We start from the raw sequence: 72,078 nt of genomic DNA on the forward strand, positions 1-72,078 counted from the left end.
GATATCAAATGACTTTTGTGATTGTAAAAGGACTAAAATACATTTTTTGTCTTTGAATGTTATCGTTGAGGTGATTCTTAAATTTGATTTGGTACTTTAGTAAGGAATATTGTCAGAACCCTGAGTTGTTGCCTTTGGTATGTCAGCAGCACGGACCATTTACACTCTACTTTCCCGTAGACTAGGATATAGCATAGGATGGAAAGTCCAACAGGGTTTTTGGAGTGAACATTTTCTCGAGCTGAATATTTTCTTTCAATACGCAAAATAATTATTTCTATATCAAGTAACACCTTTTAAATGTCATTAAATCTTTTGAAAATCGATTGAGAAAGGAATTGAAGAGTTTGAACCATTGCTTCATCTTGTCGTGAAGCTGAAAAACCACAATAATAAAAGATAAACTTAAAAAAAGAATTCCTAGGCATTGTCTTTCAGTAATGTGTCATTGTTCCGCAATTTTACAAGTCTTCTATCAAGGCCCTTTTCATTGCAATTGCCAAATCAGAGCAGATCAACTCACAAATAAACAAGCTGATACCTAACCCGAAGATATATCGCACGATTCAAACTGCCCAACTAACAACATGCTGATACCAAAGGGAAAGCAATTGAATTGGTCAAAAATGGGAAATCAAACTTGATCGGGTCCATGGGTCATTCGTTTCCATGCCACTTTGAACGTCAAGTCATTGCGTCTTGAATGAAAGGAGTCTGCAGGCTTGCCAGGTTCAAGAGAACTAAAATAGCCAACCTGAGATTTCAATTTAGCCCAGTGTAGCCATTCCAATACAATAAAAAAATTGTAACAATACAATAACATATTGTCCATCTGTATCTCAGGCAAAAGTGACTCAGGTAAAGGCTCAGATGATGTCCGTAGGGAGGAAAAGTGTCAAGATTGGAGAAGCTGCTGTTAGGTCCAACACTTCTATAAAAATTTAGTCTCAAATTATGACTCAGGTAAAGACTCAGGTAAAGAATTAGTTGAAGTCCCTAGAAAAAATGTTACGAATGTAGAAGTTGCTGTTATGTCCAACATTTATACTGAGTACTTTAATTTAAAACAGTCCATGATCAAATTTAGCCCAAATTTAGCCATTTAGCCACTGCAAATTGTCATAGCCACAAGGGTCTCAATTTAGCCCAAATCGAAAAAATTTGGCTATGAATTTAGCCATCTGGCAACCATGGGAGTCTGTGGCAACGCAGCCATTCCAGCTCTTGAACAAACTGGACAGGCTGATCTAGACTGCTGTTACTCTTCTCTCGTTCACGCTCTCTTCAGCGATTCACAGACTAGAGACTCTGGTCTAGAGCTCTTTGATCGAGTGGAGCTGTTTTCCACCAAAAATTGTTATGAGTGCACAGTAACTAGTTTCAGAGTAAGGGCCAAGTTTTCCATCAAAGACTGTAAGGATTGACCTGCAATGAGATTGGAAGTGGAATTCAAGTCCAGTCTGCTCTCGTGATCCTTGGAACAACCTTGGAGCTCCCCAAAATATGGGTCTATATGACACCCTTGTTTGACGGAGGCCATCAACTTGTAAAGGCCAACTTTGGATGGAATCGCTTGAGACCAACTAGTGATCCCGATCGTTACTGTGTAGCCAATTTTATGGACTGTTGTGGGACGTTGTTTCTGGTTTTTGGCCCAATGGATGATTGATTCGCTAACAGACTTTGAGCAGGTAAGGTCTTTCACACTACAAAGAATATATTGACACGTGAGTCATCCGAAGAAATTGGAAACGATTTGCACTCTCTCCTCTTGGAAATATGGGTTTTGAACTGAAGTTCGTCAATGTAATCAATTTGGACTTGATCTTCAAGATAAGACTGATATCAATTTTAGGCAAACAACGGGTGATATCAAGATATGACTAGATGGATTTGGAGCGTGCTATCTCAAGGTCTGAGGATTTGGGAGCAACAAACATATTTGAATATGCTTTAAATAGTTTTGCATCAACTTATGAGGAATGAAACACCATGGTTCGGGCCATCCGATATCTGCAATTTGGTGGTACGGAAACATAAAGTCGAGCCACGGCCGTTTTAGATCAGAAGGCTTTCATAAATCCAAGTTTATCCAAGATTGATTGATGGCCAGTGATTATTTTAGCAATCCAAAGGTCTTGTCGCTTTAAATGGAATCGACTTCCTTTTAACATACTTCGAATGACCTTTATTCAAGACTGGAGGTAAAACCATATTGATCGTCAAGAGAAGAACAACCAAAACAACCCTGATTGTTATTTTATCATTTATTTTATTGAGCCCCTCGATCCGAAATGTTTTGAGGTCGACCATATTTCTTAAACCACAAGGATTTCGTCTGATTGTTAAGAAGGATGCCCATTTAATAATCCTGGCAAAACTCCCAAATATGTCTGAATAAACCAACGAAATGCACATTCTTTTTAAAATTAACCTGTTGAATTAGACACTAACCAAAACCATGAGTTGCGGCGACCCTTCCTCGTTATCAGTTCATGAATGAGGAAAAGTGAATGCAGATTGCATTTCATAGTCAACCAAGTGTTGGTAAGAGATAGTCCCATTCATTATTTAAATTCTTGTCTGACTGATGTTGGTTTTGCATCGCCTTTTATTCAATTGCAACATTTTTACCCCCACGATGAAAGATAAGCATACTGTGAAACACTTTATATGTTGAAGTAGTCACCAATAAAGCAAGCCCCCTCCCAAAAAACGTAATCAATCGTGAGCAGACATTTAGGTGACCTTTAAATCCGATCTTAAACGAAAAAAAACTAGTTAAAACTGATTTCTACAAGGAAACAGAATTTGAGTGAGGGAAAATTGGTTTCTCAAGAAGGCGGACGAAATACAAAATTTGGTATTTTATTTTTGAATTAGAGAGGCTGTATGTTAGCAAATGTTTTTCCATTTTAAAAAAGTATGAATTTTGAGTTGATGACCGTGGTCGGATTTGATTTAAAATGATAGAGAAGACCTTATTACCTTGGTATCTTTCGGGACCTGTCGATGTTTTGAAAACGATTACGATTTATAAAAAGTTTTAGATACATTGTTCGTTTTTTAAGCGCATTGTTAAAAAAGTCCCTACTTAAAAATACATGTTGGAATGGGAAACGTTTCTGCAGTGGAGATAAATTTCTTCGCAATGTTACCAAGCTTCCAGAATCGTCGGGCAAAAAGTATGAAAGGTGATTGGTTCGAGTTTCTTTTAGACCTCTCTTAAAATGACTTCTTGAGTTGTTTCAATTCTAAAACAAAAAATCTAAAGTTTATCTCTCCAACATAAATCATAATCGAATAACAAAAAAGGTTTTTATTGAATTATGCACACCGCTATAACGAACTTATGGCTGATATCAAGTTATTCAAACAAAACAAGGACACAAAACATGATTGAAGTATCTGGTCCTCCCGCCACCTCTGAAGTATCTGATTCCGACAACCCTTATCAAAAGTAAGGGATGATCAAGAGCTCTATTTAGAAATAACGTCCAAACCAGACAAAGACTCCTCCACATATTCCTTAGAGCTATCCATCCAATGGGCTTTTAGTAACGGAACATGGCAGGGGTGATCATAACAACAAGTTAAGATCAATGGTCGGTCAAAGAACTGAATCCCGGTGTTTATTACTTTATCCAGCTCCCCCCAAAAACAATGGCATCTTAGCATTCTATTCGGTACAAACTACTAGTGCCCTGTATCTAAATAGAGGGCCCAAGTACAAACGAACTCTGTCATATAAAGCGCTTCAAGCACACATCCATTTTTTTCCAAAGGAGCAAGGGCAATGTCCTCTTGTTTCTAAGCTTTGGTGCCAATGCACGGAAGATAGATGTGGTTAAAGAAGAAGTAGGATTTCGAGTACGATCTTTCTTGGGCCTGTTCATCTTTCCGTAGGACGTTGTTGGATATGATGGAAAGATGGACGGTGTGGGAATGTCTCGATGGAGTAGGTTGGTTTTAGAGGCGATGGTTACGTAACGACCATAACCAATCACTCTGATGTCTGGGTAGAACATTTAATGTTTCAATGCAAGTGCGATCAAATTTGTATGACTCGGAAACCGGCTTGACCAAGCAGGGTCTTGATTGATGCCCATTTCCTCAAAGTGAGAACATAAACAATTGCCCTTGCATTTTGACCTCATCACGTGGAGGAGACGGAGACGTTTGCACGTGAATATTTTGATATAGATTTTGTGCACTCGCATTCAGGGTTGGGAAGTCCTTTGCAGCGTAATTTTTCGTTGCCTTTTTCTGCCACTCTCTCGCAACCTCGTTTTTCCAAAATGTCTTTGTTCTGCCTGTCTCGTTTTTGATGCGTCGTTGCAAACAATACCCGAACTCAATTCGCCGATTTGATGCTTCTTCATCAAGAGCATATGAGCAATAGAGCATCTTGCAATTAACGCTGAAAGCACCATAATTATGGACTTATTGGCTCGTTAAATTAACTCTTAGCGTTGTAACTGTTCGTTACATTCATGGAGCAGAGATACGTTGTTTGATGTAGTTCACTTCAGTTCGTCTATATGGCAACGTTCGCATACCGTTTTTCAAGGCCATCAAGCATTGAACCATGCGCCTTAGTATTCTGCCACCAGCCAACCACCTCTGCTACACCGTATGTAGTACTGTGTACATGCAAGCACTTCACCTTATTCATGTGAGGGCTTCTAGCCATCGATCCAGACTCTGGAGCAGATGAACCTTTTCAAATGCCAATCATTCGGGATTTTTTTTTTCATGTCAATGCATGTGATTCTGGAGTCTTTTGATGGTTTACCTTTGTCGTTAAGGAGAAAAAAAGGCATCTTACCTCCGACAACAATCTGTTTTCGCAGTTACTAAGGTGCTTGTGTCAACTCTTGTGTGATCTGTATTCGGTATTTCCTTCTTTGTATGGACTCTCAAGCAGCATTACTAGATTACAGTTTACTCCGCAAACACACTCTTTGTCCAACTATTGAGTCAATTAATCAAAGATCACGTCGGAACCTTCAGCACACATTCAACAGGGAATATCAATGATATCCATCCAGGTTTGAAATGAAAAACCCGAAGCGTCGACATTATTTTGGGCGCGAACTTCAACCTTATATCATCTGCCTCATTCACAAATTGAAATGGTTCCACTTTTTTGCCCGTCCCGCTCCCAGAACAATGGTTTCTCGTTTATGGAGCGAGGTTTGGCTTTTGACTAATTACAACAATGGTTCCATGCTAATACGACAAATTCGGAGCGATCCCTGTCACTCATCGGGTGCATAACACAACATGCAGGGGACGTGATAACGAGAAATGTAACCGGTATGAGTTTTTGGAAAATATGGGAACTTTTTAGACTGGGAATTTGTTAAACGATCATATCGATTGTTCCCACAGAGCGGGACATCTAGCTGACGAGATAAATGTACATAATTGTGGATGGGGGACTGAACGATAATTGGTTCGTTATTCACATCCGTTCGTGTGTTCCCTGATGTTCCAATAACTTCAAGAGGGTGCCCGAGTGGGGACGCAACAATTGTTGATGGAAGATATATGGTTGATGCTTGTGATATTTGAATGTGTTTAAGTGTGAGAGGAGACACTGTTTCGCTCCATCTATCGAAGAGAGGCTGGCATTTCATGGTATCAAGCTACTCTCCTCTCAAACCCTCTGTCGAAGCTGTCATCTGTTGAGTGCATTCGAATAAAGCACTTGTATGTGTTAAAGTATGAATCTTGTCGATGTCATGTCGTGTTCCACTAACAGTGTCGTGTCAGTATCAACTGGAAGCTTTTGTCTGGAAGGTTGTATTTTCAACGGTTTCCCTACCGAACCAAATTATTGCAGGAACTAAGCCGACGGTGCTTTCATCATATGTTGGGCTCTTTTATGGAGAGCTTGACTGCATGGAGAGTTTAGCCTGTGGGAACAGCTGATGTCGTGAGAAGGCATTTGAGGGCTGTCGACTTGCTCCAAGGCAAAGGCCTAGGTTGGGCAGTTGTTAGCTGTCAGGCAGGATGGGATCAAGCTTGATGCCTTGAGGAACCTCATGGCCAGATTTGTCCTATGCGCTGACGTCCAAAGAACAAAAAGTACACATGAAGTTAGTATTTGAATTCAACGTTTGAAGTGCATTCTTGGAGACCTGTCCAGGGTTCTTTGGGCTTAGTGATTGATGTTTTGTCAAAGGAATGACTAATATTCACATCAATGATTTGTTTCGCTCTTTGTTGCGAGAATTGAATGGCAGATATTGGATGAGGACGTTGCTTAGGAGACTTGGCCAACCCCGTGTGTTATATCGTCTAACAATGCTAGGAAATGGATGCTATTTGGAATCGTCCATCAACCGATCAGGAATAATTAGAGGTTTTGGAGGGAATATCTCCTCCATAGATTGGCACTTGTAATGAGCCGTTGGTCACACTTGGAAGTAGTTCAAGTACAATGGCCTCGTCGAAAACCCGCTTTTAATGGAGCAAAACACTCAAAAACTTTGAACTTGCAAGCAAAGCAAACGCGTCTCCTCATACATCGCAGTTGTACTGGCGCTGTACTTGAATTGCCTGATGTAGCTTTGCTTGTCACGGATGTACAACTCTAGATAAAAGACTTCGTTACGACCTGATATCTTTCCATTTTAATGGCTGATCTTTTTTTCGAACCTGTAGTTTTCAGTATTAGATGCATGCAAACAATTCAGAACAACGAAGTTACTCGTACTTCATGGCGTTCAAAGAATTCTACATCGAAATGTCGTCGCTCTAAGGGTTCCAAATAGACATCTGTGTGGGTTATCGCCTATTCCGAGGACGACAGCTTGCTTGATCCTCCTGGCGTTTTTGAGGGCGCTCTTCAGGGTACCATGGTAGCGAGTATCGAATCCCAGCATCAAGGAGCTACTAACTCCTTGCTCACCGCCCCTCTCGCAACTACAGGATTGGCTGCAACAATCCTGTTCCCATCAACAAATTATTCAGTTTAGAGCGTGGATCCCAAGGAGCAAGAGATTCGTCATAAATTCTGTTTTTCTCTCACCATTCCTGAAAGAGAAGGAGAATTTCTGACCCATAATCTTGGCTCTTGTTGTCAGTACGCTCTAAACCCAACGAGTTCATGTGGGTTGTGGTGTCCTCTGTGTTATATAAGAGCTCTCAGTGTTGTGTTCATACATTCTTGGTTGTTGTCCGGATTATAAGTTTTGGGTGATGTTAGGTGCGAGATTTGATTAGTTCGATGTGTTCATTAACAGAGTGCTAGTGACTGAATTCAATCTAATCCGCTGCAAATTCACACATGCAACAATGGTCAGCAATCGCAAGGCCAGCAAGAGAACCCATGTTCAAAGCCTGGACCAGGCCCCCGAGTCAGTTTTCAGTCCAAAGACTCACTCCGTGGAAGGTTCTTCACGAGATGAAGAGGTCCAAACTCTGCCAAATAACACAGTGTCACGAGGTATGCAAACCGTGGCCCCATGTGATCTCATTAACGAAACATCGATCTTTCAACCAAGTGTTCCCAAATGTCGCAAACGGATGGACAATCGCAGGGAAATGATCGACCTCCCACAGGCCCTCAGTCGATATCGGGCCACCACCAAAAAGCGCCGAAATCCCACGTTCCTGTCCTCCAAATTCTACGTCAAAGGCGAGCCTTCCAAAAAGAAGAAGCGCTTTGACCCCGAGGCTCCCAGTACGTCTCGTGCAAGTTTTGAGGACGAGCATGAGGACTGTGACGAGAGTATCAAGCCGGTTCCCAGTTCCGCAGATCTAATCACCATCTCTGATAGCGACGACTCGGATTGGGAAACCATGGACGATGACTCGGACTTCAATGAGGAAAACCCTCCTGGAGATCGCGTTGCTTACATCCACGTGGGAGAGGGTGGCGAGGCCGATCTTGAGGCGCAACTCAAGGGTGCAGAGAACCTCGATATCCAAATTTTGGAGGAAGAGAATCTCCCTGACATTGACGAATCAGATATGATTCACGGCCTCGACCACACTGGAACAGCCCGTGATTACGTCGACGAGCGACATCGGTGTACAGTTCGATGTCCAATCGGGTGTCAAGGCCATCTTAGACCAAATGAAATTGTCATCTACGAAAGCTTCAAATGGAAAGGTCGGCTTCGAGGTCGAAGAAGGTATGTTTATCGTTTTCATTGGAAATCTGATTTTGGCTGCTCGGCTTGTTGGTGGAAATGCTATTGCTAGTATTTGGTTTCAACGAACGGGAAGCCATAATTTTGAGGATTACAATGCCTGCAATTGCACCGAATTCCTCCGCTCCTTTAGAGTGCAATTCCTGCCAACAATGTACACGACGACGTCTGTCTCCTCCTCATTCAAAAGTGGAAACTGTTGAAAAGGAAACACTCGATTTATAGCTATAACCAAATGCACTCTGAGTGGGTCAAACGAACAACAGAAAGCTTTATTTTCGAGTTAGTTTGGCCATCACAAACAAAGAACAAGCCCCTTACAACTTCGCTATTGATCTTCTTCAATCGATTGCTCTGTTTTTGTGCATCGGCTAAGAATCTTCAATAACCTCTAGAAATAAATAAGAAGCAGTATGCATTCCATTGAACTGAATATTTTTAATAAGCTCATGGACTAACCCTCGTTAATTGGGTTAAAGGGGCAAGATGGTTGGGATTAGGTTCAGCATGTTCCTTCAATACCCGGTACCCAGCTTGAATCAATTCGACAACACCCAAAAGTAGTGTCGCTCATGTTGTTTCATGAAAAGGGTCTAGCCCCAAAAGAGCCGTAACAAAATAGCGAGTTTTTGTGATTTTGTTAACTCCGCGCCCGTCGATTGTTTTCCAACTCACAGGGAGTTTTGAGCGTTGGGACGATGATTTTTAGGATTCCTTTGTCAGCTGAGAGTTGTTTTTGTGGCCATGGCGTCTTCAGGTTGTCCCCTTATCTTTGGACTTTGTTGTTCGATTCATGAGTTATTGAACCAACCAACGACATCCTAGCTGGCAATCAAGTCATTCTCGCCGGACGCTTTCAAGTGCTACAGATGTTGACAAACCTGACGAAGAGGCCATTGGTCGCTCCTCCTTCTTTGGATTCAATATCGATTCAAAATTATTGTCAATTTTTTTCCTCGCTCACAATAACAAGTTCTTCTTTGGTGGATAGCTTGAAGTTTCGGACCGGGTGCTCAAATTCTCTGTTAATCTCCCACAATGTTTTTGGATCACATTTCAACTGGGGGTATATGTTGACAAATGGAGGACTAACGGCTCGTTTCTGCCCAGATATACAAGGAGGTCATCTAGCTGTTCTATGTCTTCCTTCTTCGTTAAAGAACAGGAAATCCTCTGCCAACGCTCCCAAAACGCTACTCAAAAAGTTGGACTTTGAGCTTCCTTTTACATATGCAATTCACGCTATTGACATAACTTCACCACAGAGATCGTTCCCAAGCAAGGGTATAGTGGTAAATTTTGGAAACCGCCTAACAAAGAGGCTTTTTGCGCCAGAACTTCAGGATATCGATTCATCCAGGAAATATGGCGTTTGGCGCCATTTTCTCCCCTTTTTCAAGCAGCTTTTCAGGAAAGGGTGGGAACCAGGGATGCTCTGAACAAGAGCGCTCTTGGAAGTCCTCTTTCAACCCCCAGTCTCTCCTGGCTTGCTTTGGTGTCACGAAATGGTGATCGATCACTAAAACCACAGTCATCCGCTCTTATTGTGTGTACCTTACGAACGAGCGAGGATAGTTTATGTCCTTTGGAGTGTTCAATTTACATCTAATTAATTCGATGGACGAAATGTGTGCCGCTCTTACCGTTGTGTTATTGAAGCAGTTTATGCATGAAGAGTTATGTTTTGGTGGCAGGAAGTGAGGTTCTCTGATTAATCGAGATGTTGTTCTTGTTCTCCTTCCTTCCTTGGCAAACATCAATTGCAATTATACATTTTACTCATGAAGAGGCATCTCCAAGGTCGTTATGGGAGGACCTAAACATGGTGAAATAGTTTTTCGGGAGAAAAGCTAGTTTGACTCATGTTTTAGTCATCAAAGCCTAGCAATGAGGCAATGATCGGAGGTTTATGGAAGCAGCTTAGGATCGGATGTAATCGGACTTAGGTACAAGAGTTGAGGAAGGCGTTCGGTTGTAATTGGTGGTTTTTCGACGAGGGGGTGAGGAAGTCTGTGGAAATTGTCCTAGACAGGGTTTGTCCTTCAACCCCCGTTCCGCTAAGTAACTGCGCAGACAAAGAGAATAAGAGGGGAATGCATCTTTTTTCTTCCAAATCCATGCTGTGAAGCCCCAGATATTCCAAACCCTTCTACACGCTCCCTACTTGTTGATTTATTGCTTGGTGGAGCAAGCACATAGGATGTATTCCGTATAGTAAACGAACGTACAACATATTTAGTTCAAGATCATAATCCAGATCGTTTTGATTATATATTTTTTGAATACAACTGTTACTCTTCAAAGAGAGGAGGGACCTTTGGGGGGATGCATGGAATCAGGGGGTATAAAAATGCCAATTCCCTTTTCAAAGAGCCCACGACGGACTGTGTTCTATCTTCCTGATTTGACCGATTCGCTGAAGAACAGTACATCAATAGCAGGTCCGTTATGGGAGCTCAGTTAGATGGTAATTTGACTGTTAAGGGATGCCACGTGGTGCTGAACACCTGTGAAAAAAAGATCCCATTGTGAACCACCATATCTCAAGTCCCGATTATGATTCAAAACAATCCCAAGACACACACATTCGAGCTAAAAAACATGCAGACGTGTCTCGATTCCCCTCAATTGACCGTTGTCGATTGGTTTTAGGATCACTGATTCAAGAGCGGTTGCCTGGAAGTTGGTAGTTGTAATTCAAGGACATCCCAGGACATCGAACTTTCAACATACAGTCGATTCTGAGGGAGGGCACGCCAATGCGTGCCCGAAGCGGATGATCATAGCGGGTTAGTCCGATGCAAAACTGTACAGATATGTCTTCCGTGTTCGAGATCAGAAATAGCGGTGCTTGTTAATGACGAGCCTCAACTTGGTTGGTTGGTTGGGCTTCAAGAGAAGGAGCTGCTGGATTGCCCCTGGGTTTGACAATGACACTGATGTTGCAAACAATGTTTGATCCTGACTCCCTCGTCGAAACATAGCGGACATCATTGGTGCGCCCTCTGCAGGGACAGCGCCAACCTCGTGGTTGTTCATGAACAACTATCAATTAAGGAAGGTGCACCCGCACTCTTTTAAGGACACGTTCATGAAGTTTTAAGGCCGTTTTTTGAACCCATGACCAGAGAAGCATTTGTCGATCTGGGAAGTGTTTTAAGACGGAATCAGGAGGAAGTACTACTGACTTCCAGTTATACTCACAGTTGGTGAGTGTGTGTATGATGGATGGAGCGGGATGTTTGGTCATGATCCGTTGGATAGAACCCCTCTTTTGCCCGAATGAACATGATGTCTTGGTCTCGACTGGATATAAATCCGGAATTACTGTGAAAAGGAGCCGTTCAAGAACTGTTAAAATCAGGTTTGATCGGTAATTATTCGTTTGTGGATAAGTGTGACTCGGATAAGCGCGACTATGTAGCTATTTGATTTTAATGATTAAAGTGACGCTTGCATCGAGTTCAAACACGCTTATCGTGTCATTGTATGTAGTGTATATTACATGATGAGTTGCAACATTGCTTTATCCGCTACGAAAATGTACGTTTTGGCCCGGTCTTTTGAGGTATTCAAATAGCTCGAGATGAACTTTGGAACAGGTGTCGAAGCAATCATCTAACTAAACCCAACATTACCTGCATTCAAAATTAGATCGAGTATTCATTTTGATAAAGAGGAATACAAGCATGTTCAAAAGCACCTATTTTCATGCGAAGTGTTAGTACAAATGTTTGATCCAGTTCAAATATCAAAACCGTGATCGTCGTGTTTTTTTTGTTACCTGCATCCACTCATTCCATACCAAATAACGATTACGACATACGAAGTACCAAATAAGACCAAAAAGGCAACACGCTAGAACAGCTGCAGCCCGCTATGTACAAGGTGGAACTGCTTGCTAAGCTGCTTGCACACCACCCTCCCTAACTTCCATTGGCGTGAGCTATCATGACTGATTCGATTCTAAGATGCCAATGTTGTCGCCTGTGTTCAAGGTCACACCATATGTGAAGATCATTCACCTCTTTACCTTCTATTTTCAAATTCGTTTGTTTAAAAAGGTTAGTGCGGTAAAGTTGCAAGTTCTGGGTAAACTGTACTGTATATATGCTGTGTATGCATGGAGGAAATCGTTTTCAGTTTGTGAGATAAAACGCTATCATGGCATTTCCTGTGCTTGATCATCGTATTTTGGCTTTGAATAATGCTCTGCGATAGGTTTCTTACTTTTTGGTCAGGAACCGCGGAACCTGTTTTGACTTGTCCTCTGTAATTATTATTACCTGAGATTTGTGCAAAAAATGTTGGCTCAAGCATTTCCTGGCACTCAGAGCTAGGAGGTGGTTTGCATCGCGATAGGGTCAATACACTGCTTGAATTCCTTGGAAGAGGTCCCTGAACTCAAGAATCCCCCTGAAGAAGAAGCTGCCATGGACGACGGGTGCGAGGGTGCCACCCTGCGAGACGCCAAACTGCCGCAGCTTCTTCTGCCGTTCCCGCTTTCCGCTTCCAATTTCCAGCTTCCTTGCTGACGCGCCAGCTCAGGTGGAGTCAACCAACAGCTGGAATGGACGGACCAATAGGGTGCATTGCTTCCATTATAGACAAGTGATCCCGAATTTCAGACAACTTGAGGTGTCTGAGCAGTATTGGACCTGCTTGTGGATGCCAAATGCTTGATCTGTAACCGTTAGTCATCTGAATTATGGAAATACAACCTCTCAACTCCTGCTAATTTGGGATAGATGGATTTGGCCTCCACTACTTCTGGATGGTTAGGCTGTTGAACTTGGCAAATTCCTCTTACTTGAAGTCTGCAAGCATGGATAAGCACGGGCGGGATGAATGGTGGATGTTAGCTGCCAACCGAGTCTGGTGTGAAGCTTGAGACTTGTGCCTTTGTAGAGGACGAGATTTTGAAGTTGCGATGGATGTTGGGAAGGAGCCATTTGTCTGTTTGTCACCCGTAGCTAATGCGTTTTATAATGTTGGATCTTAAAAGGTTTTTTTTGTTGGTCGCAAGATCCAAGATTGGCGGGAACTTTTAAACACGCCAAGCGATGTTGATTGCGCTTGTTTAAAAAAATGTTTAGGGAATTAGAAGTTGTTGTAATTCTAACGGTTCATCTCATCCTCGCATCATATTAAGCAGGATATTGCCACATTAGGAATATGCATGCATGGCTGGATGAGGAATGACAAAAGCAAACAAACCCTCACAAGTGAATAGAGCACATCTCCATATTTGTCCAATTGCATACCTTTAGAAGTATTTTGGTTTATTTTTCAGGTATGTACTATGGGTAAACATACAAGTAGTCTCGTGAGAAAGGGGACGACACAGGTGACCATTTATTTGAATGACTTCCTTATCGCGTCAACCCTCATAGCAGAAACCCTCCCTATATAGTACTCTTGCAGCACCCTTATCAAATCTAAAATTGGCCCAAACAGCTATACATGTTGTGAAGGTACTCCTAAAACTTCCTCAATCTGGCCCTGTTCAACGCTTTGAATATAATAAATCTCCTGTTTCACCCCCTCCCCCTGTTATGACCAGTCACAGACTTGAAGTACGTCCAATTTCGCCCTGCAAATCATTGACAGTGGAAAATCCGTTTTGGATTCGCTTTAAACTTGTGCAATAGACCTTTTGTTCGGATCGAATCCTTAAACTATGAACATAAATACCGAAAATGCGTCAAGTTCTGTGGTATTTAAGTCTGTGCTCAGAAACCGACCACATCTGGTAAGTGGTGTTCTTGAAGCACAAGGATGACCTCTAACTTCGTCAGACATTTTTCAATCACTCTGCATGGTGTTAAGCTGTGTTTTTGATCGGTCCAAATTCAGTTTTATCGTACAGGTGCCCCTTCACTTTCGCTTTTGAAGCGTTCAAAATTCTCATTTCAAAATCAACCCCCTGTCAAAATTATCCACTGAAACGAGTACTTCCAACACCCGGAAAGCAGATAAACAGTTAGAACTTATCAGTAGTATCCCTGCATTTGTTTGTGACAAGGCAGGTATGGAATTCTTCAGAATCAGAATATGTGGGAGTGGTTGATGAATACCACACATTTGAATAAAAGCCCAATGGGGGTTGACAACGGTAGTTGTGATGACTTGACTTAAAACGACAAACAACCTGAGGAGGTTGCGTCAAGCGTCGAGAATGGAGTTCCGCGTGGAATTCGATTCCCCTTCAAGGAGTTTATTTTGATTATTTTTCACACCCACCATTCAGCCAATCACCCATCAATCAAAACCAAGCTCACAATCAACCAAAATTAGGCCTTCTCGAAGACGAAACACGAACTTCCTCGTCCCAGTTTCGCCCATTGTCCAAAATAATTGGTTACTCTCTTTTACATTGAGAGAATGTGGACGTGCTCCACCTACAGCATTAGTAAAATATTGATTTTGAAGCAAATTGATCAAGTTTGATGCTGCTTTGGAACGATTGCTTCCCCTTTTTAACCTTGACAACTCGGAATGACAGGTGCTAGTTTGTGTCAGAGCACCTTTTCTCCTTACTAGATACACATCCTTTTCGCGTTTCTCTGCATTGCTTGCACTCCGATTTTTCGATAGAGTTTTAGAGCTCTCACTGAGAGGGCTCGAGATCGCATCGATTTTTTTAGACTTAGAATACTGCGTAACCCAACGCCGGTATTCTGTAGAACTACCTTTGTCTCTTTGTTCAGGATATGTAGGTTAAGTTATTTCAATTAAACCCTCGGTTTAGACAGGTTATATATTCCACTAGGAACAAAGAAACCAGTTGCCTCCCAAACGTTGAGTCATTTTATGAATATTGCACTTAACAAATAGTCACTATTTGTCGCTCTGAGTCATTTTGTGCCGTGGTAGAGTCGAATCATTAATCTACAATTTCAAGTTCTTGTTGTGCCATGATTGGGAAATTGGACACCTTGATCCTGAACTCTAATCTACCGGTAAACACGAAAATAACCCCTCTCTCCCTCCTCAAAACTCCTTTGAGTTACAAACACACCCGAGCAAACGTATTTGTCTCCATTTTCTAGCACGTAAATAGCTGAACAATTCGAAATTAAATTCGGATATGAGCAAAACAAACGACTTAGCTATATCTATGCTTTTTCTCCGAGTCCAAACTGTAATGGATGTAGAAAATCTGTCATTGTATCTCTCGCACTGAACGGAAGTTGGGCTCATTTGACCCACCCAAAACAAGTCTAAGGGAAAAATGAGCTGGGTCACATTTCCTGTAGTGATCGACGAGTTCATATCCTTCTGTTAATTGTATTTATGAATCATCCTCACTTCTTGTTTAAAAGGCCGAGGAAAACGGATCGATTAAGGATCAATAATTTGTTCTCATGAAAGGGATGTTGCTGGTGGATTCGATCTATATCCTTCTTGCACCAACATCCTTGTCAAGATATTTTGATGAGTCTTGCTTCACTGGAACCTCTTGCATCAGAGCGCTATTTTGAGAGTATCGCATGATACGTTTAGGAATTTGAAGGGCTTGAAAAAAAAACCATATTGATCGCTGATTTTCCTCTACCAGGATCCCAGTTTGCCAGTCCGAACTCCTTCTACTGAGCAAATGTTCTATTTTGTGAAAGGGAAGCAAAATGAAGCCATCCATTTGGCTGCGATAGTTCCAAAGGGAAAGAGGGAAAAGCCGGCTCCACAGGGATCACCTCAAAGCCAAACCCTGACATTTCCCGGCAAACAATTGTTTTAAATTCCCTAAGACTTGACACTCTCAGCACTTTTTGTCTTGAAGTACCGTTGCTGCCCGATAAAAAACGGCTCTGATGAGCTCACGATGAATCGTGGCGAGAACCCGAAGTGCCTTGTTATTGATTGGGAAGCAGAATGGCGACCCTGGTTGCCGAATGGAAAGAACTCCCCTTTTGATAAGTTGGAGTGAGTGAGCTTTTTGTACATTCTCTGTATGTACAGTACTATCTGCTCGTGTTTGAGGGAGGGTGGTGTGTCCGTAAGCTCACTTTAGTTGTGAGTGTGTGTTCTAGTCAGAAATATGTAGAGAGATAGTGACAGAATATCCTTCTGTGCCATAGAAATACTCGAAGAAATATCATTCACTTATCCGTGCTCAATCAAGACATTCGAAATCAAAACTTGTGATACCCCTTTGTTCGATATCGATTTTTCCTACAACCATGTACACCACCACACCTCTTGATATTGTGTTCAAAGTTCTGCAATGCTCAAACTTTTCATGGGTTAAGTGATGCAGGGTTGGAAGTCTCAGAAGCACACATATATTGGGCCCCAATGCACATCGACAGGATGACCCGGGAATGGGCCTTTGAGAACAGAGATATCTCATGGTAAGATGAAAAACCAGTTCTGACTTCTGAAGTCTCATTAAAGTACTACACCACCCCTGGAATTTGTGTCACCAAGCAATTATGGTGTTTGTCTGATGATATGAGGTAGTTTAAAGAGAAGATTGAGAGATCTTGGCATGGAGGCATGGAGTCACTAAGTAATATACCCCCACCCATGTTCCAAATTTACCCCCAGAGGGAAATATCCTCGTGCCATTGCTCTCGGGAATCAGTCTGAAATTGACCCTCAACTGAGTGATAAGTCTGCAAATTGAATATGGATTATTTGACCCGGAAGATTCGGTCCCTTTTTGTGCGGCATATGCACGGCGTATTTTCCAAGTGAGTGAAAAATGTAATATGTAGAAAAGAAGCGTGCCTTTCAGCCAGCTGGTTTTGTCTGATGAAAGTTCAGTCCCCTTGCTTTTGTCATGCAAATTAGAAATTGGAACGGAAGCTTTCTAAATTAAGGAGCTCTTATTATTACCCCCGCGTCCCTGGCTCCAGTCTCGGGCCCTTTGGTTCAAGTGGTGTACATGCACTGAACCCCAGCAAGTTTTTTTTTTGTGAACAAAGTTCTCCAGACAAAGAATGCCTTTTCGGCGTTTTCATGCCTCGTTCATATTTCGTTTTTATCCACGGGTTCTTTGCCCTTTAGAAAAATCCCCGAGCATTGCTTCTCGACGTTCGGTTCGTGCCCTCCAGATGGCCTGAATTGGAAGCGGCAGGCTATCCTCTTCTATAGCTCTCCGCTCCCCCTTATTGCCAGTGCTAGACCTCCCTTTACCAATAACACTGAGCTGCATGCAGAGGACCACTGTCTTGTGTGTGAGAGAGATACAGAGAAGAGAGAGAGAGAGAGAGTTTGGAGGACTGGAAGCGACCGAGACCGAACCCGCCTTAGGCTCTGATAGGAGCCAACTTTTGGAGAGACTGACGGTGGAGCACGGAAATTTTTCAGCTTTCATTGTGGGCAACACACTCACTCACACACTCTGTGAGCGTGTTCTTTCTTACTATGCTTGCCATCCAGCTAGCTCGATATTCTAGCTTGCAAGTTGTAGTAGTAGCTGTTATTGCTGTCTGCTTGGTTGCTTGTTTCACTAGCAGTTGTTGGCCCTTGCAAGGCTCAAAAGCACGAAGCACTTTTTTAGGAGCAATCATGTTTCATACATAGACCTAAAGAGTGTTTTGAGACCAACGTAGAATGAAGTCTGTGAAAAGTGGCCTTATTCTTGTGTGATAGCGTGGACTGCGGAGTACAGAGGCAACCAATCTTGACTCTTTTTTTGTGTTGTTGAACGTCATGTTGTGAGAATGGTTCAGAAAACCAGTTCTTCACCAACCTACACGGCACTTTGAGGTGCTTCTTCACCAACAACCATACCAAAGAGCGCATCTTCACGGAGCAAATATTGTCGAAAAGCCATAAGAGAATACAGAACTATTCCGGATCTACGTGTGACATTTAGCTCATTATTCCGTGCACCATTAGTATCAAACATGCTTGTGCATATCTCTCTTTGATCATTGACAAGATCTCCACACATCTGCCAAGTTCAGACAAGGCTTCTTATTAGTAAACGAACATGGCCACAGCCACTCGTGTGTCGTTATCTCGCGATGTTCACCACGTCCTCCGAGGTCGGTGCAATCTCTGTGAAGGAGAGGCTTGCTTCGGATTCATCTCCGTTTCTGGGAGAGTGGTTTGTGATTATTGTGGTTGTCCTCCTGCCAAGCATCAAAAACATGACACTGACTCTGAAGAGGACGAGGAGGAGGACTTGTCCTCCGAGGACGATATGGAGGCTCCGTCTGTTCAACAAGCCGAGAAGGTTGATAAACGAAGAGGCGTGGCAATTGGGGGAGTTAGGCCCAAACTAACTAGAGTGAAATGTGTCAAATTGAGTCAAAGGTGATTGCTGGTCTTGTTCCTAGGCCTAATGACATTTGGGACGAAAATGAAATCGACCTATATTCCATCAAGGGGCCCCTTTTATTTCTATGCCTGTTGCCTATTAGAACCTGATTTGTCTAGGAGATTGAGAGCCAAACTAGTTTTTCGTGCCTCTGGGAACAGTTGATGAACCACATTGAAGTCTGGTTTGCTTGAATAGAGCATCCAAGCAATATTGGGCTTTGATAAGATCATGAGCGGTAATGGTGCGCCTGAACATATCTCCAGGAACTGGACTAACTAATCCGTCTCACATGTCATAAAAAACGTGAATGAATGTGATATGTTCAACAAAGTGGCTTGTGCAACCCTTTCATTAGAGCGCCTATATCCTGCCGCATTATTGAAAGTCACATGAACTGCTAACGTTACATTCAGACGTTTAGAAGGAAACCTCTTTGCTCATAGTATGGTTCTAATACCACTAGCGTAATATTAATCAACAGGAAATGAAGAATGAAGTCCCCCAAAAGCAGGCCTAATTTGGTGTATTTCTTTTGTAGGTACAAGGGCCGGATTATCTACAATACCCGGTTCCACGAGTCCTCTAGTTCATCCTCGTCTTCGAGCTCATCTGCCCTCTCAACCGAGGCCACTTCGACTGATTCAGGCGTGGATGTTGTGAGCAGTGGGCCCAACACAAGAAGAACCACCCGTCGATCCAACAATACCAACACCACCAGCTCCACCTCCTCTTCATCCCCCTCCTCCTCCTCCTCTTCCTCTTTGGGCGTGGTCAGAGGTGCCCATAGCTCGGTGTCTTGTAGATCTCCCGTCCAAGCGTCGCAAGGCTCTTCAGGTAAGCAGTGAACCGTGCCAAAAAAATTGAATTGCGTTGTTGTCAAGGGTTCAAGAATACATTTTGAAAAATGATTTTTCAAAACAATGAGACATTGCAGCATAAATCCTTGGTCATAGATATCTACGATGAACGGGTCAAGATAGAGGGCTTGGCAAAATTAGTCTTAAAAAAACCTGATTTACGCTTAGTTTTATCTCTTTAGGAGAACTGGTTTTTAGACGTGTATTGTGCTACATCAAAGACACCTCTATTTTACTAACCTGATTTCGCCCTATTAGGTCGTAGCCGCACTCGCCGTTCTTCAGCCGCATCTGCCTACCCGGGCAGTTTAAGTACGAAGGGCAGTACTTCACGTGGGAGTCCGTACTCAGACTCGCAACACAGGTCCAGCCGCAGGAAGCAGGTTGCCAGTCAAGGTTCACCCGCAGAACTTACCGCAGCCAGAATGGGGGTCACTCCTTCAAGTAAGTACACATTAATTGTCCAGCTACTCGGTTAATGTGCCTGGATATCTCTCTGTGAGTTTAACTCACGAGCCTAGTTTGCTCGTATTCGGAATTTGGGTTACTTTTTTGCCTTTAGCAAAACTAGCCTTCTCAAACATTCGCTGAAAACTTGTTAGTCTTAGTGTGAGGTCGCGGCAAAATATCGAAAATATTCGAAGTAACCAACACTTAGGGGGTTTTCGGTAACCAAAATGGATACTGTGAAACGGGACCGGAGTGGTACTCGATCAAAACCTACCACTGCACCACCATCTCGTCTGAATGCCAACGGCTACACATCTAAGGAGTCCCGGCCTAAAATTTGTCCTTCCCGGGGCACGCCCCCTTACAACTTAAGGGATCGTCGATGCAAATCTCCAGGCTCTGATGGTGCCACGCCTTCCCCTGCTAGTGGGTCCGATGCATCTAGTCCAAGCTCTGATTCGAGCCCAATGACCTTGCCGGTCAGCATTCGGATGCCTGTGTCTGATTTTAATTGCCACTCAACCTATCGCCATTCAGGCTTTTTGGATGAGGGAGGGAAGGCAACCTTTGGTGACCAAGAGAAGCCTAAATTGGAAACGCGAAGGCGTTTGCGACATGTATCTAACCCTCAATCAGTTGACAAGGCCTCTGTGTCAGCTAGGGTGACACGTCGAAGAGCTATCGCGCCGTTCAAACGCTCTGACCGGCGCAGACAAGGAAAGTCTCTGCTCGGGGGACAACTTCTTGCTCAATTCTAATTAAACCTTCAACTCGAAAACACTTAGTAATCATTCACTTTTTCTTGCAGAAGGTGGGGTTATGCGCTTCAAGGATCGCGCCCTCGGCCGAGAGAGTGCTGTTCGAGGTGAACAAAATGGTGCCACCACGGCTGAAGCACCCATGCCCACCCGATTGGGAATGCTCCTCGATATGCCCTCCGTTAGTCGTGACATACAGTTAAAACACGCATGGAACACAGAGGATCGATCATACAACATCTTTGTGAAGGAGGATGACAAACTTACCTTCCATCGCCACCCCGTGGCACAAAGTACAGACTGTATTCGCGGAAAAGTCGGTTATGAGCGAGGCCTCCATCTTTTCGAAATCACATGGTCCACGAGGCAAAGAGGTACCCACGCCGTCGTTGGAGTTAGCACAGGTAATGATGGAATGCAACTTGCTTGGAATGTGAGGGGAAATTGTTAACATTAGTCGTATTTGGCCCTTAGCCGATGCCCCCGTCCATAGTGTTGGTTACCAAAGCCTAGTGGGTAACAACGAGCATTCGTGGGGATGGGACCTGGGACGCAACAAGGTATATCACGACTTCAAAAACTCGCCTGGTCGACCTTATCCTGCCAATCTGAAAAACGACGAACCCTTCGTTGTCCCAGACAAGTTCCTCGGTATGCTAAATCCGCTGTGGTTGATCAATGTTCCAAAACTAACGTCCTATTGTTCCTTTCTTCAGCTGTTCTTGATATGGATGAAGGCACGTTGGGTTACGTGGTAGACAATGTATATCTAGGCCCAGCTTTCCGCGGCCTCCGAGGCAAAAAGCTGTATCTAACCGTCTCTGCCGTTTGGGGCCACTGTGAAATCACAATGAAGTACATCGGTGGCATGGACCGTAAGTGTCCTTTCTTTCAAGTGAATCATATTTTCAATTTTGATATTAATAGGCTTACTTACGTTTCCAGCCGAACCTCTTCCCCTCATGGACCTATGCCGCCTCGTTATCCGCCAAAATATCAGCAAAGAGCGGATTGAGAAAGGCAAGATCTCCGAACTGAATCTACCCAAGACCATTAAAGACTACTTGGAATACAAAGAGAGACGGACCGCCCAAGTGAGTTTGGTGGGAGTCTCCTCATCGTCCACAAGTAGCGCGTCATCATAGTCAACAGATGAATGACAATGGAGAGGATCCAGTGAAGGCATCTAAATAATATCCAAGAAGAAGAATCTATTTGTCCCATCTCAAGCGATGTTCTCCCCCAATCCCTTTCTTTATCGAAGGGAACCCACTCAACCCCCCCCCCCTTGTGGATGAAAAGGAGAATTTCCTTTCGTTCTTCCGTTTTTCATCGTGACCGTTGTGGACGCGCCGCTAGTATGAAACATCAGGGTGACTTGTTTGGACACCTCATTGCCTTCGTTCTTTGGCGACGCTGACACAGGAACTTCATTCTACGAGAACTCTTGAATTCAACCACCCAATGACACCCCTTTTTGATGAAAATCTTTCCTCCCCCTCCCTCCCCCTTGAGAATGGAATATAAATCCTAACAGAATGAGAAATCTCAGATTTTTTAGTTTTCTAACAGCACTTGTTCGTGCCCAATCCTAATGAAAGAATCGACTTGAAGAAAATGGCATTTCTGCAACATACGACTGTCCCTTGTCCTCGATTATTAAAATGAAACCGATCTCATTTGTTTCACGCGGCATTCAGTGGCAGAATTAATTCTTTAATTGGCTTCGAAATTAGTCTAAATCCCTAATAGTTCTTGTGTAGTAGGTAGTACTAGTACTCTTCATCTCTGCTCTTACTACGGAGGGACTAACTGAACCCTTGCAGCTCTTGCTCTTCATCTGCATCATCATTATCCACAACCACACCATTACATGAAACAAAGTTTCTCTGTGATACCATCATGTTTCAGTAGAAAGAATTTTAAGTTTCGCCCCACAACCAGAATTCTTTTCAACATTCTTAATCCTTCTATCCCACTTGTCTTCATGTGCTTCCGTCACCCTGGCAACTCTAAGAACAAGCTCTGCGAAAGAAAATTTCTTGCCCCTTCCGAAAAAAACTTTTTTTCCTACTACATTATAGGTTCGTACTTGTACATGTCACTCTGTAAATTGCAAAAAAAAAAATCAAACGAGTTTTGTGAAACCATGATTTAGGCCTCTAATGTTTGTTCAACCCAAGTGTGGCGTAAATCTGCAATAAAAAGCATAAACTTCAAATACTCGTCTTTACTCTGGATAAGGCTCATAGATATACTATTTTTCATTCTAAATTCAAACTCTAAATACAAATTTCAATCGCAAGACCCATCTTTCCATCCGTCTCGCCAACGCTCGAGCACCTTGGAACAATCGAATTCGGGTTTTCCAACCTTAATGTTGACTCGATTATGAGCTTGACAAAGCCACCGAGACAAAGCCATATCTGATTCCACTTTTGGTGGATTCTGTTCCAAATCCTTGCGGAAGTCTTCAGCGCAAGGGGCACAAGGGTAGAATTTTCCAAACAGACCTACAAAAGAAAAAAAGCAATACTAATGTAATTTAATGGAAAGATGAAGTTGACTCATCTAACATTGGATTAACCACAAGACATAATTCAACTTAAAAAAAACTATGGTCAACCAAAATGCCGAATTTAAGCAACACAATGATGGAACATAGGAGAACCATAAACTTTCCTACATAACGCTTTTAAGACTTAGGCCTGTACTCCTCCGTGCGACTATGTTTGGCTATTTTTAACCAAGACCAAGATTTCCATTTTGGAATTCGTAGTAAACGCATCAAAAAATGCCGTAAAACTAGAATGGCAAAAAAGAAGTGTTCATGCTTTTCGGACATTGAATGATCCGTGTTAGACACAGATCACATCTTCTGCTGATTTCGTGGTGGCAGATATCAATAGATAACTGAATGTCCCGAAAACGGAGTATCGAAATAAAAAGAAATGTACCGTGGGGGAAAAATCAGTTAAGAAGTTCTCAAGAGCCAAAATAGGCTATTGAGTTTTTCAAATATTTTTCGTTAAATGATAAAAATATAAACCTACCTCAGAATTAGAAACAAGTTTCGTCTCCATTTGTAAGTACCATTACAAGAAACATGAATTGAATTTTAAGAAGCTCATGATTGGTTGAAATAAGCCATTTGTATGAATTGATCCTGCAGAGGCTTTTCAGGTTAACAGTTGTCCTAAGCATTAGAAATGTGAATTGATATGGCTCAATGGCTCATTCGTTTGGTCTCTGTATCATTAAAGCATCCTTTACATTTTTCCATTTGCTGATTTTAGGCAGACCATGTCAAAATAATTTTAGATTAGGCCAGAAAAGCATGTTATATTTCAATGTCAGGTTAATGATCGAGTAATATGTCAAGTAATAGGAAACCGTCAATTTGTGGTCTTGTATCATCCTTAGGTAGCTAACCTTTTGCTTGTCAGCTGCCACTGTTTTCGAGGCCCTTGGAACCGAGCTGCCGTAGCCTTGCGCCGCGTTCTAGGCGCCTCCAGGTCCTTGCAACCAAAAGGTTAGGTTAGGTTAGGTTAGGTCAGGTCAGGTCAGGTTAGGTCAGGTCAGGTTAGGTTAGGTTAGGTTAGGTCAGGTCAGGTTAGGTTAGGTTAGGTTAGGTTAGTTTATCTTATCCTTAGCCAAAATTGTCCAAACTTCCAAAACAACACCTGAAGCAAAAGGTTAGCTACGTAAGGACCATAATGGTCTTGGGAGTGATGGGTGATCTGTTTCCTCAAATGCTAAACATTGGGGAGGACGAAATATTTAAAACGTGTAGGAAGGAACGAAAATAAACCAATGTTCAATTTTACCTAAGAAGTTAACCATATCCTTTTGTTCTTGAATGCTCGGTTTCTCCGGATAATTCACGGACATTGTGTGTAAAAACTTCCAAGTGGACCGACCCAACTCATCCTTATCTTGAGGACAGCCTTTCAAATCCCTCTCAATGTAAGCAGCCTGTTCTTCACTGATGGATAAAGGCCGACCTTGGTTGGAACTGGCGGAACTTCCAGCCTTCTTCATCCAAGACCTAAAATCCGTACAGGTTCGACATGGTTTTCCATCTGGACCTAGAGTCCCTTGATTTGATGTTTTGGCACTTTGAGCTTGAAAGAAGGTGGAAGGTTCGTTGCCCTCATCGGCCAAATCATAGGAATGTCTTGGACGTGGCATTCTTTTCACTAAAACTAAAAAATTAAAGCAATAGACGTGAAAGCATGAGCAACATTAAAATGATGCAATGAATGTTGACGATATTTCAAAGTCAAACATTGCGGAGAGAGTATTCTGCTCGGATATCACTAAACCTGTAGTTTTTTTTCTTTCGACATAAAACGAGACCCAGAAGCAAAGAAATGTCTGATGATCTATCCGGTTCCGGTTTGAGATTCTGAAATCAAGCCACGTAATGAGTAATGAAAATGGATCAAGTTTGACGGCAATGAAAGCCTACAGCATGTTGTAATCATTGAAACAGGTCAGTTAAATTTGAAACTCTTTTGATCACTCTGCATGTTGGTAATTATGACTCTCCTGTACCTAACAATGCTTTGATATCACGACCATTATTCTTTTTTAATTGCTTATTTATGATACCTGCCCAATTTCATAATGGATAGGATAACTGGTGACATGTTGTACCGTTTTCTAATGATGTAAGTGCGTTTTGAAAAGCTACTCTGAGCTTTGTCCCAATTCATTTTTTAAAGTTGACTTTTATGACCGTAAAGGCTTAACGTGAGTTTTGCAAACACCCTCAAACCTTCAAGACCAACGAAGTCCTCCTGTTTTCTTTCTGGATCTTCTTCATGTTTAATTTGCTCCCCTCTCGTATTCTATGGGAACTTGTGGGTGTTGGTCCAGTAGCATCTTTTAAGTCAGACTTGAGCACTTAAAAGCAAACAATATAAAGATGACCTGCCTTCAAAAGAAGAGATCTATGTTTCGTATTTTATTACTTTATATGCATATATCATGCATTATGCTGGGCTGCACCAGGCTCTTCACTTAATTGTTCGACCATGTAGAACACATCCGAACGCTTATCAACTTGCAGATCGCTTTTGAGCACGTTTGACGAAGAGGGTTTGAGATTTATTGGTTTTGGGTCATATGAATCTCATCGTCTAGTAGAATTTGGGCGTTTTTGTGAAGAGGTAAGGAGTGAGTCATGGTCTTCTTTTCGAAGCGATGTTTCACAGCTCTATTAGTGCACTTTGAGGCTTGCCCACGTTTTTTTGAATAAAGTTAATAAAGAAAAAAGGACCGATTATTTTTGTTGAGTCATCGTTAAAGTTCTGCCTGTTTTTTTTTACTGTGAACGTTCATTTATTTTTTTAGATAAATTTCAGCTAATGTAACACCTTTAGCCGCCGAAAGTATGAAAAATATTTTCTTTCCAAACGACTGCAAATAAGTGTGGAAAAGAAGAGTACACAGGTTACTTCTCATAAAAATGTTAATTTATTTGGGACTTGCAAGCTAAACTATGAGATAAACATACAATTGATTGAGTTGATAAACGCAGATATTTGGAAAATGGAATGTCTCAGCGGCAACACTTGACCGAATAGGTCAGGATAAAAGCTCGCCTAAATTTCGTTCCACGCACCATGTACATAAGAAAATTGGCAGCAGAGTTGATGCACATCAAGAGATTAGACAAGGAAATAATGGTATTGATCACCGGGGTATTCCGGCAATAGTTGGAGGCGCCTTTCTCGCAGAAGAAGCCTTCGTAAATATCGGGGATGAGCTTCACACTTTGACACGTTAAGAACAAAACAGACACCCCGATCAGTGTCGCCCCCAGGGCTTTCTCTTTTCGCGCACTCACGCTTATCCGCGACACTGGCTTGGTACCAAAGAACGCCTTCCGGATCCCATCTTTGGAGGTGGACAACCACAGAAATGGCCGATGCTCCTCAACGATGGTCCGGTGAGAGGTCTCACTATGGCCGTCAAACGAGATCTTAGAAATGGCGATATCCGGCTCAATGCAAGAGAGGGACCGATTCCGAGGGACTCTTTTGTGATGGGCGGGAACGAGAGTGAGTCCGGCCGAGGAGTGGCGCTTCCGATCCAATGATTGCTGCCTGGCAATGGGCACAATGCTCTTGCGCTCTATGTATGGGGTGGCCACCAAAGATTCGTCACTGATCTCGAAGAACGACTCTTGGGTCTCGGGTTTGGCTTGATTTCGGGGATCCGCCGAGTAGGATTGGAGTTGGATGCAGTCGGTTATGTTTGAGAGTTTACGGCGATCATCCCTGAAATTGAAGATGTTTGTACTGTTCAACTGGACATAAATGTTGGTTGCCTTTTGGGCAATTTTTCTCCGTTGACATTCAGGCTTATGTTTTATCCAAATTTTGGCAAATTTTGTTAAAATTGGGCAATGAATAATATTTGGGTATGCAGGGTGTCCCAAAAATTTTTGCCAGTTCCCAAACAATGGAGAATCACACCTATCTTAATCATAGGTCAAAAACTTACAAAAAACGTTTAGGTGGTGTATACATCAACTTAACAGAGAGATGGTTTTTATCCGCAAAGTTGGTCTGTGAAGACAAAAACATATTAATTTCTGCCATTCATGTGTGTTTGAAATGTGTATAATTTTCAAGTATTGCCAAAGGAAGTATTCACAAAACTTTTACCCCTAACCCGGAAAAAAAATCCATCTAGTTGAAATAGTCCTAGTTTGACATCGTTTTGGAATCGGCTTTTGGGAGACCCTGTTTATACGGTCAACATTGGACAGGAGCGTAGAGATAAAAATATGCAGCTTTTTGTCTCGTTGAACCACATTCACAGTATGACCGTAAAGTTCCAGCCCCTTGATGACACTTCGATTGTTAACGAACCCCTTAACCGAGTTATTTATTTCACTTGATGACTATGTAGTAGTCCTCCTGTTCTACAATTTATCCCAAATGTGTGAGAAATCGAAGTCATTGAGAGGTGAATGTTATGATACTTGAAAACAACAATTGGATATGTTAATGATTTCATTAATTTGTATGAAAGAGGCGACCTGATCCATTACACTGGCTTTAATTCCCAACATTGCCTAAAAATCTTATTGTAATTACTATCTAGCGACTGCCAGGTCATTTTTTCATTCTTCTGATATTGATGTAGATTTGACTTTGCCTCTTTGGCAATGTCAGCGAAAGCAAGAACATTTCCAATCAAGATGAAATGGTCCTCCAATTCCTTGTCAAGTACAAATGCACAGAACAATGGCGATTTGCTCCGACACAGCCTGAAATCAAAGTGTTGTTGTTGCTGAAACTCGCCCACATATTTGGAGATGACAGCCAATTTTGACACTATATTTGAAAGCAAGCACCCAGATCTTAAGGACAAAATGGCGCAATCCTCGAGGAAGCAATGACTTTACGGTCACACTGTATTTTCCTTCTTGAGAGTTTGCCTCTTTGGTTGATGAAAATGGTAACCAAACGAACGTCTGTGTCAAAAGTTATGAGCATTACAACAGCGCGGCGTGGTCATACAATGAATAAGTTTATACAATGATGTTTTTACTTATTTTTGTTGTGGGCTTCCTTAGTGGAAAGATTGGAGGAGATAAAACAATGTGATTTACTTAACTGATTTCCAAGTCGTCTCATTTTAAGATGATTGATCTGAAGCTCCTCTGTGTGCCTTTACGTACATCTAGGGTGTTCATTTACTATGTTTGGGATGCCGGGATGCCAGGGTCAACTATATTCTTTATCTTTATCAGTTTTTCCACATTGGCACACATCGATGTTGTTGGATTTGAACGCTTACTGTACGATCGATATATATGTAACAATTACCCTCTTTTTATTTGAAGTGGGATTATGTCCAACCATCTAAGTCCTCGATCTGGTAGAACTGCCTCTTTGAGCTGACCCAGAGAAGGCGTTATTCTTCATAAAAAGGCCACTAAACCGTCAAAGCCGAGGATCAAATTTGGTTCTGTGGCCTCTGGCTAAACGTTTATTACATGTTCCAGCTTCGCATCCTTCTACACCTCTTAATTTCCGTTCCGGCTTGCACACAACTTGAGTTGACGTCACTTCATTCATTCTTGGGTTCAAGAAAGTGTACAGAGTCATAAGTTGCATGAAGAAATTTCTTTTCCATCTCCTTTTCATTTGTTTTGACATTCGAGTAATCGAATTTTCTGGCATCTTCAGATTGCAAAAATTGAGAAAAATACCCTTCAATTTTCCCTTCAATTTTTGAAGTCCAGGGGTTGGAAATTCCAACTAGGGGGCTTCTAGAATATTTGTAATGATCAGAAATGAATGATCTGTACATTTGTTGAATGATTACTAGTGATGCATTTGAACTCGAGATGGTTGGACATTTTCATTCATTTTGCACGTAGTTTTTTTTAAATTTAAATATGGGTTTTCAAGCACATAAAGTCATCAGTAATGTTGGTGAAACTAAATTTGGTTAAAAGATATGTCAGCTTCTGCTACACATTTATGTATCACAGAATTGAGTTTCTATATTTGAACCACCACGTTAATCTATTTTGAATCAAATGTCTTAACGAGAATACATCTCATTGGACATTGAAATCAGTACGATAAAGAATTGTGCCCTTAGATAGATAATATAGGTGGGTGCAATAGGAAAAAATCATTGTACAGAATAAACAGTTCCTAAAGTTGTAACAGCAAGTGCAAGCCAAATATAAAATGATGGGAATCTATCCTATTGTAAGATATGTTAATGGCTTCAAACCCAACAAAGCAAGAGGAACTCTTATTAAAGCACACTCTCTGCAAAAAAATTAAACTTTTGGATCAAATACGAATTTGATTGTTCTTGCTTTTTGAGCGCACAACTTTCCACCACGATATGTACTCTTCGCTTGGCAAAGATTGGGGCCCCAAATCTTTCTTCCATGGTGTTCGCAGGAGATGAAAACGTCCCATATTTCTCAATTTAGTTCCAGACAACGGGGCCAGCCATTTTATAGATATGGATCATCTCTCACGAACAGGAAACATTTGTCCAAAGAGTTCCTTCTCTTATCTTTGAAACTCTGTTCCTTTTTCGAATAAAATCGACTTCGACGAAACTTGAGCAGAGCAAATAAGAGTGACGGAAAATATTCACGACATATTTGTGGAACACAGCTGCCCATTCGAAAGTGTTTATTGCAAGTCAACATGACATGAAATGTCAGTCAAAAAACGGACCAAGGTGACGGAAACTTATCCAAAGGTGGGCACAAGCCCTTTGATTCATAAATGCAAAACTTGGCTGCCACTGTTGTCCCAGGTTAAGTCTTACCTCAAAAAACATAATCACAGATGTGACCACTTCCTTTCTAGGCTTTCTAGGCTACACAAAATGTGGTTTACATTCTGGACTTCAGAGGGCGCTTTATGAGCTAGCCTCTACCAAATGTAGGGCCCATTCCTCTTTATTGAATTACAGTGCGTTTGAGTAGTGTTTGGCTGATTATGTCAAAATCTTAGGCATAATTAGTGACCAATGTCAAATAATGTCTGTAAAAGAAATTGCGTTTATAGCACATAACGAGTAGTTTATTTTGCAATCTACCGTGTCGCTTTCCCATTTCATTTGGGATGTCTGACGTTGCAAATGAGGACCCCTATAAATCAAAACAAAACTAATGCGAAATGATTAGCATACCAAAGAGAAAAACAACTTAAGAGTATGAATTTGAATTATAGGTTTTGGAACAAGAGATATACTTTTCAACAAGAGAGGAGGGGGTTCCATTTGGTTCCCAAAAGATCCACATGCCATTACAACTTGTCATGGAAAAGTTTAGCCTTGGACAAAATATTATAAATAACCCACTATTGTAACTACTCATTCATCGCCGTTTTTTTGTCTTCGTGGTTGGAAAAAGAGTTAAGCACATCGGTAAGTAAGATGCTAATGATCGAGAAAGCTCCCATGTTCTTAAATAGGACATTCTCCCATTCATTGGCTAAGGACGTTAAGCTTCCAAAAACACACTTGAGCAATGAATGCACTACGAGAGCTTCAAGGGTAAAGAATCCCCAAATATATTGTTCCGTACTTTTCTAAGCTGAAAAACAATTTCTCTGATCCAACATTGTCTAAGAAGACCTTCAATCAGTTTGACAATTTTGGCAGTCACCCTGGAGAATCGACAAACCATCAATATATTTGGATATGTACTTTTAAAGCTCTGATCTCCCCCCAACTATTTCAATGAACGACTTACATGAGTGGAACGTAATTGAACAATAACCAATGATTAGACACGGTGTTCAAAAAGTCCTGTCAAGTTTTGATGGAAATTCCCAAACACATCTTGGCATTTTTCTACCTCAAAAAATCATGGGGAACAATTTTGATTTCATTGCTTTATGGAATTCTAGCCCATATAAAAAACTTACATACCTGAAAACATTATAAAAACTAAAATTTTCCAAAACCTACTCAATCTCAATTAGGAGCACACTTAGTTAGCTCTAGAATATAATTTATAATACCATCTATTCCACCGTTACTTAATTACATGGGATTTAGTGATCCAAATTTCAGCGTTTTTAAGCCCCAAAATACCCCGGTTATATGTCAATCTAATTTCCCAGAGATTTAATGTCGATTTTCATTATCACGAAAATAAAAGATTAGTTTTCTTTCTCATGCATAATTTCAAATTAGCTTAAAACCTTATACAACCATATCTAAAACCCTCAAAAAAGCAGATTTTTGAAAATTTATTTTAGAATCGTCCAAAGGACATTTAGTTGGGCGGTCATTGAAAAATTCATAAATATCAATGAAGTCTTAAAGAAGCTAGTTTTAATCAGTTTCAAAAACGTCTTCAGTATTCAGTTTTCAGAATTCAAGTGATTGCGCAACTAAGTGTACACATCATCATCCATCGTGAAACACATTTTCAAAGATTACAATTTTAGTGTGTTTTAAGTGACATTATATAGCATATTTAGCTATTGTGAGACTATGCAAGAAAAGGAAAACTAATCTTTCATTGTTGCGGTATTAAAAATCGATATCAAATCTTTTGGAAATTGATGTAACATATAACCGGGGCATTTTGGGGCTAAAAAAGCTGAAATTTTGACCACTAAATCCAATGTGGGTATGTAGCGGTGAAATAGATGATATCATAATTTATATCTAAGAGCTAACTAAGTGTGGTCCCAATTTACATTGAGTAGATTTTTGAAAAATTTAGTTTTTATAATGCTTTTAGGTATGGAAGTTTTCTATGTGGGCTAGCTAGAATTCCAATAAAATCAAAATTGTTCTATATGATTTTTTGAGGTAGAAAAATGCCAAAATGTTTTTGGGAACTTCCATCAAAACTGTCAAGGGTATTTTTACCACTGTGTAAACGCACCTGAAGATTTGAGTCACGGGATTGGTGGCGGAGGCTGGTTGGAAAGCTCGTCGGAACTTGGATGCCTTCAGCGTTTTGGTCAGGATCAGAGTGTTCAAGATGATGATGGTGCAGTAGGGGAACAATTCAATCAGGATGAATTTGCTCCAGAAAACGTAATAGGTCTGGAATGGAGTGAAAAGGAATGTTTATTATTGGATGTTCCCTTGTTTGTCATTCCTTGTCAGTCAGCAAAAGTATTGGCCTTCATTGTGTTCCAATTATAGGATCCATCAACGATCCGCAAGTGATCACGTTTTGCCCAATATTAGATTAGAAATAACAAGGTCCACTCTTGGAGAGCCTTCCAGTTCCTTGTCACGAGCTCCTGCCGAGCTCAATCGATAAAAATGCGAGGGCAATTCCAACTTAAACAGTCATTTCAGCCACGGACTTCTAACGGTGTGGACTGCAAATGGAAACCAAAATTTCGTATCTCCTAAACCGTTCATCTTATTCCATATAAGCACTTGATACGACCACAAGATCTTGTTGAATAAATGAACTTGGCCAAATGTGAACCCAAACCGATGCTTAGGGAACTCAGGAGACATGGTTAAAGTTATGTAGCAAGCAATACATAAAATATAAATTTTCGGCTTGCTCTTGGTCAGCTACATAATCTTTTGACAATATAACTTTGAAACGATGCACTTATCAAGTAAATGGTATAAAAATGACCTACCTTTAATTGAAAAGATCTACGTTTCTTATTTCATGATTTTTATACGAAAAGTGGCTCAGAGCTGCCATGACCAAGAGCAGGCCGATTTGGCGGGAAGCTCGTTCACAGTCCATATTTCTAGAAGTTCGTGTTTCAGCGAACTAGGTTATTTGTAAATTCATACTTCACCTTTGTTGCGAAAGTTTAAGAAATAGTCAGCATTTTTAAATAACCATTAATTTTTGACAGTCATTAAAAACTTTTCTATGAAGATATGCAACTTCAGTATCCGAAAGAATCAATCTGTTTGATGCTTGACTTGGGAAGGTGGCGCTGCTGCATGCTTAAAGGATGATTTTAGTTTTACATTGTCAAAATTTGTTCAAATTTTAGCCAACAATAATATTTTGTAGTTTTTGCTCAATTGAATGTTTGAATTAAGGGGGAAAATAATCATAAACCTGCTTGCTCCCCAAAATAACAATGATCACGGATGGTATTATTTATTTGATTAACTAGAAAACCATCAACTCTTCGGCAAAATGCCCAGAAAAATCTTACCCTCTCAGATTAGAAGAGACATTTTTGTTGATTTTAATTCGTCTCAACCAGGTCATCCTGAAAATCATATTTTAGTTTCTACATTTCCTATTAATGCCGATCATTTCATTTTTCTTAGACTTGCCTTCGTTCTTTCTTTATAAGAACTGGAAAAAAACAAGTTGCGTCACAAACAGGTTATAATTATTGGCGATTATTCACCGATAGAGACCCCTGTTAAAACAATAACAAAAGGAAACTGACATTACTCACTTTCTTCTTTCTGCATAAACAAGTTAGGGCAAGAATTTGCAAATTTCCTAATAAAAAGAGATCTTAAAAATATGAAATCGAAATGAGGAGCAAACTCATGATTATCTTCTCTCATATCACATTCATGTACTAAACAATATAGCTTCATGAGTGTCCTGTTCAAGCTTTCTTTGGTGAATGTACTCCCCATTCTATTTACTGCATCAAGAAATACTGAGCTGAACAAATAATCTGGAAAAAGAGGCAATTTTAGCTCCAAAGCCCTTTTATACTCTCCAGTACTATGGCCGATAACTTCCAATCCAACCAATATCGAATCGAAATCTGCCCAGAAAAGCCCTTGCGTTTCTTTTCTTTCGATTTTCAATTTCTAGCTTTCGGACCACAAATAAACAAAGAGGGCCTTGCAAATGTGAATTCTCGTGACTTCGGAGAGAATTGCGAAAAAGGTTACAAATACGTGAGAAAGAAGCTTATATGGACAAGATATTTTTGGGGTTAAAAATAGCCAAGACCAAAAAGATATCCTTGCAAGTTTATCCTAATCCCATACATGAAGAACAATGATAGTGGCCAAATACAAAGGTCGATTCATCCGCATAAGAAGGCAATCAGAAGAAGACACTTTGCCTAATCTGAGAAGAGCTTTTATGACGGGATCATGTAACAAATAATGAGCCGATAAAAAAGTACACGTTGAGGAACCAATCAACTGAGAGAGACCCGGAATCACAATTTGAAAAACGCTTTGACTGAATTCACTTATTGTACGTACGGAATGACTAAGTATTTAACCAATCAGGCTTTAATGGCAATTCGAATGATTCTGAATTGATGAAGTTCATTTAGTTTATAATAGAGCAAAACTATGAGTGGGTGCTGTGCAAACTCATTTTACTTGTGGTTTAGTGAAAGCAGTCAAAGTTATCTCAAGTTATCTCAGGTTACCATGAATTTCGACCTTTCTATTGGGTACAGGAATGCCCGACGCGAATAAAAAACTGGTTTTTAGAATCGGTTCCAAGAGGTTGTTTGAAAAAGTTCGCCATAATTAAAAGCAATTTTTTTTATTCGAAAATAAGTCAAACTTTGTCTAACTCAGTGACAGTATCACATAAAATTATCCACTTTACTCCAAGTGCGTTTGTAAATGCATCCAACAAATCACCACCAAACACATTTTTTAGTTTCAGCCAGTTTACACATGATTTGTGCCAAAGGTACTGTTTTCAACAGACCATGTTGGTGTAGGGTTCATTTTCAGACGTCATCTAGCTTTGTAATTGAAGTACATACAGTTAGTTAAATGGACACTACATTTGGTATTCTGCTGTACTAAAAAGATGTTTGGTCCAACAAACTAATCAATCTATGGTAGGACGGACCAATGGTAAAAAGGTTTGTGACGAGTCTTAATGTCAACTCAAATGGAAGCAATCTCATTAAAGGTAATCATAATATTGATCTTGCTCCCAAGGCCATTTGCCACGTGTTATGGAGAGTTGAGCTTCTCCTGACTACGCTTCCAATTGTAGCGACCAAAAGCCTGAATACTCAAGTCTTAATTTCAAATGAAGGAGCTAATTTTCATCGATTTATCTCTTTCGAATATCGAGATTTCGGTCCCGATTGTATTTTGGAATGAACTTTACTACAATGACATCTAGATGAAAGGGTTCTGAATAAGGTTCTGTGAGCAAGTGCTCTTTTAGCGGTTATTAAGTTTTTAGAATAGCTTGTTGGGTAGAGAATAATGCATGGTACCTCTTTTTATCAATCTTGACTAGCTCAAAGATTACAAGGCTGTCATCAGTTTGGTCACAATTTCTGTTGCTATTTAAACAAGCACCGAATTATGGCAGCTTCTTTTCTGTACGATGTGCGTCAAAGCTTGACGCCTTTTTTGGCACTGAAAGAATGAGAGGCAAAATTGAATATGATCTCAAAAACTCTAGAAATGGGTACAAACAAAATGAGTTCGTGGGTTCAGAGAAAATAAGTGGAAAAAGAGTAGAATTAGATCATGTCAAGGCTGAGTCAGGCTGGCATCTGTACACTATGTAGGACTTCCATTAGAATTAGGCTTACATCATTTATAAATGAATCATTATGGATGAAATTCAAAGCTGCAGTTTTTATTGCTTTGAAAGGCAGTTGTTTTGACAACAACTCCCCTTCTTTGCATGGATGTGGATTGAGGTGAAAAAGATTTAATAGCAAGGCTAATTTCCTGACATGTAGCTTATGAAATTAATCCCATGGAACAAAGTAATGATAAAGTAACATGGAGCCTGATTGAAAGCTCAACGGACTTATTACAAGTGTTTTGTTAATCAAGACCAATGGCTGCGAGAACCAAATTAATCTTTTTGTACGTCATCAATTCTTCGTAGAACTCTTCCAATGGAATTTATGGGATGTTTGTACCATTAAACAATTGTACGTTCATACGATAGAGTAAATTGACAAAGAAGTAGATAATGCAAGAAACCATGTATACAGTATTTTGAAAACAGTTTAGAATGGCATATGATTTTTTTTCTGTAATTGTTTCCTTGATTGAAGGTAAACTACCTCGTTTATATGTACCTACTTTAAAGTTCATTCGTGACTCATAAATACTAAATTTTCTTTTCACACGATGTCCTAATAACGTTTCAAAAGAGAACCTGAACGATGGGTCGTGAGCAAAATGATTCTTGGTTTTAAAAGAAGCAAACAACGACTGTTTTACGGCGATCAAAGTACCTAAACAATTAAGTCACTTTCGTAGCATGCAGCTGCCAAATCAGCTTAGGTTTTCAAAGTACCTCTCAATCTAATTTGTATGACGTATTTCAATTAAGAATATCAATTAAGGGCGATATGTCCGAGCTCCGCCTATAAACACACTTAATGAAGGATTCAAACTTTTTGCTCCAAGTTGCAATTTTGAGAGGTCTGATAATTGAACGAATAAAATGTTATTCCGAAGGGGTCTTCAACATCGGAATAGATAGGCAGATTTTTATTTCATTTTTTATTGTTAAAAAATGGCCTCAAAAGCGTGTAATTACATGAAGTGCTTGATTCTAAGATGGCCCTTTAAGATAAGAACTTTTCTTCACAGTTGCAATCTATTAAATCCTCGTAAATGAAATTAAGAGTTAAAACAATCAAAAGCAATTACAAGAATAGTCATTTCTTCAACATATGACACTTTCTTTGCATGAAGTTTATGAAAATAAGGCTTGAGGAAAGTCGCCATGGTCAAAAAAATCGCCTTTTCATGCCAACAAGTCTGAAGAGAAGAGTGAGATCTTGCCTGATCTAGAGACCCTAAAAGCTGAGAAACGTAGGGCAGAGTTCATTAATAAAATTTGACCAATCTAATTGGCTGTCAATTGATGAAGAACCAGCCAAAGGTTAAAAAAAGCACAAGCATTCCACAAAAAGATAAGGTTTATGACAAATTGGTATAATGTTTGTATAGAAAATGTACTCTTCACCACGCTGTTTTATTGCAGCCTGACAGTAACAAACTGGACTATAGAACTTCAATAGATAGAGTACAGTCATGTCTTATGATGCACTCTCTCTATCGGATGGTGAACCAACTCGTTAACGAGCGCGGTAGCCCATACGTGTTAATGTTAATTTACATTCATTCTTAGATTATATATTGCCTTGTTGAAATCAGGATAAGAATAAAATTCACCCAAAGAGATTAAGAGTTTTCTGATAGTGGGCTTCAAGTCATTGTTTGGACTGGAAATAAACATAAGCCAAATTTGATCTGCTGATAGGCGAATATCTACTAGAGCGAGGGGGGAAACCTGGGCTTGAACCCATGAACCCAAATATAACTCGGTCGCGCGTTTATCAACTGCGCTACAACCACTTCCCTGTATATATAAGTATGTGCATTTTTTTCTTTACTAGTGACTGGAAACTAGATTTCCAGTCGCTCGTGAACAAAGAGTCATGAAATAAAGTTTTTTAACAGGGCGGTCGGTCTTTGTTGCGTTGCAGGGAGTCACGATTCAACCAGTAAAAACCGGCTTTCATAAAACAAATGTTTCAGGAATATTTTTTGCCTTCGTTTGCGGTGTTGAGAGCCAAGATTACACCCATGGATCTGTCAAGGTTAATACTGAGCTTTGAAATTGCTTTCCATGAAAACCAATAACAAATACATGAGGGGCAAAAAACTCGAAATGAAAACGCCCTTCATCAGGTCTGCCATAATTTGTAAACAAACAATACCTTTTTCCTCGAAGTGTGCACTTGAAGACATTTTCAAGTTTCGAGAATCAATTTCAGATCAAAAGTGTCAGCACACGTCATTCAAATAAACACGCAAATTCAAATTACGGCATGCATGTCCAAATGTAAAGTCCAACATGTTTGTTATGGCAATTTCGCATATAACCAAGTCTTGAATCATTACCGGAAAAAAGTAACGCTTAACTTTTACCGTTACTTTTGTAGAAAAAGAGGGCCTAAGACGGAATAAAACACGTTTATTCAATATATTAACATTTAGTAAACATGAGGTGAAACAAATGACTCCCAAGATTATCAATTCAATCCCATCAGTGGCAAATAAGTCATTGCTTTAGAGTCGGAATCTAAAAAAAGTCGGTTAGGAAACCTCTATGTATTTTTCTTTCCCTCGTTTATACAAGGAGAAAGAAACGGTTACCGGGGGGCTAAATAACCCGTTCCGTTACCGTTAAATGTTCAGAAAAGTAACGGGTTAGCACTGGCGTTACTCAAGCCCTGCATATAACACACTGCTACCATGAAACCGACTGTGAAGTTATGACTTTGAAGTATATTTTTCTTTCCTTGTTGATTGGGATTTATTCCTAACCATTTTTCCATTACGTGTCGTTTCCTTCAGCATAGCCTGCTTTGAGAGTTGTAAGGGCTGGAGCAAGAACTTCTAAAAGTATGGACTGTGAAAGAGTTTCCCGCCAAATTGGCTTGCTCTTGGTCAGGGCAACTTTGAGACACTTCTCGAATTAAAGTCATAAAATACGTAGATCTCCCCAATTAAAGGCAGGTCATTTTTATATCATTTACTTGTGAAGTGGTTCGTTTCAAAGTTATATTGTCACAAGCTTATGTGGGTGACCAAGAGCAGGTCGAAAATTTGAATTTTATGTAGTGTTTACTACATAACTTTGAATACGTCTCCTGAGTTCCCTAAGCATAGGTTTGGGCTCAAATTTGGCCAAGTTCATACAGTTAACAAGATCTTGTGGTCCTATGAAGTGCTTATTTGGAATAAAATGAACGGTTTGTGAGATAAAAAAATGCTTCCATTCGCAGTCCACATCTCTAGAAGTTCTTGGCTGGAGATGTGTTTCACTATCCGTACAAGTCTCAAAACTTTCCCGATGAAAATTGTGGTCTACCATCAGTAAAAGTATCGTGAATTTTTTGACGAAGAAATTGTGTTTTATCCGAGAGTTGGCATATTTTCCAAAGGGTTCCGTAGTGCAAAAGGCTAATTAGAAAGTCGGTCGAGCTAAATTTTTATCAACAGTGACTTCACTCAAAAAATTCGACTGGGCGACATCAATTTTCTAACCGTCGCGACCAACAATGTATCCACAAAATGGAACTCAAGATTGTCCAAAATTCCAATATCTTGACTAATGCTAATGCGCTGACGAACGTGTTCCATGCTCGTATCGATATCCTAATCGAAGAGCAAAGTCACCAACCATTTTTGCTATTCGGGGGGGATACCTTCAAAGGCTTGATCAGTCCTCAAATTAAACTCATCACCCGTTGCAATGAGCTGTCATGCTAAAGCTGAAGGTATTTTTACTTATTTTCAGGAGAAAGGCATCATTGCTAAAAGGGCGCCATTTATTGTGCTTAACATTACATTTTTTGTCCTTCATTGCTTTGATATGTATTTCCAGAGGCTTATGTTCTTGGAATTGGAATTATGTCGGTACCTTGATTACCACCACTTTGAACCAATTCTACTTGGTCTTTCATTTCGGGTATTCTTAAGATTGTATTTTGGAAACACTGCATAATTCATTCGTTGATTTTCCAACGGCTTATCATATGTCTTTCCGGCATTGGGACAACACCTCTCATGAATAAAGTTAAAGTCAAAGGCTTGGAAAAAGGTCTTTTGTTTCTTTTACCCTTTTTTACTCTTGACCTTTATTCCTTCTGATGAGATCATGTAATTATACCATCGAATTGTTCGTCCCAGAGTAAAACAAATCACGAGCCGTTTTCCGTCCGTAACCACATGCAACACATCCATCGAACGTTTTGTATATATTTTCTAAATAGGGCAATCTGAGAATGTGGCTTCTGAATCTGATTACGTTATTTCGTCATCTTCTATTAGTGCATCTACTTAAATAAGCTCATTTTTAATGCGGAACTCCTTGATGATGAAGCTAACAGTCCATATTTTCCAAATTTAAGGCTTTAATTATACTGGTTTTTTTCTCAGTCTTGGTCAACATATCCAAATAGATCACTTCACGGTAGTGACATGTTTGCTTATGGTATTCATGTTCTTGAGTGTTTAAGAGTAAATATCCAACCACTTTCAGTCCATTTTTTGATACCTTTGTGGGAGGGACTCAAACCAATCCAGCTAATGCATTCTCAAATGGCACTGACACTTTTAAGAAAAAAATTATTTTAAGTAAATTATCCACTTATATCCTAAAAAGGTCACGTCAACTTGATCATCTTTTTTGTACTTAAAGTCTTCACTCAGGCATAATTTTCGTCCGTGGAAAGTCTAAATCAAATCCCAACGCATCCACTTGACAAGGTCAAGAGTAGGCTAAAAGTATTGAGGGCTCGTGGTCCGTGCTCTCGGTCATTTACAACAACTGATCAGTAACTCCTAATGTCCTTAAAAATACGGACGGCCTTTGGCAAATGTTAGTCATTGTGGCAAGTGAAAATGAATCACATGCTTCAATGTTTTAAAACCAAGAAAAATGACAAGTTATCTACCCTTGCTTTAAACCAACCACAAGCTTTCACCCTTTAATTGATTCATTTGCATTCCATGCACACCTAGGGTCAATCTCTTTGCCATATTTGGAGATTTGAATAATCTATATTCTCTGGTTTTTGTATTTTTTTTTTCTTTTCGTATCATTTACAGTTATTATTTTAACACAAAAATAATCCACCCAACTGCTTCAGCTGGCAAATTCTGAATTTGAAATGGCATTAAAACCTTTGCATCAAATCAAATGTCGCTTGGTTCTTGGTATTGTGTGAATCAATCTCTTTATTTACCACTCGTATTAATTACATGCTTTGGGTCCCAGTTTTTAATATTTCCTTATAAATGTCCTCGTATTTCAATTGAACCGACAACTTTTTCTTGTTACCGTGGGTGTAAAAGCTTATTCTTAGTTCCAGACAAAAGGGGTTCTTTGTTAAATCAGATGTCATTGCGGGTGGTAACGATTTGACCTTGGAGCTACAAGCTCATTATGTTTTTTGAGCATCTCAGGATCTGAAATTCATATTTAAGATAGCCAAAGAAAAGTGACTTGGTAAAAGAGACTATATGACACGGGCAGCTTTCTGAATGGAAGAAGTACGATTGCATCCGTGTTCTTTTCTAAGAGAGAAACATAGGCTCTGGAACAAATTAGATTTGTTTCTTCTTTTGTGTGACGAGGCCACTTAGGATCTTTACATTGAATATTCTATTTCTCGTTTCTCGTGGGCAGGATAATGCTTTTGGGGTTCACTCAAGTCGTCAAAATACGATTAGATTCAGCTATGACTTTTTCACCGCGAACTAGTTTAAGATATAAAAAACAAACAATTTTCCTTTTGTGAACCATTCCATTCAATCAAAGTCCTAATATATCGTATCCATTTACTCTCTGAGGGCCCTTAGACAGTATTATTCAATCAAAAGCAAGACCCAATCAATGTAATGCTCCCAAGATCTATGGGTTGAAAGCCAAGGGAGGGACAATTGTATATACGTACTGTTGGAGACGATCGAATTTATTGGCGCCATTTAGCTTGATTTACGACAGCGGTCAATTCTTTTGATGACTCTTCTTGGGGTGATTTGTGTTTCCTTACCTTGTAGAATCGATTTTCGCGCATTGGTGAGTTCATGGTGAAGATTTGGCCATTGTTCAGCATCATGTTCTTCATTTCGAAAAACTTGGGAATGTTGTACAGGGTGGCGAAAACCAAGGAGCCAATCAACAAGTATTTCTGCTTCACCTTCGTGTTGCCGAGGGGGTGACAAATTGCGCAGTACCGCTCCAGGGTGACCGACAAAGTTAGACAAGTAGAGCCAACTCGCCAGATGTGAATCAATCCGAAGCTGACCGGTGCCGATGGATTCGTCACATTCTCCGCAAACCAATGACAGAGCTTGGGTAAGCCAAACATGATCAAAGATGTGCAAAGAAACAAGGTATCGCATACGGCTAAGCCAGTGAGTAAAGCTGAAAATGTCTCTCTAACCACTGGTTTGATCAGGACCCCGATGGACATGACAGTGCCCGTTATTCCAAGGATGGAGACAATGGTGAGAATGAGTCCTTCCACGATAAACATGAACTGCTTGTCATTCGCTGAGATCCCATTGAAGAGACCATCTCCGTAATCTATGTCCCCGTAATCCGGACTCGTCTTGGTATCAGCAGGGGGGAGGTTGAAGTCAAATGCCTTGGGGTTAGTCATGTTCCAAGTCTCGTTAACATGAGAGAGGTAGCTTTTCAAATGTTCACTTGTCCATTTCAGTGACCCTGTCATGACTGTTCGTAAGAGTGACCAATCGACTCGCCTCAACAAAAGCGACTAACGGAGAACGGGGGAAGGAATACTTTTGAACCACGAGAAAGCGCTCAAAAGTGGCTCACGCTCGGAACTTCAGTGGAAGGGAAGAGAAGCTCCTTGCAGAGGGGCCCTCTTGAGGCCTCAGGAAATGCCAATATGGTTTAGGCCTGTTGCCCATTCTAGTATCATTTACATGCATGTATTTCCATCCTCCATTGAACAATGAAAAGCTGGTACTGATATGGATCAATGGATCTATTTAGCCGCCTAATGGCCCGTGCAAAAGGGTACGTGATTTACAAAATTGTGAGGGATGTTGCAGTTTCTGCGGATTTTTGAAAGATATTTTTGACAGAGGTAGTGCTAGAATGCGGTTCCATGAACTTCTAGAGAGATTCAATCGGTTCAATCCCTGAATGATGAATGCATTTAACTCGAGAGTTCTTGCCACGTAAAGGTCAATCTTTCCTTCAATCGGTATAACACCTTAAAATCATATCCAACGGTTACATAGTATGGAACAATGGGTTGCACACTTGATGTTTGAAGTAAAAATGTGGCAATGTAAGATAAAATGCAGATTTGACTTGATTTAATTTGAAAGTGGTCTTTCCCAAAGAGAACTGAAAAACACGATTTAGGGTAGATGACAAAAGAATAAAATGGTGTTTTTCTAGTCATTCCAACCAATATTTTAGGAGCAATAAAGATTTATTGTGGTCCAGGACATTGCCATGCTTGTGACTGTCGTCCCTCCTAACGTGGGTGGCAAGTTTTTTCTACAATTGTAGCTCTGTCCATTTTACGCCATGTTCCCTAAAGCCGACTTGTGATATGATCGATATGGTGACCAGACAATTCGATTCAAAAGATAACTCGATCCAGCGGACACAGTTAAGTTAGCTGGGCGCAACATATTTACTGAGAAGTATATCATATTTATAAAATATATGATATTTGTGAAACAAAATTGTAATGACGAATATGCTTGTGAGAATCTACAAAAGAGATTCAATTATTCATAATTAGATTTGCATGAAATTATTTATGACGTTCACGTATTGATTAGAATGAAAATGATTTGAATAAAAAAACGTTCACGTTAAACAAACTTTAGACTTTTGGACAAAAATTCATTTTATTTTTTGTTAATATAATTTGGTTTTAACCAAGAATGTTGTGCTTAGTTTTTAATCATCTTTTTGCATTAAATTGTGCTAAAAAAGCTAATGCTGATTTTAGAAAAGTGATGTTTTTCAAGCTGGTCACCATAAACTTGTACAACTCTGTTTTTCATAGTACTACTTTGTTGGACGAGGTGTTGTCGAGCTGTCAATTATACCTATAGTATACAACCTTCTGAATAATGATGATTTACATGTCATAATTGTTCGGAATTTTACCCATAGAGAATTTGAAACGTCCCCCAGAAGAGCTGATGGCTGATATATTATTGTCTCACACTATTTGGGTAATAATTTTTTCATTCAATAATCTCTTGATAAAGTCTAGAATCTTACAGCGTATTTTCTTGTTTGTACGTTTGTTTGGTTGTGTCTACCGTACCTAGTCTTGTGCAATCAGAAAACACAATATATCTAGATGTGGACCCTTGTTTGAACATGGGCTTTTGGTGTACTCCATTTTCTACATTGAATGCTTTGCTTTCTCCATCTAGTCCGGACATGATCTTGACAGAAAAATGTGTGCGTGTTTTGAAAAGTTCCTTTTCTCATTGCTGTGTGACTCGGCATTAAATAAAATAAATATTTAAAATCTACGCATGATATATCTGTCTAATAGCAATGACAGGTTTCAATCTAATTACACAGAGTACTTGTAATTCAAATCAAATTCTAAGTTATCAGTAACAAAGTTCAAATTTCATCTCAATCTTAACTTCAATATGTTATTCTTTGGAAGATGTTGATGTCTTTGAAATAGCACGTAACATGCAATTGAGTCACAAAAGTGCACTTCAAATATCAAATCAAGTTCTTGCAATAAAGCGGTACAGAAAGAAAAATGAGCCTATTAACACCAGTTTGAAACTGTTGGCCAATCGAACTCGTTTTCAATTCTGACGTCATGAATAACACTTTAAGTGTGTTTACCAACGTGGGAAAAGGATTGAAGTCCCTTTGACAGTTCAACACCACGAAGTACTCGAAGATGGAGTTTAAAATTCACAAGAAACAGGGTAACGAATTCATGCATGGAATCTAGGTTTTTAATTTCCAACTCAATCCTTATTTTGTATGATGTTACTAAAGCTTATGTCTGGTTTAGTAAGTTCCCGATCCAAGTGCAACAAAAAAAAATTCGAAACCGTGGGAAACTTTCTTGAATAATATTATGAGTTGCATTTTGGTTTCTTATTGCCTTCGTTGTGTTGTAACGTATAAAAATGGTAACGACTCCAATAGGATCGCTAACAACCATTTTACTATACTGCACAAGAAAAGTCTAAGCTTTCGTTTCACAATGGCATGTTCGATCTACTGTATTGTTTGCTTTGGATTGGAAGTACGTACGAATGATTTCCAATAGTATCCATTATTGTAAGGAACCAAGAGATCCCTCTCAATTAGATGGTCAATGCACACAACACCCACGAGTTGATCCTTTTTGAACGGAGAAGATCCCATTATTCGGGGTACATCATCAACTAGAGAAAGTGGACCGTGGATCAGAATTGGTTGTTTCACCGTTGAAGCTTGGACTAGGATCGGTCTAATGAAAGACGATTAGTTTTTGTTGAACTTGTGCGAAGTTGAGTGCTCTAAAGCTATTTGGAACAAATGTTCTTTACTTGACGAGCGAATTGTGGAGATCAAATGCAAGGATAGCTTAATTCAGAGTTCTTAACCGGAATAGTCCTTTTCATTGAGCGGAGGAAGCGCCCTCTGCTTCGTCTACATGCGGACACAAATGCTCACTTGGTATGCTTGAATGAACCTGAGAAGAAGTTCATGGGGGATTACATTTGCTTAACAGTATTTTAGCACAGTGAATATTAATGTAAAGTCTTTTGACACGTTTAATGACCGCGACTGCACTGGTTTTATAATCAAAAGCCAGGTGAGTTTGCATTCCCCACTTTATTTTCTATCTTATGATTGGTTGGCAAATGGCTTGTTGACAAAGCATAGCAGATATATCTACAGGGTGTCCCAAAAGTTTTTGTAGGTTCCACATCGATGCAACATCGTACACCATATTAAAACTCTCAAAAAGGTGTCTTCAAATGATATAGTCACCAAATCTACTTGGACATGTTTTTGTTATAATATATTTGTTAACGTTACTTGTGAAGAAAGACGATATTAACTTTTGCCTTATTGGGTGTTGGGAACACGTTTTATTATTTTGTGCTGTTTTTTGTTCCAGTCTAGGTTCAAACTTTGCTCATTTAGATTTTTTTGATTACAAAAACAAGACTAAGTGGGGAAACAAAAGTAATTTTACCTTCTAGCTGTACATCCATTTTGTTGCAAGGAAGCGTATGTACGTAGGATACACCTTTGGGAGAGGTTCTTAGACCTGATTACGTTTGACCCATTCAAAATCTTAAGCCCGTAAAAGGGGCTTTGTCTGACCTCTCCTTCTCAGACAACAAAAGCGAAGACACAAAAGTAAAGGTTTGGAACCTGGAAAAGGGCCGAAAGCGCTCTAACATTCATATCTTTTATCTCTGTCAGGTAGAAACTAGTTTGGGCGAGGACGAAAAGTTAGCCCTATGGTCCATGATTTTACACATTGATAGGATGTTCTCTGGGGGTCCCATTTCCAGGTGTGTGGAAGCACGTGCTTACATTGTGTCTACATTGGAAATACTCCCTTAAGGCTACAAACTAAAGCCTCATAGCACGTTCATGTCCTAAAGGTTCTTCCAGAAACGTCTCAACAATGGAGATCACATTTGTACTCTGTTGACCCAACCTAGTTGTTCCATTTTTCGTCTGGAAGCCATAAGAATTGCTCATTTGGGAACTTGCACTACCACTTGGAACAGCCAATGGAGCCATAACTTTTCACTGAAAGGACACCCAGATCTAAAAAGTTCCCCCATGCACAGGATTGTTTTCCAACTTTTGTCATGAATGTTGATAACATTTTGTGGATATTTTTCTACCGCCATCCACTAGGCCAAGGGCTCATTTTTGGAAGAGTGGTAATTTTGATAGACCAATGCTAACTTGATTTGCTCAATTGATCTAGTTACGTGTATGCCTAAAAAATTTTTTGGTAACTTTTCAGGACAATAAACACTCAGCACTATTTCATTTCATGTGATGATCAAATTAATTAATTACATCATGTCAAATTAATCGACAACAGATGGCGACGTTTCTCTAAATGTAAAAAGAGTTTCAACAGTCTCTGGAGTTAGTTTGTCTCCTTGTCAAATAAAGCTAATTAAGTATAAAAAATATAAAGTGCTAAATTCATAAGCGCAATTGAAGGATGAACATTGAGATCAATTGTCTCATAGGTATTGAAAATCTGTTTTAATTACACTTGTAGCCTTGCCGAAATTTTTCCTGACTCAGAGGATAAAAGCGCTTGTGAATCAACCAAATATTCAAGATATTTCCAATATCTGTAATTTACCTACTTCCAACGTAAGTCTCATTTTTAAGCGCCCACACCGTAATCATCTTTTTGACATATACAAGAACCAAGAGGAAGAAAGTCAAAAAAAAAACAAAAACATGTGAACAAGGAGTTGAGGAGGGCTTGAATGTACGAGTGCATGATGACATTAGGCTCATTCAAACCATTTCGCTTCGAATTTCTATCCGATTTCACATGAATCGTCCAAAGATCCATTTTCACTTTTCGAGTGGAAAACACACACACAGATCTCAGTTGTTGTCTTTTCTTTTCCCATGAGCTTGCTTTTTTTGATCTCGTGAGACTGCTGATCTCTTGGTATCAAAGCATTCTCCAGTTTGCAATCCGACAAAGCCTTCTTGTTTCCAGCATGAATGGCTTTACAACTTGCTCCTGAGGCAACAGGACCTGCCAAGAGATGTTCGTCTCAGATTCTCCAATGGAGCGTGTAGCATTACAATAATCCTCACATTTGTTGATGAAAAGAGAAGGTCCGGATTGTGCTCTTCACTTGACTACATGGTCATATGAAGATAAACAAACGAAGATGACAAGCACTAAAGATTCCGTATCAAATAATACCTTTGGAGCTCAATTACATTGGCAAGTATCCAGTGGTTGAGCATTATAAATGAGATTGCATTTCTTCAATTTCCAGACATTAAAGTGATTAGAGTTGTAGCTACTCAAATTGCAAATATAATTTCCACAAAAGATTGACAATATACTTGATATTTATCCTCTTAACAACCAAACAACGAATAGCCATTGGCGTTTATGGGTTTGATGGGCATTCGGAAATTGGTATTCCAAACACATCTTCGCATCTTCTGTGCCAAATTGATTGTAAACTATATTTTGGTGTAGCATGGGAAGCCAATAATCCGAAATTTTTGGAATCTGGTCGGTTCAACTTGCATTTTTTTGCATTATCAATCTGACCGCTAGCAGGAGCTAAAACAAAAACAAAAACTTGAAACTTGAGAACGAGCTTTGAGTGAATTAAGTTTCCTTTAATTTGTACATGCAGGGTGCGTGAGCAAAATCTGAACACTCTGTAGAATTTCAATTCCCACTTTCAAGCATAGCTACAGACCTCCACTTTCTTTTGTTAGAAAGAGGATAAGATCGATCATTGATGACATTCGGGGCTATTTTTGACAGAATCGAAAATGGCGTCTCAATTGGCAAAGAAATTTCAAATTTCCAATTTGCTCCATGCTGAAGTCTGAGTCTTAGAAATATCCAAGTTCATCAACGCCTCCAGAACCACTTGCTATGTCATGAAGAAGGCATTGGATGACAAGGGATTTCTGAAGAGAGTTTCTGGGTCAGGAAAAGATTTTCAGAATGTAACCATTGCTCTTCAAGACAATGAGGACATTTTGCACCTGATTAGTCTCTCCTCCTTTGTGACTGTGGTCAGCAAGTGTCTGACAGTCCCGACATTTTTTGGCCAATTTGCAGACCCAAATCCTCTCTCACTGCCTTCCCGACTCTGGCCTCAGACACCGTCAGCTCATTGGAGAGGCATCTCATGCCGGCTGCGGGGTCCTTGACAATTTATGCCTAGAGGTGTCCAACAAACTCCTCCAACCGCTTCTTGTTGGCCCCTTCTGACCCAGAAGCTCTCTTCAGATCTCCCTTGTCATCCAATGTCTTTTTTACGTCATAGACAGCAGTGGTTCTTGAGACGTTGTTGATCTTGAATATACCTAAAATTCAGACTCCAGCATGGAGCAAAATGAAAATGTGATGCTTCTTTGACAATTCAGACGCCATTTTCGATCTTATCAAAGAAATCACTACATGTTATCGATGAACGAATTTATCCTCTTTCCTCCTCAAAAGAAACCGTAGGTCTTTAGCTATCCTAGAAAATGGAAAAAAATTCTAGTGAGTGTTCAGATTTTACCCACGCACCCTGTATTATCTTTCACATTAGTAAAAGCTTTGACCCGAACCCTCGGCATTCAGCTCGTCTATAGGGTAAATTATAAATCTAGTTTGCCGCGTTAATGAAATCCTGATTGATTTAGCGACATTTATAAAGTATCACAATTACGTGGACTACAAATTTAATTGATTCGAATTTCAATTTTTCCGTATCTTATCAAAGTCTTCAGAGCAAGTGGATAAATGCCTTATTGTTGAATTTTGTTTGTTTACTAATTTGTTTTCTTTTTATTTGTTTGTAAGAAGCCAAACGGAGATTGAATATTGTTAGGCTTTGCTCCATTGAATGGGTACTCTATTTTTCTTACAAACTTGGTCTCGTAATTGTCTGAGGTTGAACATATCCTGATAAGTGGTAAACTTCTGTTGGATATCTTGGATGGCTTGGATTGCTGAGGCTCTTTCATTTCTTATCATAATTCTTGGACTTCTGTGCCTGATAAGCCACAAATAGGGCAAAAACTGCAGCTTGGAGAACTCTTGCCATCTTGAAGGAATATTGAATCATTCAAAAGAATGAATTAGGCCCGACCTTTCATTTTAGAAGCATGAGTATTACGGTAGATTGTATCATGCTTTGCTGAGCCTGAAGTTATATAGGAACTAGTTGTTCAATTCAACATTGATATTTTGCCTTGGGGCGAGCTAAGGGGATCTGTTCAATAATAGCTATTGTAGGGAGTTGTGATTCATAAAACAATCTGCCTTGAACTCTACAACACATCTGTAATACCTAGATGTTGATATTGCCTTAAAATAAATGCGTTTTTGTAACGATGAGCAGAAAATCTTATCAAAACCAAAACCTTTCAAGCAGATAGTAAGAAGGTCCAAATCTTGCGAAATCACTGATGCTGTACTTTTTAGATCAAGTTACATTGCATAGCTTTAAAGATGTACCCCAGGGAAGTTAAGGTTGAGAATTAAAAACTCCAATGTTAGTGAATGCATTGCATTCATCTTCAAATGAGACTGTTTGTAAGTCACTGTAATTGGGTATGCATGCTTATTTGCAGCTCGATGGAACAACTGAATCAAAAGAGACGCTCTCTCGAATTATCTTTTTTTGTTTATTGCGACTCCTAATCATGTCAGATTGTGAAATGTATCAAACTGTATTTATAAATATCATATACAAAAATCAATACAAGGTTAAAAGAATGGAGTGGTAAAGAATGATAAAACAGTTGACTAGAAAGTGATATCACAATGAGTATGACCAGAATTGGTTCAGTGCATATGAAAAAAAGTGAAGAGGGGAATTGCAAATAGTACATAAACAGGTGGTAGAAGTAAAAGATGAAAATCTTGGTTATTGCAGTAGAGTGGGTGGGTCAGATTGAACAGATCCTTTGTCAGCTCCCGTCGTTGGTGGCCCTTGACTAGCAATACTCCGAAAGGATGTTCTCGGGCCAAGGACAATAAGGTGTAAGCAAGTCCTTGACCGGGACGGACAATTTGTGTCCGGACATCACCCCCGGAAAGGTCAGATTCCCAACACTTTTGGACACTAACCTTGCCAGCCCGATGGTGAGGGGCTCAGTTTCCAATAGAAAATGGGTCCATGCATTATTGGCATATTGGGGCACGCACAGATATCGTTTGAGGAACTTGGTGAAGGTGGCATTGGCGGATTTGAGGGCGGATTGGGCGGAGTTTGGGAGCCAAAGGTGAAGGCCATAGAGGAAAATCGGAACGATGTAGGTCCGGAAGAGTTGAAGAACTATTGGAAGGGGAAAATTCTTGATAGGAAGTCTATTGCAAATGTATCCGACCCTGGCCCTGGCTTTGACTATTGATGATTTGAGATGATTGGTGAAGGAGAGTTGAGTTGTGAATGTGAAACCGACATAATTGAAATTATTGACGATTTCAATCGGACCATTGTTAATATGGAAGGAGGTGGGAGGCAGACGACCTTTATGGAAAAACATGACCTCCCTCTTGATGGTGTTGACTTGAAGGCCGTTCTCTTGGCAGTAACCGTGGAGGGCATTGGTGGCATTTTGCAATTCCACGGCTGAATCAGCAAAGAGAACCAGGTCGTCTGCATATTGAAGATATTGAACCAGAAAATGGTTGATGGTGGGGCCTTTGTGTGTGAGGGCTTCGGGCAGGTCGGATACACAAAGATTGAAAAGAATTGGCGATAGGGGGGTCCCCCTGCGGCAGGCCAATGGAAGTGAAGTAGGAGGGGGATAGGTCCTCACCAAATCGAATGGAGCATCTGAGTCCCGCGTAGATGTTGGACAGCAGGACACAGGTTTTCACAGGTATTCTCTTTGGGTTGAACGCAGAACTCCCCACAGTTGGAGTTTGAGGAATAACCGCGTTCGGTCCACCCTGTCGAATGCTTTGGAGAAATCCACAAAGCATCCATACACTCTCCTCTTATTGCTGATGTTGGAATGCACAATTTCATAGAGGAGAGTGGCTGCCGTGGTGGTTGAGCGGCTTCTCCGGAAACCGAATTGGAACTGGGGAAGGAGATCCCTATTCTCGGCCAATCCGGAGAAGCGGGCAGCCAGTAGGGGGGTCATCATCTTCAAGAGGGGGTTCTCCAGGGCGATGGTCTGATGGTTGTTTGGAATGTCCCTGGGTCCCTTCTTATGGATGAAGAAGATGGCTGACTCCATCTACGCTGGTGGGAAGAAGGAAGAATGGAGGGAGAGGCTAAAAAGATCTCTGAGGAGTGGCTGGGCTAACACAATTGTTCACATAATGAATGAATTAGCCCCCCTCACAAAATTGAACTTTTTATTATAACCTTCGTTTTTGTGTAAATTTAGTGACCTAATTCCAATCTCATTTGAATAAAAACATGCATTAACTCGTTGCGAAAGGGAAATACTCAACTCTAGCCTCCCAGTTCATAATCCAGACGTTCAAATTTAAACCGAACCATAATCATACGATATGTTTTCCTTGGTGCTCAATTTTGCCATACCTTGTGACAATTGAATCTCAAATGGTGTATAGTGGAACATTTGATTTTGGTTTATTCAATTCACGAATATCTTAACAATATTTAGACCATCAAATCAAACCTCAAGTTGGTAAACCAAGGCAGGGACTCTATAGAGAGGAAACGACACGGATTTCCCCTCACCGCCAACTTAGGCCATTGCGTTGAATCAAGACATTAACTCCAGTATGAATAAAACAAGATTATCCGTACTGCATAGCACATTAAGGTGGTTTTAATAAAATAATGATCTCCTTGATATACAACTCCGTCCATATACTAAATATTTCTGAATTAATCTTGAAAGTCAGAAGAATAAATGAACATCAAATTAATCAAAAACAATCAAATTGTTTTTCGATTGAAACTGGTGAAATATTGCGTAAAATTGGCTCAAAAACACACATAGATAGAAAATCATCAAGAGTCATTTTATTAATTGATGGGTAATGTACACTGACAAAATAAAAAAAAATGTATGGAATAAGCAATAAAAGTGCATGTATATAAGTGTTAACATATTAGAATATCTTGGATGGACAATTGATAATTTTGTCTAAACCCACACATTTGACAAAAAACATCAGGCGGCATTGGTGAGAAATGAATGAGTTATCTTTTTGTAGAGTTTAAATTTCTACTTATTAGGAAGTTTGCATAAAAGGCAGGCATTATTTAAGGGGCACAGAGAAATATCAAAGTACAGTAGACTAGATCTCAATTTGCACTTTGGACTCCAATAAATTGTTTTTCTTGCAAAAGCATCCAAAATACCAAAATAGTCAAATAAAACAGGTGCCATATCTCTTAGAATTATTATTTCATGATGATGAAGCATCCCAATGAGTTTAACGAACAATATGTAGCTCTGAGCTACAGTATGTCTACTTTTGGATTGAGGGCCATTCCTAGAGTGAGAACCATAGTTTCATAACAAATGCGTCAAATTACTTGAAATTTGGTCAATATGTTTCTGAAACAATTTTCTACAAATAATAATTTTGGCAAAAGAGAATTCCTCTTATTGGTTATATTCAAGTGCTCTAGGTTACATCAATAATACGAAGGCCAAAATTTGCAAACGTTTGTGCAAAGAACTAAGGCTTTGAGTCAAATTAATTGACTATTCAAGACTCAATTGCACGACACATTATGTCAAAGTGAAATAAGTAAAACAGTTTTATTCCCAGTTTTTAACTTGGATGGTTTGGATTATTCATAGTCCACTGTATTGACACGCATAAAAGGCCTGCCTGTATACACTTAATCTCAACGGTCTTGTAAGGTTTCTTTCATAATCTCTTGATTAAAACATAAATCGATACTCAACGATCAATTTTGCTCTTGCACGTCTGTTTTCCTAATGAATGGAATTCTATTTGTTCATATTGGCGGTTAGAACATTTTTAAAATCCTGAAATTGAAGTTAACTTTTGCATCGAAGAAAACAACGAGAAATCTAATTTGCATGTCAATCTTTCTCTGTCATGCTAATGACAATTCGTCCTTTAGAGGCTCATACTTGTTCCCTGAAGATACATGTGTCTTTAAAGGGAACACGAAGGTCATGCAAATGGGACTATTTGATATTCTATTAACCTTGAGCTCAGGCCTGAAGGAAAGTAACTTCTGTGCTTCCTAGGGTAAAAATAGCTTGTGGAAGGTGGAAATGAAGCCAAAGATACTGGATTAGATCAAAAGGAAGTTGTGATCCATTACATTTTTGTTTTCAGTAACTCAACAAGTGCAGATTGAAGCAAATTCAGTCAAGTTTGTTATCTCAGGAATTAAGTCACTAGTAGTGAGCTAGACTGTTTGAAACTCGTTGGCCTTAGTCTGAGTAACTCTGCTGCAATCCAAGGCTGCTTTTCCCTTGGGGTGCAGGTCTAATAAAACCAATTGAGTCGTGTTCCTTGACAGGCAAAATGACATTCTTTGGTAGAGTATAGATATTTATTGATTATAGGAAGGGTATAGTGCTTGGAATACAGTCATCAGCAATTTACCGTAATGGATTGGATGTTTTCAAAGAAAAATCTCCGAAGATTGGCACGAAATTGGGAAAAAATGACCACATTGTATTCATTTTTAAAAGAAAAAAAAATGTGTTTTCAAAACTCATCGGAATTGTCCAATTTCATAATATCAAAAACCATCATCATTCGATTTTTAAGCTGACGTGACATTTTTAAGCTTAACCCTATTTCGATTTCAATTTTTCAAAAACATTATTTCCTTCCTTGGTAATTCAGTTCGGCAATTGGCTTTTCCGTAAAGCTCAATTGTTTGGGAAATTCATGCATGTTTTCAAACGAGCCCAATTTATATTGTTTGAGCATTAAGTACATAGTACTTTTTGTGTGCAAGATTGCATGTGACAATTTAGGTGGACTATTTCGAGATCTCGAACAGTGTTGAAAGTTTGAAGCTGGTCAATTTTTGTAATTGTTTCTTTCGGCGACAGACATATTATTGAAGAGGACGATAGCATTTTTGGGGATGCCTCTGCAAGCAGGCATCTTAAGGTCGAACCTTGAGGCATTACGGGTGGGGAACATCGATGTTTCGGCACAAGTTTTTAATTTTGTTACACCGGGTGAAAGAGCATTCAAATTTTTCCATGTTTCGATAAGGGTGCTTTGACTTGCTATTTGATTGATCATCAAGCAATTGTTATCGTTGCAAAGTGTTTCTATTTCGATATGATCTCTGCGGTTTTTATTGGAAAGGAAGCGTTGGACATCACTGAGCGATACCTGTAGTTTCAGTTGCGGTGTATAAATTGGGCTATCGTTGGAGAATCTTACACGGAGAAATAACAGCGCACAGTAGAGTATCTTGGAGTAAACAAGCGATTGAACTACAGCAATTATTGAGGTCTCAGGTACCGATCCTTTAATAAATTTGAGGATTCTCAAACTTCTATATGTTTCTTGTGTTAGATGATGTAAATGTTGATCGAATTGAAGATTGGATTGGAATGTGATGCCCAGCATTTTGACTTGGGTGTTCTCTACCACGCCCGAATTTCTAAGAGATATTTTCACCCTGGTCTCCACCAGGCGTTTTTATACAATCATAAGAGACGTCTTTCCAGCCAGCTCGTTGCCATGAAGTCAAGAATAATTTCCCCGTGACTTTCTAATTTGGTCTTTAGTTCGCCTTCAGTTGAGGCCGACATAGCTAAAGAAGTGTCATCGCAATATGAGCTCAAAGTAAAGTCGTCCGAAGGTGGATGCCATTGTGGTATGTCTGCAACATCAATTGAAAAGAGCACACAAGAAATCTGAGCTCCTTGCGGAACTCCAAAGCTCAAAGTCAAAATCTTCGGAATTGTCAGTATCAACTTTGACCCGGAATCTTCGATCCTTACAGAAAGAATCGATCCATTTCAATGAATTTCGTCCAAAATTGTACTTTTCCAGTTTGGCCTTTAGTAAGTCGCACTCCAGGCAATCAAAGGCCGCACTCAGACTCATGAACCTGAGACTGGCTCCAAATCATAATAATGTCCTTGAAATGCCCCAAAAATAACAAATCTATTGATGACAATATTTATTTGTATATCTAAAATGTTATGCCCAGAAAAGTGTTTTTGGACATTGAATTAGATGGTGTATTGAACAATGGACCAAGACAAGGTTTGTGTAATGGATTATTATTTCATGACAAATGTAAATTTTTGAAGGACGTACCCGATCAAAATTGAGCTTAACATTTGTTTTTCCTTTCTTGTTTGTGCTATACATTTGGTTAGAGACCTTTTGCACAAAGGACTGAATTTGCTCGACATCCCCGAGGCCAATGGAACTGGAAATGTCGTATGTTCAACACAGTTGGATCACTTGCTCACATACCCCCAAGGGATTTGAAATTGTAAAAGAGAATATGACGATCAAGTCTCGATTTGAATATCATGTTATAGAGGACGAATATACTATTTTGTTCGAGGATTCATCACATTTATTTGAAGGAACATTTGCCCTTCTTCACTAGACCCATGGGTGTTCCATCGGACGCATCACGTGAAAGCTAAAAGATTTAAACAAAATGTGATTGGGTGATATGCAATGATGCAATATCTGCCGAAGGTCCAATTACGTTTTATGTCACTCGACTGATTCACTTTTAACTTATCAGATTCTCCACTTGTTTTGTTCTTTACAAGATCTTCAGAGCCAGGAAGTCTGAGAATACTGGAAGCTCTATGCTTGAGTAAGTTTCTTTATTGCTCGTTGGAGTTGATTGGTATATCACAGAACTGGTTCTGTAATTCAGCAATATCCTTGTCTGTCAAATTTGGACGAGACAGGTCTTTATCTATCTATATGGACTAATCTAATTGGGTTGTATCAAGAACACACCATAATGCTATGATAAAAGTTCACAATCTTTTCTAAATTTGGAATTCCAGATCGGTCACCATGATGAATGGAAACTGTGGAAAGATACGAGAAGAACATGCCGCTTGATAAAAGTTGAATAACAAATTACATAACCAGATTGATGAATCTTTCCTTGGTGTCAATTTAATGTGTTTCCTATATTTGCTTCACATAGTACAAACTTTCATCCGTTAATTTTGGGTAGTTCTATTTTCTATACCAGTCACTGTTTTGTTACTTAAATAATTGCCAATTCTTTCTTTAGAGAAGGCTAAATTAAGTGCTACAAAAATCTGATTTTTAAAAGAGTTACCAATAATACGAAAAACTATACATTCGTAGCACAATTTTAAGACAAATAGTTTTTTTATTGTGCCATAGTGTTTAAACAACAAACTGTTCAGCAATATCATGTTAATAAAACCAGAGGCCTGTCTTATAAACGGTCTTACCTCTGAGTTGAGGCTCGGACTTTCCCCAGAATGAGCATCCGATCAACACTTTGGCGAGTTGATTCTTATACCGGTTAACGTCCAAGCCCCTAACTCCAAGGTAAGAGTTTCAAACAACTGGCCTCTGGAACCCTAGAGCATAATCCACGTGTTTGTTTGCACCTAGACGAAGCAGAGGACGCTACTTCTGTCCAGTGAAAAGGTCAATTGTTTTTTTTTAGTGTGCAGCTTGTCTTTTTGCAACGATTTACAATGCAGAGAGATGCTAGGGTACATATTGCCTTTGAATACATTTGGTGGGAAGTCCGTATTTGCCTCAATCATACGTCTTAAATGTCTCAATGGGTGGTGCTCGGAATTTCTTGATAGGCTATGTCTTGTCACCTTGTTTCTCAATAATTCAACTATTCTTGTGCTTTTGAGGATGCTGGACTTAACTACTATGCATTTGATTTTGATATCCATTGGTTCGTAATTGTTTTGAAAATGGAATTTCTTTCAATACAAGGACACGCCTTTCTTTCAAACTGTTCAATAAACGGTTGCTGAACCATCGAATTATGCTTGACAGATATTGACAGTCCCAAATAATTACCCTCTTTGAATTTGTGTGCTTTTCCAAAAGAAACTATTTGACGAGTTACGTAGGGACTTCAAGTGCTCGTTTATGCCATTTCAAATGCCCTTATATGCGCGTCAGAATATTTCAGTTTTAAAGGCTTATTGAAAATAGCACTCAAAGTAATATTTACCGATGTGGAAAGTTTCCTCGATTGAAATTTAGGTTCTTATTATTCACTCTGGCGTTATGAAACGTTTAGAACATCTGATTTGAAATATGAAGTTTTGGAGTCTGATTGTTGTTTTTGTCAATGAGGCGTGATTCAAAGGTTTAAGTGAGTCCATTATTTTATTACCGCCAGAGGGAAAAAGAGTGTTATGGGCTATTTGGACAGTCCTAGGCGGTCGGGACTAGTTTGGGCCGGTTCTTGTTTGCCTTTTAGCACTACCTCGGCCTGAATCATGAACATCCAAACATTAGCCCCTAGATGCTTATATCATTGAAAAAAAATCAATTATTTGCCTGCACATTTTTTTGTGTTGTTTCCAACTTCTTAAGCTTCAAACTTTGAATGCAGATATTTGGCTGCCAGGTAAGTAATTTTTTGATTGAAATATGTTCTGAAGTGTCTCTGTTTTGATCAAAACTATAACATTATACAACAATTGTATAACAACAGGCTACAACTATGGTAATAATCAAGATTGATGGAATTTCTGCCACTTTCTGCCATAAGTGGCTGAAAATGGCAGAAGGTGGCAATTTCTACCATTTTCTGCCACCAATAACTGCCACGTGGTAGAAAATGGCTTTTGATAATTTCTCATCCTTGTCCCTGACAAGCCATGGTAGTGTTAAAATGGAAAAAAAGGGAAAAAACATGTAACAGACCAAACTAGTTCCTCCAGCCAAAGCCTCCTCAGACGGCCCATGAATCTTTTTTTTCGTCAGGCGGTAAGAAAATAATGGAATTACCGAAACGCGTCAAAACTATGCTTTTTAGGGAATATTACTCCTTAAGCCAGACCTGCCACATGGCCAAATAACAAAACATAAAGACCACGCAATCTAGCCTTTTTAGGATATGGCACCCTATGATCACTGTAATGTTAAAGTATTCATTACATTAAATGGACAATTGATATTAAATACGTTGAAAGCCCTTTTGTCAAACATAATCAAATCTGGCTTTAGGACCACAAAGAACCAACTACCAACAAAAATTCAAATTGAAAACATGTAGAGTTCGTTGTTTGTTTGACTTCGGGGTTCTCTCTTATCATATTAGTAAAGCTAAACCTCTAAGGCATTCTTTCTGAGTCCTCAAAAACCACCACTCCAACATGATCATCAAAGAAACATTACACGCCCAGAAAATTGGGACCACGACCCTGATCCTTTTGGGTCTCAAATTCAAAGCGACTCTTGAGTGTGAAATCTTGTATTTGGTGATAAATAAAATGTGCGCCAAAAACAAATTTCTTCACTATTCAAGGTTCAATGGAAACAACTCAGCACAATTGGCACCCTTTTCACTTTATTGGTTGCCAATTTTGGTGCGGAGAAACGCAAAGAAAACAAAACAAGATCCTTTGCCGCCTTTTAAACAATCTACCGATCTTGAGTTTATATTTCGTTCTGGTAACCACCTCTTATTCACAGTTCATGTTGGTACTACACTCATCTATCTTTATGGTCGTAAAAAAGACCATCCGTATGTGAGGTCGCAAGAACGACCCCTGCAAAGCGTAAAAAGAAAGCAATGACGAAGACATAAAAAGGTGTTCATTCTTGAAAAGACAAGTTAGCCACTCATTTGAGTATTTCCATTGCTTGGATTGTCTGAGGGCTTACAGATAGAAGAAATTATTGTTGGACATGAGTCCAAAATCACATTGATTAACTAATATCTTGTATGCGTAAATCTTGTGGAGACAATTTGAGTTTGTTGAGGGCGTTATTAACCATATGTGGAGACGTCAGCTTTAGTTTATATTTGAAAGTAAACTTCAAAGGACTTTCCCGCCCTTACTAGGCTGGATTAGTGAGGGCTTGAAGACATTGTTACCTTTAGTAATAGTAGACTTAGATTGACAAAGTTCTCTCTTCTTTCTCGGGCTCCTTCATTCTTTGATGTGTTGACCTCTAACATTTGTAGGGAATATAAAAGGGTTGATACAATAGCAAGTTTGAAGTCTGAATAACACAAGTTCTCGCACAAATTTTATTTTCAACCCTATGTTCAAAGGCTACCTACTCAAATTTGCTGATGGTTCAAATATTCAAAAGATTATAATGATGAATAACGATTATATGCAATCCTATTTCTCATTCAATGGTGCTGGAGAAGACATTTTACCATCGGGGAGCGTCCACAAGCCATTCAATTATATGTCATAGATTTTCCACGACCAAAAGTCCAAAAATAACATTTCAAAAATAAAGACATCAATGAGAACAAGCGATTTCCATTGGCGTCATTAAGATTGGAAACTAACGCTGCCTATTGACTTTCAAAATCGCCCTCTGCCGGCTCAAGAGTGCAAGACTGGAGATGATGCTCAGTACACAAGCTTCCTACTTTTGTAGCATTCTTGTTGATTTTCTTTGACTTTTCCTCCCTTCTTTTTAGCCACCCCTCATGGGTTGGCTCACACATTTTTGGCAAAGCACTGTGTGTCCACTAATTCATTCTTCAAGTGTCTTGTTCGTTTGGTTGTTAGTGTTGCCTAAACAAGCCATAATAGCCCAAAAAGTCCGTTGAACTGGGTCTCCATCCTGTCATTTTGTATTCGTCTGATTATGGTAACCCAGGGCAAGGTGACCGGAGAATACATAGGCACTTGCCTTCTCCCTCTCTTTCTCCTGTCTTTTTCTCTCAAGCTCTTGTCATTCACAGGGTGTCCGTTTCTAAATCATATAGTCTGGTTTTTTTATTTCGCCAAAACTTTGTTTTAAGAGCTCTTTGAGATATTGTCAGAAGTTAAGATTTGATGTACGGATAAACATCTGCACTTTCTAATTATTTCCAAACAATTTCGAAGCTCTAATAAAGTACGGTGGCCATTGGAATAAAGTGCAATATTTGGCCTCCTGCGTCAGAGTATCATCTGCTCTTTTGAACACATTTCCTGCGAGATGGCAACCTTGTATGCATTTCGAAAGTCAATTATTTCAAGGGCAAAGCTTGGCAAAATGGCTCGTTCAAAAAGCCAAACTAAGCAAATTGTTGGACGAAAGTGGAATTAAAATTCATGCAGGTTTCGTCAAGGGCTAGTTAAGCTAACATAAATTTACTCTTGTTTCAGCATTAAAAATGCAGTATGGATTTGTTAAAAAAAACTATCGAGATTGATCTATCAAGTTCGACATGGGATAATATGAGCCCTCAGCAGGGTGGGCATTTCATTTTTGGACGCTTTAGTCCATTCTTGTCCAAGGGTGTCCAAAACTGACGAAAGTAGGTAGACCGGCAATGCAGTTTAAAATTCAAATCATGTCGTTTCTTTACCCAAGCCCTGTACTAATCAACAAATGCAATCATTTAATGATAAAATGTAAACTCCTTTAACACATTATTAATAAGTTGAGGACAATGATTTCCAAAAATGCCCACCCTGCTTAGATGGCGGGACAATAGCATTGTAGGCAAAGCGCCACCAGGGCCAGATTATTGTAATTTCTTTTCATTTTGCCTTGATACCTCAATATTTACAATTCCAGCTCAATTTGACCTACTCTGAAATCTTGAGGCTTTTTATCTTTTTCTACCGACATGTATTCACAAAAAGGAGTAAAAAGGTCAATACAGTAAAAATCGGATATAAAAGCATCGGATATAAGAGCAGGATTATGAATCCCCGAATCAAATCATATGGTAAAGTATAGTAAATTAGCATCGGATATAAGAGCACAACATTTTGGGCCACATCGGTTATAAGAGCAGAATTGAAGGCGGCAAAACCTTTTTTTTTATTTCCCGCTCTCCATAATGAAGTTTTCGATGGAAACTGGTTAAGCCATTTTATAAAAGCAAGTTTTCAGCCGCTTTCTCATAAAAACAAACAGTCATGCATAATGGCTTCTGCCAAGAGAACCACTTTTTTCCATCAAGGAGAAGCAAAAGCTCCTTGACGATTTTGACAATCTGTCCAAGATAAGCCTGACCGAAGCTGCCACAAAGTTAGGAGTCAAGCGTGCTTCCTTTGGAAAACTCTTGGTCCTTTTTTTCAAACTTCAGAGCCAGTATGTAATTCTGTGACAAATTAACTACGTATTTGGTGCATTAACATACAGCCAACATACTGCCCTCCTTGCATTTCGTTTCATTTTTCTCGATTTTTATGACTGCCTTTTGTTTGGACCGTAAAACTACATCAAATCATAGCATAAAAATATGTTCTCTGCCTCTGGAGCCGCGGAACTGGAGCATCGGATATAAGAGCAGAAATTCACGGCCCCAAAGGTGCTCTTATATCCGATTTTTACTGTACTCTTCAAACGTGATCGTGGAGAGATTTCCAAAAAAGTGCCCAATGTAACGTTTCCAAGGGAACACAAAACCTCCCATGGGATAAATATGTCGGTTATAATTATAGTGTGCTCTCACAGGACCCAAAAGCTTTTTAGCTTTAGTATGCTTTTCCATTAACATAGTGTGAGCTCTGACATTTTTCTTTTCTGGAACCATGAGGTCGAACACACCCCTTTTTTACTTCCATTGGGAACTCGATCTGAGTCCAAATTGCAGTGGAAGCAGTATGTCTAGTTGCTTTTTGATAAGCTTTTTTAGGGTGAAATGTTGCATGAAGTTCTATTCGAACCGAGCCCTCGCATACTTGAAGTGGTATGAGCATCTACTTGCTCAAAAACCGGATGTCTAGTCTGATACATTTAACAAAGGCATTTTTACATTGTCACCATAAAGTTGTTGTCATTTGATACAAATCAGGTTTGTTAAAGAAAGGTTAAAGTAATTTCTTTTGATACTACATAATCATTCTCATCAGCCATAAATCGTTAATGTTCAGTGATCAAAGTCATTGAGAGATGGAATTAAGAGAGTTCAAATCAAATCAACTATTTTCTTTATCATGATGTGATGCGTATCCCAAGCCACAAGATTATAGCACTGTCTTCTATTTCAAACCGCCAAAAATTAGGTTTAGGGATTGCCAGCGTTGCTTTTTAGACGGACACGTAATGATCAGTTTTTTGGCCGTAATGTTTTTTTTGTGATATTCTTCGACAAAGACAAAATTGTCATCTATAGCCTGGTATTTAAGGAGCAGATTAAACACTTAAATGATGATTTATCAATTTAGAAATCAAGCTTTGACTATTGCAATGGCTCACTGGGATCTCGAAATTGCCAAGATTGACAAAATTATTTTTAAACGGGGTCAGAACTTTGTGGTTACAGTGCATTGTGAAGGATGCTCACTTTTTAGATACAAGGTAGCTAATGGGAATTAAATGTGCATACATATATTCTCATTTTGGTGTCGGATATGTTACAAAGTACGTTGGCAAATGTTCAACTTGTTCTTTACCTTAAATTGAAACCTTTCTTGTTAATAGGGTCGGAGCGAATGTTTGCAACAAATTTCGAGAGAAAAGCCTTTCCAGGAGACTGAGCTCTTTGTCCACATTGAAGTAAGCCATTTTAGACAAAGTTACTGTCTCTATTGATTATTCAAATTGTTTAAAATGTCACGGGAATCATTGCTGCTTGCATTGGGGTTTGCTTGTTGCAGGTGCTAGAGAGCTTGTTCATAATCATCTTGTGTCATTATTCATTCTGTCACTAAGTAAAAGTTGGCGGAAAGCGGATTTCCCTAGAGGCCAACTTTAGGGAAGCATTCACCCATGAAATAAAATGAAGAAAGCCCTTGCAAAGAGGAGGTTTTCGTTTCTCATACTCCTTACTGGAACACGGTTTGCTTCGGTCCTTCGTATGTATCATAATCATTACGGCTCTTACACAATTAATCCTTGAGTAAGACGTTGGAGGCGTAGGTTATTTTGCTCCTTTATTCAGCGATATATAAGGATATTATGTACAAGTTATGTCAGATGATTTATCTTCATCAACGAATGGCGATATAATAGCATATATTCTAATCTGCCCTATGTACATGACTGATATCTTAACAGTGTGTCACATGCCAAAGAGTTACTAGTACAAAAAAAATGGAATCACAGCTGTTACCAGTACAACATCAGCTGTTTCAGAGGAAGGGTCCCCCAAAAGTGTAGCATTAGAAAATAGAAAAGAAAAAAGCAATTGGGAGACGACTAGATTGGTCGGAAAACGGGTATTGCAAGGTTCTCTGATGCATAGTGGCGACATGGAGGTCCTCTAGAGCTGTTTGCCAGTCTGAAAAGAAGTCAAAAACAATATTAGCCTCCTTTTGCCGCACTTGAGAAGGACAGACATCCTCACGGTTGATTGGATGGGAATGAACTTGCAATGTGGCAACAACACAAATGCCAAAGCACTTACCTTGCGAAGGCCTTTCAATCCCCCCTTGTTACGAATGGCAACCAGAAGATCTGCATGGGATGATTGTTGCTTGCTTGGAGCCGGTACAATCCGTTTGCCATTGGCCGTGACATTGGATGGGAAGTTCGTCAACTTGGGGGCTGGAGGCACAATAGGACCATTCATTTTGGGTGCAGGGGGAATATGGTGGCCGTTGCTGAATTGAGGAGGGGGAGGAGGGGGAATAATGGAGACATTGGGTCCAGGACTAACACTGTTGCTGCCAGAATCCGAATCATTCTCGTATGACTTGAGGCTCTTCTTCCCCGCCTTGAGTTCAGACTCAAAGGCCTTGCGAACCTCATCCTGAGTCTTCTCAGGTTGGGAGGGGCGCTTGGGTTTGGGTTCCAATTGCGGCCGAGGAACGCGGAAGTCGGCAAATTTGGAGTAGTTCACAACTGCTGGCTTGATTTTGGGTTCAATGACCACCTCCTTGGACGGCTCGTTGATGTCCGTGGCATCCTTCGTCTTTGGAGGGAGAACCGGTTTGGGAATGCCATTTGAGAGTTGCAAGTTCTGAGAGTTCTTGGAGGGCTTGGACGGTGGAGTGTCACCAAAAGCAAAGTTTGGTTTGCCAGATTTCTCCATAGGGTTTACATACTCTTTAAGCTGATAACCAGGGTTGACCACAATGTTCTGAGGATGAGACAGCGCCTCATTGTTCTTGACCTTTTCGATGGCCGTGGGCTTGGACTGCGACAGTCTGTTGTCGGTGGCTGAAGGCTCTTGTCCGAAGTAAAAGTGACGGGGCTTTTCCTCATTTATTGTCGATTCATTGGGTGACTCAACAGGAGACACAACAGGTAGCAGAATGCCTGAAGGCTTCCTGGCCGATGCAAGTACTTCATTTTTGGGTTCAGAGGGATCAATGGTCATTTGACTGAGCGAGGCTCGCTTCCACGGTTTGGCAACCCTGGCTTTGGCATCAAATTTGGGCGGTTTGTTTTGATGGTTTTGCTCCATGCGCTGAATGCTGGCTCGAACTTGTTGGTTCATTTGACTAAAATCGGCCTCATCCTCTTCCAAATGACTCAAATGAGGACTGGTTGACTTGAGGCTGGACAGCTCAGAGGAGGTGGTGCTCAGGGAGGCCAGGGAGTGCCGCCCACTACGCCCTGTTTTGGCCGAGCCAAACGTGGGTATTGGCATCTCACTCATTTTCCTGGACCGGTCATCCCATGTTCCCAATTGAATGGAGGGCGGGCCATGGAAGCGCTGAATCCTGGAGCTCATGGTGCCACCTTCACTGCCGCCAGATTGTAAGGAACTATGGCCACTCTGCGAGTCTTCTAAAGAATTTGAACTCTCATTTAGTGCGGAGAGAGTATGAGGTTGCGAACTGGATCCTCTGCTTGATAAAGTGCTCGAAGGCGAAGGAGACGCGGATCTGAAATATGGATTAGTTGACAATTTCATGACACACAATTCTTTATGAGAGATGGGTGGTGAGCGNGACAATTTCATGAAACACAATTTTTTTTTTGGAAAGAGATGGGTGGTGAGCGCGTGCTTATAATACCTTGGTGTCAATTGAATTTGTTCCACTGGTCTGGCTAATTTTTGCAAGGCATTCGTCACCAAGCCCACGGGGGAAGATGATATGGAGGACGGCGGGGACGGTGAGATGGATCTCGGATCCGCCGACTGTTTACTCAGAATCTCTTGCTTGATTGCCTGCAATGAAGTTAATGCATATTGAATATTCAGGTACAAGTTATGTTATGGCTCACATGATCGGCGAATGAAGGAAATGGATCGCGTCCAACGACTTAAAAAACATGTATCTTAACTGTCACATGTCAGATTCAGGAAAGGTAACAAGGCAAAAGCTTTTAAGAGAACTAACGTAACGCCATCAGGATATGGTCCAGGAAAAACATATGAAGACACATCCTCGGAGGAGATGGAGTTTGTAAAAGGACGACAATGATCTCGCAGAATAACGAGCGGACATTCCCATGAAAATTCCGGGTTCTAAATAAGCTTATCTTTAAAGGGCTATGAAACAAAGTTTCCGCTTGAGCAATGGCAAGAAAAATAGTCACTCTCGCGCACACACAGACGCTCAGTTGATTAAGGAAGAGCTTCATTGGACATCTGCACTCTTGAAGACGGCAAGAAGAGAAAGAAAGAGCCAAAGAGAGAGAGAGAGAGGTGCCAATGAATGGGAAATCGTCAGCCAAACTTCGGTTTTCAATTGGCGCAAGAGTGGTTGAAAGAAAGTTTATTTTCTGCAAACACCTTTTAGACTGTCAGCCGAAGGAAGTACAACTCTAACTTTACAAGGCAACTAAAGTGTTTTGAATTGGGAAAGGAAGAATTGCAATTGCTGAGTTTGCCATTTGAACGGAAGCTTCAGTGTATAAATTTTCACGATTCACCACGATTCACTTATATTAGCTCAATTGTGGAGAAAATCCAATGGATAGAAGTCACTTTAAAAATTCACGTTAACATTCAAAACAGGAATATGGAACATAATTAAGACTATTTGTTGGCCATTGTGCAAGATTTGAGGACTAAAGCATGCAAAGCCTAAAGTGTATTTAAAGAATTACGTCAGAACTATCGATTGTGTATCTAAAACACATGGTTTTTGGCCTAATGGTTTGCTTTTATCTTAAAAACTCCCAACTCAGTCTGAGGCGGCTATTAAGAACCTCAAAATGTATAATGAATTCAAAGATCATTGAAAAATATCAACTCCAAAGTAGATGGTGAAGATGCAAAGGGTTAATAAAGCAAAACATTCCCTATTTTTGTCCAAATAGTGTGGGTTAATCTTGTTTTTGAGCATGTAAAAACCGAGTGAAAAGCATTAGATGTTTTTGATATTGGTTAAGTAAGTAGATGAGTGAGTCCAGGTAAAAAAGATTTTGTCTTGTTTTGAAACTTCCCCTATAAGGAAAAGGCCATGAATATTGAATATTATTATACCCATCTCACATCGGTTAACATGGATCTATATTTTTTCTTACATCATGTCGTCCTATTCGTTTGTTCAAGACCAAAATGTGAGCTATCGGTATTTTAAATCCTCGAAAAGGGAGGGCAAATTTCGAGATGAAACAAAATCGAGGGAAAACTTGGGGAAGTTTGATCATAATCAATTCTCTCCTATCTCCAAGTTGAATGAAGAATTTCTTTGTTGAATGAATGCGCCTTTACACGTACTACTTGAACAAGTTTAAATTGTGCTCTGTATGTCCAATCTTCCTTCCTTGAGGGCTTCTTCCACTTCTTCCCTGAGAATTCGAGCACTAACCACATCTACTTTCACAAAGATTCTGTATTCAAAGCACCAGATTGAACGAACTTGAGAGCCACGTAAGTTGTAGCCCCAGGGAGCAATTGCGTTAGTAAAGGCGTAATCAGGACGTACTGCAGGACTTGCAGGTTCTTGGATATGAGTAGGGATGGATCGAAACCTCATTAATACGTAGTTGCAATTATTAACATCAACAATCGCATTTCTTAAATAGCATCCACTGGATGGTGGGTGAGTCTTATAGATATGATTCAAACTTAAATTGCGCTCAAAAAAATCCATACTCCATCAGTCGCATTTGCAAATGCGATCGAAAAGGTTTCCTTTTTGTAAACTTGTTTTTTTTTGTTGCTGGAAATGTAATCTCCAACAAGGGAATAAGAAATATTTCACTAACTGAATGCATCTTTGGATACAAGTTCATTGATCAACCAGAATGACATTTTACTAGCCATTGCTTGTACGATGGAATGGATACCATTGAAAGTTAGATGCTTTAGCCTTTTACTTGGAAATATAGTTCTCACTTGTGTTATTGCCAAATCATCCGGAGCATAGGATACATACGAGTACTAGTACGTACATTTAGCCCATGAAAAGAAACGCCTTGGCCGTACAGCAGGAGCATAGGATACATACGAGTACTAGTACGTACATTTAGCCCATGAAAAGAAAACTTGTCATTTCCTCTCCTTAAATCATCGCTTTCCAAGGAAATTGGCTGGTATCCATCGTCTATTGATGAGACATCTTCTAATGATGCCAATCTATTCTCTTCCAAACCCAAACCAAGCCATTACTAGCATATCATGTTTGGCATAACTTGCTCATCTCCAGGAATCAATTTTTATATGATGATATGATCACAGGAGCAAAAAAATGAACCATCTGCTTCTAACCAATCTTTACGATAGAGTCAAGTTTCCTAACCCATATTTCACTTTAATTAAGACATAGAGGACCGGTGCATGATTTTTCTCGTCAGGTACTTTCAACCTTGAGGGATGCGGGGTCATTACGACATGATACAGCAAAGCAGCAAAGTCATAATGAAATACCAGATGCGGATCGCTTTTGAAGAACCCGACAATTAGAGCCCGAATCATTTTTGAATCAGGATATGATCTTGAGGAAGGATTCCTTTGATCGGTCGACGAACAATTCTTCCGCTTGAGTAGTTACTCAATGTAAGCCGGAAATCAAAAGCGATTGACCTTAAGTCGTTCTGGAGCCAAAGAAACTCGAAACTACAAAACTGATCTTGGCAACGTTTTTCACATCTTCCATTTTCGAACATCAGGGTGACTGTGACTCATGTGAGCTCATAAATCAACTTGATGCTGGCAAGAACGAACTTTGGCGCACTTGAGGGAGATAGTAGGGAAAAGAAAAAAATCGCTGCTTTGATTTTGATTCATGCCCCAACATTAACGGTTCGAGACTTGGATTCTTCTGACAAGGCTGAAAAATGACCCTTGGCGTCTAGTTGGACAGAACTGGAAAGAGACAACCTCATATCAACGTCTCTCGTTGGAACTGCTCTTGAACAAGCAACAATTAACTAAGATCATCTATTCTTACCGTGTCACTCATCACTTTCTATTCCACTTACATTCCCTTAGAAGTGGGAATACAAGACCTTAGGCTTTAGCCATTTGGGTTCCTTAATTAACGTTAGTGATATTTTGCTCAAGATGTATTTTCTGGTGAACAGGGTGGCCAGTTTGAGACCATCTGGATGGAGTCATTGCATTCTTGAAAAGTGTATATAGCATTGAATACGTTAATTCCTTTTCACTCTATAAAACACCTTTAGTCAGAGTTGATTTGAAAACATAGAGAAAAATGTAGGCGAAATATACTTGTCAAATACTTAAAATCTTCTTGATTGAGTTTGGAAATCATGATGATGTACGAATGGATGGAACGTAAACTAATGCCAAAGTTTCCTTAGGGTGCACAAAGTATTTTTTTCATCACCACATGCCACTAACAGTTGCTTCTAGATTAGAATTGCACTTTGCACGCAGAAAAAAGTAAAAAATGCTTCTAATTCCAAAAGTGTGTCTCGGCTTTTCTGTGTCATACAATTTTGGCTTTTTCAACAGCCGAATAAATATGCTCGACAACGCAACCCTGAAACATAGCTATGCCAAAGAAAAAAAATCAGAAGCACACTAAAAAGGTACATGTACATTCACAGTCGGGACATGAGAAAGAGTTTATGGAATAGATCCTCTACTATGTGCTTGTTATGTGTGTGAAAAAGAACGGATGCCATTGTGAATGTTGTTGACTCTCGCTCACACACGTGAGATCAAACTCAATCTCAAGATGGGCCTGGCGAGAGCAGGCGAAATTCCGCGCACTCCAACAACCTTGACCCAGAAGGCCCTATGAGGTGCGTCATTGGCGGTGATGTGAGCTTCAGATAAACCGATCTCAGAATGATCAAGCCCGAGAAATAGAGGGGATTGAGCATACAGTTTAAGACATTTTGCGAATCACCCTGCACTAACCAGAATTTATTCTTATCTTGGGAACATGGACGCTAATTGGGAACCCAAAGTTATGATCCACGAGATTTTGATCTGTGGATTTTGCGAAATAACTGAGAAGGGCTGCAAACTCCCACGTGCAAGAGTTTCAAATACGTTCCTTACAGTACAGTTGAGAAGCCATTGACCATGTCGAATGTCCTTTAATGGGGTCGCCAGAGCAACATGTCAAGCTCCTTGGATCAATCCGCTAATTGTATTACCAGAAATTGGCTGGCACTCGGTTGCAACGACAATCGAGTTAGCTAAAAAGAAGCCAGATCTTTTAGACAAACTGAGATGTTCCGTATGAGGAAAGTCTATAGCTTGAGCTTTGAAAGGTGCTCGTGAGACTTGATGTGAAGCGAGATCGGATTTTGCCGAAACCTTGGCGAAGTACGACATCTCGTTGGTGATGATTACTCTTTTAAAAGAGCACTAATTTAGGACAAAAGAGCTGGATGTGAGAAAGACACTTTCTACAAACACATGACCAAGAATCCATGAGAATCAAGACACATTCTAACGGTCTCTAAGACGCCTTTTTTGAGACCAAGTTCAATTTTAGGGATAAGCACTCGAGGTTTCACTTTTATCGATATCCTTTTTCATTTGTAAACAGGACCGCCTCCGCAACAAACAAAGGTCAGATAAATCAAAGCACCTTTTGGAACCACTTAAAAGATCAGCCAAGAACTCATTGAAAGTGAGAAGCTTTCGGGAGTATTCTCTTTTCACGGAACGTTTGTTAGTCATCTTTTTTGAAGACAAGCCAAAACCATCCAGTTTATTGGGCTAGAATTGAAGTTCCGTCTCAAAGAGCATTCCCTCCTTACAAGCTTGACGGCCTTGGCAGAACTTAACTCACTCGAGATAGTAACAACAACACTTTTAAAAGGCATTGTTTCTGTGCCTTCTTTATCTGGCTGTTTCTTAGAAGCAGCTGCCCCGTCACTCACGTCAGGCCCAATCAAGTTCAGAACAACTTCCACCATAATTTTCTGGAAGTCAAACCGGCTCCGATGTCAATGGAGTGGAACGAGTGGAACCACTCTGACGAAAACCAGAAACCAGATCATGCTTAGTTATAATAGGAAATGTTGGTTGATCTGTTTTGTTCACCCATTTCTTTTTACTGTGATTGTCCAATTTCAAATGTCAAATGGTTGCCTGGGTGTCAAATCCGCATGGTTAACAAAGAGGGCGTTGTTCACCGTGGATTCAACTGGGATAATTGGTCTCGCAATTGGCGTGAATCATTGTTTGAAAGCTGCCTGATGGAAGCAACCAATTGAAAAGATAACCAAGAAGAGCCATATGATGCCGTCAGGAAGTTGAAGTCTTCACTTCATAAACCTCACCATAAGGATTGACAATAACCAAACTCGGTAGGGATTGTTTTAAAAAAGCCAAGTTGCGCCATCTGAAGTAGGTTTTTCTAATTTTGGTTTGGCCAAAACATAATTGATTTGGTACGCTAGAAAAATTGTCTCAATTTCTAATGTTTAAACAATGAGGGAATTTAGACGTTCTGAAAGCCCGAATCCTACTTTTAAAATGGTGGTGCTGAAGTGAAGTGGCATCCAATTATATTCATAGCACTGAACCGGCATCAAAATCTCAAGAAGCATTTTTAGACCATTCAAAACCGATCTGAAGCCTTAATGTTAATTAGGAGGAGGCACTAACGAGGTAAAATCGTGCTTGCGATCATTTGATGCCAAGCTCGCAGTGTGGTCAAGTTTCAAATGCATTAATACCCTCCCTTAGTCCCAAAAGGAGAATATCTGGAAAATTGTCTCTTTTTAAGTCAAATTTGGCGCCGCTGCTCAACAGGCTTTTCCTACCACAAGGTCAGTGTTGCCAATTTTGTCCCTTTCCCAACACCAAGGCTGAAATCGTCCATCATGGTCATAAATTGACTTGTTAATTGAAGAAAGGAAGAATGCATTCAAGTGCCAAAAGACATGACCGTGAATGTTCGACTTGGGTTTTTCGTCCTCTTGGACTGCCAAAGCCCATAGACAATAGATGAGCCATTGGGATGCTGCCTCTCCGTAGAGGAAGGAATGAAATCATCTTCAAGGTTGATGAGCTTCTTCCTTCTCGTCAATGCACTCGATATCTCAATGGAAAAAAAAATCATTCAAATGGATAAATATACATAACAGTTCAGACTCGTTTCCAACCCTTAACAAGCTCTAGGACATTTGTCTCGTACATTGGGCGCTTTTGGGCTCCAGAATAAGTAGTTCGACGACTGAATCGGAAGAGCAAGCAATTAAAACGCCAAGTGGTTATTTTTCTAACTTTGTCTCAATTTCCAATGCTCACCTGCCGTTTAACCGTTGAATGGGAATATTAAGTGAGTGTTCTTGCCTCACATCCCCCCAAAGTCCCCGTATCAATGTTTGAACCTGAGGCTCCACTGTAGCGTAGCAGAACTATTCATCTAATGGTTTACCAACCAAAATCTAAGAGCTTGAGGTTGAGTAAAAAAGAAAAAAGGAAGGAAGTTGATCTTCTTCAACTTCATTTCTTTCGCTCTTTCCGCTTCAAACTTGTAT

The 72,078-nt window shown here is 39.9% G+C and overlaps 4 protein-coding genes across 4 annotated transcripts in view; 1 reads left to right on the top strand and 3 right to left on the bottom strand.

Moving 5' to 3' along the window:
• Positions 1-6,988: 6,988 nt before the first annotated feature.
• LOC131882059 (uncharacterized) lies at positions 6,989-22,201 on the top strand. Its single transcript, XM_059229092.1, has 7 exons — positions 6,989-8,147; positions 18,980-19,275; positions 19,557-19,742; positions 20,557-20,910; positions 20,981-21,157; positions 21,223-21,381; positions 21,452-22,201. Exons 1-7 carry the CDS (start codon positions 7,306-7,308, stop codon positions 21,649-21,651), a joined length of 2,214 nt encoding a protein of 737 aa, XP_059085075.1. The 5' UTR covers positions 6,989-7,305; the 3' UTR covers positions 21,652-22,201.
• Positions 22,202-22,721: 520 nt separating this feature from the next.
• Positions 22,722-24,807, bottom strand: LOC131882062 (FAD-linked sulfhydryl oxidase ALR-like). The gene is made up of 2 exons (XM_059229095.1): positions 24,334-24,807; positions 22,722-23,019 (listed from the first exon to the last, which is right to left on the bottom strand). The coding sequence occupies exons 1-2, from the start codon at positions 24,695-24,697 to the stop codon at positions 22,802-22,804; spliced, it is 582 nt and encodes a 193-aa protein (XP_059085078.1). The 5' UTR covers positions 24,698-24,807; the 3' UTR covers positions 22,722-22,801.
• Positions 24,808-25,964: 1,157 nt separating this feature from the next.
• On the bottom strand, positions 25,965-42,227 carry LOC131882061 (FMRFamide receptor-like). Its single transcript, XM_059229094.1, has 3 exons — positions 41,518-42,227; positions 31,911-32,074; positions 25,965-26,793 (listed from the first exon to the last, which is right to left on the bottom strand). Exons 1-3 carry the CDS (start codon positions 42,199-42,201, stop codon positions 26,073-26,075), a joined length of 1,569 nt encoding a protein of 522 aa, XP_059085077.1. The 5' UTR covers positions 42,202-42,227; the 3' UTR covers positions 25,965-26,072.
• Positions 42,228-63,177: 20,950 nt separating this feature from the next.
• LOC131882057 (serine/arginine repetitive matrix protein 2-like) overlaps positions 63,178-72,078 on the bottom strand; it is a gene marked incomplete in the record, with an annotated part of 36,882 nt that continues 27,981 nt past the window's right edge. The window contains 3 exon segments of the mRNA XM_059229089.1: positions 63,178-63,541; positions 63,668-65,093; positions 65,226-65,380. Coding sequence (XP_059085072.1) covers positions 63,524-63,541; positions 63,668-65,093; positions 65,226-65,380 — 1,599 coding nt within the window.

Source organism: Tigriopus californicus, chromosome 6 (genome assembly GCF_007210705.1).
Source record: "Tigriopus californicus strain San Diego chromosome 6, Tcal_SD_v2.1, whole genome shotgun sequence".
Classification (NCBI taxonomy): Eukaryota; Metazoa; Arthropoda; class Copepoda; order Harpacticoida; family Harpacticidae; genus Tigriopus; species Tigriopus californicus.

Coding starts and splice junctions, on each gene's coding strand:
- LOC131882062 (XM_059229095.1), bottom strand. CDS start 24,697: ATGCCACGTCCAAGACATTCCTATGATTTGGCCGATGAGGGCAACGAA. Junction 23,020..24,333: donor GGATATGGTTAACTTCTTAG/GTAAAATTGAAC, acceptor TTTCTTTTGTAG/GTCTGTTTGGAAAATTCTAC.
- LOC131882059 (XM_059229092.1), top strand. CDS start 7,306: ATGGTCAGCAATCGCAAGGCCAGCAAGAGAACCCATGTTCAAAGCCTG. Junction 8,148..18,979: donor CGGCTTCGAGGTCGAAGAAG/GTATGTTTATCG, acceptor TTTCTTTTGTAG/GTACAAGGGCCGGATTATCT. Junction 21,158..21,222: donor TGTCCCAGACAAGTTCCTCG/GTATGCTAAATC, acceptor TCCTTTCTTCAG/CTGTTCTTGATATGGATGAA.
- LOC131882061 (XM_059229094.1), bottom strand. CDS start 42,201: ATGACAGGGTCACTGAAATGGACAAGTGAACATTTGAAAAGCTACCTC. Junction 32,075..41,517: donor GCGAAAATCGATTCTACAAG/GTAAGGAAACAC, acceptor ACTCCATTCCAG/ACCTATTACGTTTTCTGGAG. Junction 26,794..31,910: donor CCCGTGACTCAAATCTTCAG/GTGCGTTTACAC, acceptor CTTCAATTTCAG/GGATGATCGCCGTAAACTCT.